Source organism: Heloderma suspectum, chromosome 2, assembly GCF_057233095.1.
Source record: "Heloderma suspectum isolate Gila_16-S chromosome 2, 16-S_ref, whole genome shotgun sequence".
In the NCBI taxonomy this organism is placed as follows: domain Eukaryota; kingdom Metazoa; phylum Chordata; class Lepidosauria; order Squamata; family Helodermatidae; genus Heloderma; species Heloderma suspectum.
In genome coordinates, this window is record NC_139459.1 from 343,417,227 (window position 1) to 343,480,220 (window position 62,994).

Genomic DNA, 62,994 nt, shown 5'->3' on the forward strand with positions numbered 1-62,994 from the left:
GCCAGACCATGGAATTGCTTACATACCAACCAAATTGACAGAACTGCAAAATATTGAAGAACTTAGATATCTGATTTAATGCCTGCTTACTTGGGAGTAAGCTCTATTGAACACAGTGGGACTTGCTTCCAAGTAGGCATGCACAAGAGAAAGAGAGAGAGAGAGAGTGAAAGAAAGAAAGACAGACAGACAGCCATTTGATTCCTCTACCCCCTCTTTGCCTTGTAGTTCAGATCTGCCAGGTAAGGAAAGGTATCCTGTCACTCTGTGTAAAGACCGATAATCTCTGGATGTCACATGTTAGATCAGAATTACCTCCTTCTTGCAGATCCATTTAAATTGATCAGTGCACATTTCAGGAAAAAAATCATCAACTTTAAGAGCCCTACATCTCTTTCCTGCTGGCAAGGTAGGTACAATGAACCTGTACAAAGAAAAGAGAACATCTCTTAGGTGTCATTTTTCCACCAGGGGTGGGCGGATGTCAGTCTTATCTAGTCCTCTTTTATTTTTACTAGCATCCTCCATGGCACCTGATGGCAGCAGGCTAGCTTAGGGGCCATGATGAAATCAGTTGGGGGATAGGGTTCAGCACTTTGAATAGCTCCTTTAGAGTTCTGGCTCGTTCTGACTAAAGCCCAGGGTGAATTCACTACCCCACTGAAATAGGAGCCGCCAGCCTCCACTGGTGGCTTCAGCGCAGCAAATTTCCATTCCCTCGTGGTAATGTCGAGCTCACCTGTTCACATCACTCCTCTAACCACAGACATATGGAACCAGTTTGCCTGGCACGCTGGGCTCACTGTGGGTTATTTAACCCCTGATGAGCCGCAGTGCATGCTGGGCACCATTTTGAATATGCAGTCCCAGCATATGCCAACCCATCTGTCAGGGGCTATTCATGGGTTAAACAACCCTTGCATAACCCTTAGTTTGTTGTAGGGTTATGCAAAGGCTCTTTAACCCTCAAATTAAGCAGGGGGTTGAGCAGGGGGTTGGACTCGATGGCCTTGTAGGCCCCTTCCAACCCTACTATTCTATGATTCTATGAAATAACCCCGATGGCTGGGTTCACGTGACACACTGCAACTCTCTCAGGGTTGCATATTCAAAATGGTGCCTGGCACACACTGTAGCTCATCGGGGGTTAAATAACCCACAGTGGGCCCAGCAAGTCACCTGAAGCAGGCCATTTTCGTTGCCAGTGGCACTCTCAAGATTATGCTGCACTGGTGGGAAATCTGCCTATTTTGTTAAGGAAGATTTATTTGATGAACTGGGGTAGATATTACAGCAAGGGAATTGGAAATTAGCACATGGAAGGAACTGCTATTTGGTTAACGGAACATGTAACCTAGTCCTCAGTCTGGATGCAAACACAAACTGCGAACATCTCCTTATGGAGGCTTGGCTCACACTGTGGAACCCTTCACAAACTGAATGCAGGTATATCAGGACATCATGACTGCATCATCAGGCAATGAATATATGAAACAGCCAGGCAGTCATCACAGAGAAAAGCCTAGCATCAGCTTTTGTGTCACCAATTTCCCAAATGCAACACTTCCTACAGAGACAGGTGATATCTGTCTGAGTTAGTCAGGACTCACGCTGAAAGCAGGTATCCCGCAAAATTCTGCCCTAATGGGCATTCACACGCTTGCTGAGGTGCGAGCATTTTTGGAATGAAACTGGCAACGCATAATCCACTCATGCAAGAGAAAAATGGGCATTCCTGTACCAATTGTCACTCAACCTGATCAGCAGTTATCTGCCCAGAGAACGTTTGTCATTGGGCAAACTAAAAAGATGACAAATAAATACTGAACTGGAGAATTCATGGTTGAATCCATCATGTAGTAAGTTTTGCCTTCCCCACTAGCCGGGGGACCAGCCCTACCATTAGGCAAAGTGAGATGGCCACCTCAGGCAGCAATCTTCAGGTGTTATGAAAAGGCAGCAAATGGACAGTTATTCAATTTGTTGTTCTTGTATTTTTACTGCCATGGCTGGGGAGAGGGGCTTGTGGGATTTTCTGCCTCGCGCACCAAAGTAACTTGGCTGGCTTTGGGGGCTATGGCTTGCGTGGGAGCCATTCATTGCTCCACCTCAGGCAGCAGAATGTCTCGGACTAGCCCTGCGTGACTACCTGCCACCAAAAAGGCAGGGAAACTCTCTGCTAGACTCATGCAGTGAGTTCTATTGGATGTCATGGCGGGGGCGGGGGAGGTCACCCTGGGGTATTGATCCACCCCCATTGTAAATGTGGCATTGTATCTATATGCGTGCAGCTGTATATGCATGCATGCATGAATCAGCCCGTGCTCTGAACATCAAACCCAGGAGTTGTGAAAGCATTCATAATTCCAACTATTCTAGTATGGGTTATAATTCACTTTGTTAAACTTAATGTTGCAGTTTAATGTTATTAAAAGTATTCAGGCACATATAAGAGAGAACACAGAAACATACTCACAAGGTTTGATCTAATAATGAACCATCTACCCAGGTCCAGTTCTCTGGTGGGGAGGTAAAGTTAAGCCCAACCCAAAAAGCAGTATGTCCCTCAAATGCTATTCTGTATGAATTCCTGCCGGTATAGAAGGGAGCGGTAATTCTTGCTGCTTTACAAACTAAGAAATGTAAACTTTCCCCAGAGTCTCTGCCCCTTAACATTAATCCTGTGCATATTCTGCAACCCCCAACAGCCCAAACCTACCCTCAGAGTAGACTGGTTATTGTTGTTGGGAAACACAGTCACCCTGATCCAGCCAGGGGCCATAGCTATATGTAAGCTTGATCGGGAACCACCTGTGCAAACAGGAGATGCTCAGCTCCTTCCCCTTCCCACTCCAAGGACTGGAGCAGCACACGCAAAACTCCGTTCTGAAAAGCTGGAATCCTGCCAGTGATCTGTTCAGGAGATGGAGATGAGGGAGGACTGAGTCCACTGTCAAGCCCCTCACCCCCAGTAACTCTTGCCTAGTAAACGTCCTTGGTTTACTAAATTTCCACCCTTAACACTGAGGCTGAAATTTAAAAACAAATGTTCAGGTTGTAATCTGAGCCACGACAGGCACTTTGCAACTACACCACCTGCTTTACCCTCCTCTGCTGGTTTCCAAGCCATATTGATCTGGTTCGCATGGCACGACAACCCATGGGCTAAAGAACCCATGGGCTGACATGGACGAGTGGAAGAGAGCGGATGCACTGTCTCCTGCACGCCCACCACTCCTGCTTTTATTTAGCAAGCCACAATCGTCTCCTTTGTAGGTCGCTTAGTGTGTCATCCAGACCTGGAGTGCTGGCTTGCTTAGGGGCTAAATAACCCAGCTGTTAACCATGGTTGGTTGCTGGGTTAACCTCTGGTTTGCTTAGCTCCTAAACAACCCAGGGCTCCGGGTTCGGATGAGATGACAAGCAAGCTATGAACCAGCCAACCGTGGGTTGCGAAGTAAAAGCAGAAGTGGTGGGCATGCTGCAGGCAGTGCATCCACTCTCTCCTGCTTGTCCCCGAGAGCTCTGTCTCTCCTTCTTCTTCTTTTTCTCTCTGTTCTGTACAAGCTCATCAACCTTTGGCTCCATTGCTCTTACTCTCATAAGAACATAGGAACCTGCCTTATAGGGCTTTTCATATTCCTTGGCAAACCTAGAAAGCATAGTAAGAAGCAGAGACATCACCTTGCCGACAAAGGTCCGCATAATCAAAGCTATGGTTTTCCCACTAGTAATGTATGGCTGTGAGAGCTGGACTATAAGGAAGGCTGAGTGCCGAAGAATTGATGCTTTCAAACTGTGGTGCTGGAGAAGACTCTTACGAGTCCCCTGGACTGCAAGGAGGTCAAATCAGTCCATCCTAAAGGAAATCAGCGCTGAGTGCTCACTGGAAGGACAGATCCTGAAGCTGAAGCTCAAATATTTTGGCCACCGAATGCGAAGAGAAAACTCACTGGAAAAGATCCTGATGCTGGGAAAAACTGAAGGCAAAAGGAGAAGGGGACGGCAGAGGAGGAGATGGCTAGATAGCATCACCGATGCAATGAATATGAACTTGAGCACACTCCGGGAGAGAGCGGAGGACAGGAAGGCCTGGCGTGCTCTGGTCCATGGGGTCACGAAGAGTCGGGCATGACTTAACGACTGAACAACAACAACAAAGTGGAGGGGGAGAAGGAAGTTTATGGAGGCTGATTGGATCCTTTGCTGTACTGAAGCTACTAAACTTCTGCAGAAGCCAAAGTTTCCAGTTTGGGGCAGTAAAATCAGATGCAGTGTGAAATACCAGTATTTCACATGGAGCTCTTTCTTCCCTTCCTTCTCCCTCTTCAAAATTTTATTGCATTTGCAGGCAACCTCCCAACAGTGGGTATGTAAGAGCAGAAAAGTGAGGGGGGGGGAGGTTTTTTGCACTTAACCCCCCCACACACACCAGAGATTAGGGACAGTGACCTCCTAAGGGTCACGTTAAACACCTTCTGATTAGGATCTCTAATCCCCTGGGTGGCTTGACAGTTTTTACTTTTTGTTTTAGACTTTGAGAAAAGGAAACTTTACGCATGGCTAGTGCAAAAGCCACTGGACCTGTCTGAAATTTGGTAGGTTCAGTCAGCTCCATAGGGCTTGCCAGGTCCCCAAATTCCACGCACATCTGTGGAAGCACAAATATATATATAGCTCTTTGCTTTGACAGATTTTCTTGAAAATAGCAAATTCTACCTGTGATTAGCACAAAACCCACTGGACCTAACTGCCTGAAATTTGGCATATTATGCACCCAGCTGCATGGGGGCTACCAAGGATCCAAATGTCATGTATTTATCATACAAACCCCAAAGGTTATGGCCGTTTATGTTTTCCAATGCAAGTCAATGGGAAAATGTAAAAAAAAAAAAAGGCAATTAGGACAGCTCAAAAGATCCAGGGCCCATGCCCAGGTGAACCCACCACTAACAATGCCCTTGGTTGGTGCCCTGTGGACTTCACTGGGGAGAGCATTCCACGATCAGGGTGCCACCACCGAAAAGGTCCTCTCCCTTGTTGCCATCTTCTGAACCTCCCTTGGAGGTGGCGCCTGCAGGGGGGCCTCAGATGATGATCATAGTGTTTGGGTAGGTTCATACCGGGAGAGGTTAATTGGACACAGTGCAGAATAGAAGCTATTCAAAGTCAAGTCTAAACCAAAAGTACTTTTAAAAGCGGGACAGAGAAGGTGTGCTGTGGAGAACGTGTGGCTCTCCCGATGTTGTTGGACTGCAACGCCTATCAGCCCTAGCCAGCATAGCTAATGGTGGGCCACACGTCTGGAGGGCCACACGTTCCCCATCCCTCTTTTAAAAGAACTTTAAGTGGGGGCACAAGCAGGTATATACATGGAAGGACCAATAAGAAGGTGCCATTCTGACCTGCTGCCCTCACTAAGCTCCTGAGCAACCTAATATGCGGCTTTTGATCCATCCTACCTTCAGATATGCTTCATGATTCCAGACTGATAAGGAAAGATGTGCTCAATTTTCATGTCTTTAGTTCTCTTTTGTAGTTACCTTGTATTGTCGGATTGCATTATTTTCTTATTCTGTCAGCAGCTTTGTGTGTTTTTAATGGCAAAGCAGGGTAACAACATCACAACAATAATAGTTCAGTATCAGAAACTGCATTTCCATCTCACTTTCAATAAACCCGTTCCAGTAGTATATTCAGATAAAAGACAGAGTGGGTGAGAGATCTAAGCTTACAATTTGATGGTCTGCACAACCTATATCTCAGGTGAGTGATATTCTTGGAACAGGGAGCACGTGCTTGTAGGCATCTCAGGCTTCCTGTTTCATCCTCAGTAATATATAAGGGCGCTGCACTCTCTCCTTTGTGGAAGCTGTCCTGAAAAACTTTACCAACTGAGTTTTATGTGACACAAACAAGCTATGAGTAATCTTTCAGAGAGTGAGGCAAAAAATGAGTCATTCCAGATGCTGTGGCTTATTGGAGATGGGAGTGTAAGGTCCTGCACAACCATCACTCAACTACCCAGATCATGTGGCTCTTGGAAGCATTTCTGTAGGAGGGGGATCTTTTGATGACCAGCACTCCAGCCTTTAACCAAATTGCTGGTAATCTCAAATTCTTCTTCCAGCAATTACTTGGTTCCCATTAAAACCCCCACTGTTATAATCTCCCCCACCCCTTTGTCCTACACTGTAAGCTCCAAAGACATTTTGGTGCCTGAGGCAAAGAATCCAAATTGCATAATCACACACATACACACCATCCCCACCACACACTGAAGGTAGCACGGAAAGGTCTTGACTGAGCTGTCTGTCACCTATATCTTGGTTTGTAAGGTAAAGGAGAAAGGTATACAAATATGTTAAATGTACTGCCCTCTGTCAAGAATTAGATTTAAATCCAATGTGTTCCTTTTTATTTGTTTGTTTGTGTGTTTTCTCTCTTTCTGTTGGCTTGCTTAATTTTGTTTTGGAAAACTAATAAAATCTTTAAATAATAAAAAATACAATGTTGCTTCTTGGTCATTTGAAAAACCCTTCACTGGCCTTTATTCAAAAAACACAACTACAAAGCCCAAATGATATGCAATGAAAGCAGAAATCCCCAAAAGACAATAAAACCCATACCTCGAGTCCTCCTCACTTGTGAAGAAAGCTGGCTTAATTTCATATATCCCTCTTCATTCCCCATAGCTCCAAATGGTTATGTTTCAAGAATGAATGCACCTGCCCGCATGTTTGGTTTAGCCTTTGTCTTCAACCTGGCGCTTAGGGCTGCAAAGGAAATGTGAACGCTTTTCCTGAGAACCGTGAAACCACAGGCAAAGGCTTTAAAATTAAAAGTGACCTTTCTAGATCACAATCTAGCGCAATATAGCAGGCGAGAACGGCAGCGGACCACCTCCCGGTCTAACACTAGAGCGTCAGCTTACACATGGGTTGTCCCAATTATCATTTCAACAGAGACACTGATCTGCGCGGACACGCATTGCTTGCTCCCGCTCTTGAAATAAATGGGGCAGCCCTGCATGCAGGAGCTCCTTAGGTGCATCAAAGAATGTGGGAGGCTGTTCAAGGTGGTACAAAGGCTGGTAAGCATCCAAAATGGACCCCCAAAGGTGAGAAAATGCCTCAGGATGCAAATATGTTATTTGTGGAAAGCTCAACATGTCCCCCGCTTTGAACTGCTAAGGCCTTCTGTAAGGGGCACTAATAATAATAACGACAACAACAACGATCATATAGATTGGAGGTATCAGCTGATGCAGAGTAACATAGCCTATTTCCTGACAGCTACGAGGAGGCAGGAACATAGTCAGGTGGGTATAACGGCCAGTGAAGTGCCTGTCGGTCAGTTCACCACCCCCTTTGCCACCGAGTAGGCGTTCAAATGAGCTCTAGCCTGTGTTCATTCAGACTCATTCCGAGTTTTCTGCCAACATCACCCTAGGCGACCTCCCCCGCATTTCATTGCCTACATCCCCCTGAAAAACCAGGGGGCTCGTTGGGCTCCACTCTGTTAACAAATCACCCAGAAGCCATGGGCTGTTTTAGGGTTGTGGGTGGTTTGTTAACCATGCCAACAACCCACCGTCACCAGGTTTGCACAAAACGACAAGCCGTGGCCACAGCTTGAATAAGAAAAAGTCACCCAGTGCATGCTGGCATGTACCACAACCCACTTTGGCTGAAATAAGCCATGGTGGGCTGCAGTGATCATGCAAACTGGGTCACTCTCATGTAGACCCACTGCAACAACAAAAGGCTGGAGATATTGGTGTGTCCACGGGCATCCTCTCTCTGCACAACCGCAGGGCTATTGTCTTGTGCGGTGCTGCAGGATTCCGTCTTGTCCCCTATGCTTTTCAACATCTACATGAAACTGCTGGGAGAAGTCATTCTGGGCTGAAGTGTCACCAATACGCAGAAGACATTCAGCTTCACCTCTCATTTCCATCGAATGACCCTGGGGAGGCTACTGAGAGTCCTTACCTCAGTAAAACCTCTTTAGCAAGCTTCCTCTCCAAAGTTAATTAAAAGCGTGCTCCTTGCAGTTTTTGCCCATTTTATTGCTTCTGGTTGCAGGAAGGATTATTAATAAATAGCCTGTAATTGCATTCTTGAATAGCTTCTGTTATTTTCTCCTTAATCTGTTTAAACCTAAATTTACCTAAAAGTATCTCTAAGATGCCTTTAAGGGCAGAACCTTCTCAAGGCAGCATCCAAAATAAAAACCAACAAAGTGGATACAACTTTTCTTTTTACAAATCCGTAAAATATGTTTTAATACAAGTTTTACCATTTCAGTTGTCTGCCCCCCTCAAAAATGCTTGTCAGAATTCTAGGTTGAGCTTTGAATTGGTGTCTGCTCCAACTTTTCGAGATAGTATAGAGTGGGCTACAGGTCCCAAACAAACCAATATTGCAATCTCCCACTGGGGTCAGCATTCCACTGTTTTGTTCTCTTTTGGTTTAGCAGCAGAAGGTGAGTTTGTTGCAGCAAGTTTCCACGGGATGTCGGTGTCGTGCAGGGCTTGAATCAATGCCAGCCAGCTCCAGGTTTTTGAGGACTCTTGGGCAAGAGATCCTCAATGGGCCCTCTCCCACCACTGTCACCACCTGCTGTTCCTCCTCTTCCTCCGCACTGCTACCACTTACTTGTTTGGCAGGTGGAGAGCCAGTGAGCATGTAAGCAATGACATCTGTTCCTCTGTCTTCTCACCACCACCGTTGTCTGGGCCAGAGAAAGGGGCAGGTGAACAAGCAGGTTGCAAAGGTGAGGAGGAGCAAGTCTAGGGGGCTCTTGCCAGTGGGCCCCTGCTGGGGTGTGGGCCCGTGGCAGGTGCCCCACCATGCCAACCCTTGATGCTGGCCTTGGCATGAATCCTCCCTGCTAATAATGAGAACATAAAAAATGTTTGCTCAGTCAGGCGACAGGTTCATCTAGCCCTGCATCCTGTCTCCATCTGCGTTTGTGCGCCCATAAGCAGGACATAGTATAAAACTGTACTCTCCTTGCTGCAAATCAGCAGCAGAAAGCTGTTTTAATTATTTTTGTCAAACATGAAAAAGGAGGAGACAATTAGATGAAAAGCCCCCTTACATCTATATTTTGGGATCATTTTTGGGAGCTTAATCTTTTTGAGCACATACTTGCATATGTGTAACAATTGCAAATGTTGACATTGTACTTGGCTTTAGCGAAACATTGAAAAAATAGCGTTTTAACAATATTGAATATTGAATTTCAATATTTTTTGAAATATTGAAACATATTGATAATGTTTAGAAAACACCTCATTGTTTAAAGATGCAAAGAATAAAGAAATATTTTACATGATTAACTGACCAGAAATCTACCTGACCTTAGCTGTTTTCATGCCTTTAACATCAGATTCCTGTGCTGAAATTATCAGAAGATTTTTTTTTTAATTGCATGGAAATAAACATGCTGTATGCAGATATGTATATAGCTGTTGTGGGCATCAACTGGATAGTTCTGTGATCTCACTGCTGATGGGCATCATACGCATGCCCAGGACAGCTTTGAAGGTTTTTCTTTACAACATTTTTAGTAGATCACATATGTATGTGTATCCATAGCCCTTTAAAAAGGTCAACATGTCCAAGGCTTCCTGTTTCCACACAGAAATGTTCCACAATCTCAAGAACATCTTCTTAAAATCCATTTTTCTTTCAACAGCGTGTGCTCCTCCACTCCCAGGCAGATGAAAATACACTCTTTTCTTTTAAAAGCTGCTCTTAGAAGGGAAATTGATTAGACCAAAAACTGCTTGCAGTCTAATCTAGTCAATTCCACAGCAACCAATTTGTATGGAACTAGGGGACTGGCAGCATTTAAGGAAATACACCCCACATAATGAGTCTCTCCCCCTCTCCCCATGCCATTCTGTTTATACCGTTATCGAGCTACTGTTGCCAGTCTGGAGCAGGAACAGTGCCACTTCAGCAACCAGGCAGAAGGTGATCATGTTGCTCTGCAGAAATACTTGTCCTTACATAGCCGGGTAGTGTGCCAGTGCCAGATACTTTGAATTAGCAGGGAGAGCTGTGCTGATCCTTGTGCTCATCGTTGCTAGCCGCCTATTGAGAACATCTGTACAGAGACTCATGAGTCGCATCTTTCCCCAGTACACCAATAGACCATTTAAGAAATGGATCCATTTATTAATCAAAAGTCAGCCCTGCAGCTATGAACACAAAATTATACTCATGGATCAAGACAGCTTCACCTTCAGTATTGCAAATGTCTTGTACAGAATAAGCCTAGTAATCCCCGCATTAGCAGTTAGTCTCTCATCACAGCCTCTCCAGGACTCCAGTCCACTACTTTAGTCCCAGAGACGTGAGCGACCCACTCCAGTAATACTTGAACGAATGCGTGCCTACGCTCCTGCGGGACATACACTAGTATAGTGTTGTTGTTGTTGTTGTTCAGTCGTTCAGTCGTGTCCGACTCTTCGTGACCCCATGGACCATAGCACGCCAGGCCTTCCTGTCCTGCGCTCTCTCCCAGAGCGTGCTCAAGTTCATATTCATTGCATCGGTGATGCTATCTAGCCATCTCATCCTCTGCCGTCCCCTTCTCCTTTTGCCTTCAGTCTTTCCCAGCATCAGGGTCTTTTCCAGAGAGTTACACTAGTATAGTACCGACGGTGTTTTCTGCAGAAAGAGTAATGTGTGGATTTTCCAGGATCTTTTTCCAGGTATCATACCAGGTACTTCCTCCTGCGTAGATGGGCTGTTCCTTCTTTCAGCACTGGGCCATCTACCACCAACTGCCCTGTGAGAAGGAATCCAGGAGAGGGGGGGAGGGGGGGAGGGAAGCAAAAACGACATTAGACACCTGTTCCTGCTGGGCTCAGTTTGTTTTGTTTAAAGCGGGGGAGGGGAACCTGTGGCTCACCAGCTTTGGGGGACTCCAGTTCCCATCAGCCCCAGAAGCAGGTCAATGGTGAGTAGTTATGGAAGTTGTAGTCCAAAACATCTGGGGGGGGCACAGGTTCCCCACCCTTGGTTTCATAGGGTGTGATTTGTATCCATATATTTTATAAATGCTGTGAGTCACTTTGAGGACACCAGTCGAAAAGAGGAAAATGGATTTACTAAACAAACAAACAAATAAATAACTATTGCAAAGGAGGAGAGATTAATGCCTTGCCTAGGTTCACCTAAGGGAGATGAGAGGGGAAAGCTGGGCCATTCCACCAGCCCTGTTGAAATATTAGCTCCCCTGCCCCGTTTCCTCTCTATTCCGTTTTCCTTGTGTCTTTTTTTAGATCATAAGCCTGCAGGGAGGGATGGTCTTGTTTTACTGACTATGCACAACAGCAGTAGTATGTGGTATTGTAATCATCCTAGCTAACACTGGTAGTGCTAGTGGGTGAGGAAACCATTGGGTCAGCTCAATCCTAAACAAACAATCAAACTTCCTGCCAAGTTCAGGAATTTCATGCTTTAGTCTTTTCCTTTGCTGAAGAAAGACCACTTTTAGGTCAGCAGCCAAGTGTCCTGGGAGATTGTTCGCCCACTAGTTTTTAAAAGTTGTCATTTTTAATGTCAGATTTGAGGCCATTTATTCCTCTGTAAATAGAATAAATTATAAATTTATTATAAATTATAAATTTATTATAAATTATAAATTTATTATGTATTTATAAATTATAAATAAATTATAGAATAGAATAAATATTATTCTATTCTGTAAATAGAATAATAGGGGCCGCGGTGGCTTAGTGGTTAAGACGCTGAACTGCAGACTGGAAGGTCGGCAGGACAGCAGTTCGAGACCCGAGTGCCGCGTGACGGAGTGAGCTCCCGTCTTCAGTCCCAGCTGCTGCCAACCTAGCAGTTCGAAAGCAAGAAACTGCAAGTAGATAAATAGGCACCGCTTCGGCGGGAAAGGTAGCAGCGTTCCGTGCACCTCGGTGTTCAGTCATGCCGGCCACATGACCACGGAAGCGTCTTCGGACAGCGCTGGCTCTTCGGCTTAGGAACGGGGATGAGCGCCGCACCCTAGAGTCGGACACGACTGGCTGGGGACACCTTTACCTTTTTTTTTATTCTTCTGTAAAGAGAGTGAAGTGTTTGACCCATGCAGACAGCGTCCTCCTATAAATGCACAGAATGCGGGACTAGTGAAGGGAGAGTACCAAGCAGAGGTGCCTCCCTCAGGCTGAAAGAGGTTCAACGCCCTGGCATAACATGTAGGGAGAGGGCAGAGCTGTGGCACTGCTGGGAATCTGCCAAGGCCAATCCTGCGGATCCCGGAGCCTCCTGACTTTGCTGCTGACCTGTTTGCCTGCCCTCTTTGATCCTTGAATCAGCGACCGCTCTGGGCAGATGGAGCAGTTTCCTCTGGAACGCAGTAGGGCTTCAGGGTTCATGCGGAGGGAAGTCAGAGCAAATAAGTTCAAAAATTAATTTACAGCATAACCCTATACACGACTGCTCAAAACTAAGTCCCACTGAATTCAGTGAGACTTGCTGCCGGGTAAATATTATAGGACTGCAGCCTTAATGTTTTATCGCCAGTCACATATGTGATGCACTATGCTTCCTAACAGCCTTTCCCACCTGGTGCTCTTGAGATGTGTTGGACTACAGCTCCTATCATCCCCAGAAGGCTGTTCTATAATTGGTATGAGGAGGGGCAGATGGCAATTACTAGGCTGACCAATGTGTATAGATAAAATTATTTATCCTTTGAATTTTCAACAAGTCACAACGTTAACTGAAGGTGCAGTCTGATGCATATCGAGACAGAAGGGTCCTACAAAAACTTGCAGGGCTTTTTTCTGTCCAAACATGCATAGGATTGCACCCTAAACAAGAAAGACAGCAATGCAAACCAAATGGGCATAACTCAAATCCTAAAAGGGGATTAATGACAAAGCCCAGTATTACTGCTGTGAGACCAGTAATCATTGTTTCCACAGCTCCTCAGTCTGTTGTTTCTGCTTACTGAGTTTCGCTGGCTGATGGCCAATGTCTGCCTCTTTGTCTTCCTCCTCATGCTTGGCTTCTCCACTCAGCAGCTTTCCCCTGTCTTTGTCCTCGTCTGCTTTTCTTCCTTCTCTATCCTTCCCTGCTTTTCTCCAGCTCCTATCAACAGCCTTCCCTCCCCACAACTTTTCTTCCCACCGTTGTTACAGTCCATGCCCCTTCCTTCCTGCAACAATCCAACTGTTCTATGACTTCGCCGTAGCAGCCAGCATTACAGCTACTGTACTGAAACAGTTTCTATTAGAGCGTCTCTCTTTGCTCCTGGCTCTGTCCCATCCCATTCCTCCAGAGATTATCTGTACACTCTCACCCCTATGTTCCCTGTAAGGAAATGTCTGTAACAGTACAATCTTATATACCAGATGGGTGTGTTTTTTTATTGTGCACTCACACTGCCTTGTTTATAGAATTGTACAGGGGTTCCAGATGATGATGTCTTCTGCTTCTTCTGTCTTTTTCCTTACTGCAGAAAATCCGTTAAGGAGGAAAGGATGGAATAGATGCACAATGCCTTCCGAAGTGGTACACTAGGAGCCCTCCATTTAGCAGCACCCGAGATGATATGTTCGTCAATTTTTAACGCTCCTGCGTTTTCTCACCACTTCTTCTGCCTCTTATCTTACCAGAAAAGAAATCCATTAAGGAAGAAAAGATGGAATAGCTACACAATGGGCTTCTTCACGCAGAGCTTTTATCCTGCTGTTGAGATTGGCTACACACGGAAGTTTGTGGGTCCTGTAGATGATGTCGTCAACCTCCAGGGCATCTCCCACACTAAAAGACCTTTATTCCGTTTTTTTAAAGATCAGAGAAAACGAGCTATCAAATTACCATGCTTGAGTACCATTTGAGTTGTTTACTGTTGTTTACTTTAAAGCAAGCAGGACAAGCCTTAATTTCTATCACTGTAAGTTCTACTGTTCCCTCATATGCAGAAACATCAGTCATCTTAGGACACAATCCTACGCATGTCTAGACAGAAAAAAATCCTACAACTCCCAGCATGCTGTGGGTTGTAGGACATTTTGCTGTCTAAACATGCAATTGTATACTGCCCCCCAAAAGCTGAAGTCAGTCCTGGGCAGGGTTATTTATTTATATATAAAATTTATTTATATCAAATAAAACTTAATTTATATATGCTTATGTTCCTAGGATGACTTGCTTGCAAAGAGGTAGAAACAATAGCATCAATGATCAAGCATACAGAATAATGAAGTAAAGTAGCCATAGTCCATTCCAACAGACAGTTAACTCATGGGAGTTCTGAGGGCGCCATCCTATGCATGCATAGGCTTGTTCCTGAAGTTAAAAATGCGAACATTACCAATTCGTAAAAGCCTGGGAAGACACAAATGCTTTTGACCGGTACCTAAACGATAGCAGCAGGGGCTCTAGCTGGGCCTATTACTTGCAGGGTGGCTGGCAATACAGTATCTTGAACCCAAGTAAAGTGTTGGGCAGATGTGATGCTATGGCATCTCACAAAGAATGCTTTCCTGGAGGTTGGGGGTGTTGCAAAGCTTACTGTGGGATGCACACCCCTAGTTCCTTATTCATCTCTCTCTCTCTCGCACAAACACACACACACGCGCGCACACACACATGCTATTATTGACATGGGGACAGTATGCTTTACAGTAGCGTTCACCAAAACAATTCACTGACACAATGTCCAGTGTCTCACAGAGGACACTCTCCTAGACCTGTGGGTGTATTATTTCTGATGGCCCAAAGGTAAATTTGGGGTAAATACATAAAGGTACATTTGGGGTAAATCCACGGGATGATACAAATCATACAGGTTGTCTGCACATCCACAGGGCTGGAAGCAGTGTCAAATATACTCCAGCGTAGAGCTGGGAAAATAGCGCTGGGGATATCGCCCTTTGGCAGCCGGACGAGGGTTTCCAGAGCTGGAACCACCCATATAAGAAGACAAAGAATAGATTCTGTGAAAGGAAAGAAGAGGCTCGGTAGCTTTACGAAACTGGTCCCATTCTGGAGCCAGTGTACAATGGAAAACTAGGATAGAAACTCTGGGTGCAATCCTGACATGCGCTACATATTGATGAATACACTTGTCTTGAATAGGCCACATGTATGGGGAACTTGTGGAAACAGCACAAGAAACACTATAATTTAACCCTGCAGCCTTCACAGAAATGTGACCATCTCTTTTTATAAACACACAAAACAGAAGTCCACATTATAGGTTAGAACCCATGATGATCACGAATATTGCTCATGATATTAACTAGGCTATTTGCGTGAGCTCAGGCAATGGTGGAGAGGTGGTTGGACAAAGGGCAGCACTGACTACAGAAAGGGGAGGCGGAAGAACTCATTCCGTCTGCTCTGACCTGAACGTGTGTAAGGGCACAATCCTATGCATGTTTAAGCAGGAAGAAGTCCCACAACTCCCAGCATGCCCCAGCCAGCAGGCCGGGCGCTGTAGGACTTTTTCCTGTCTCTAAACATGCATAGGATTGTGCCCTAAGTGTAATAAAGAAGAGATTGCCTCAATGAGTCTGTTGTTTCTGATGACTAATAAGAATGCTCCTGGGGCCCGGAATTCATGCCCTTCGGCAAGGGAGCCATTCCTCTTCATTTCGATTTCTGTGTAGGCTGCTTGATGTTTCTCAGTGCTGAAAGAAAGACCCATTATTTTTCTTCACATCTTGCAGGACCAAATACTTTTTTAAAAAAAGGGGGGTTTCCAGGGCTCGAGGGTTTGGGATGAGGGATTCCAGGATAGCCATTCCTGTAGAAATGTAACTGACTTTTGTGACAAAGGGGGGAACCGTGTGTGATAGGATGATGCTGACTATTTGGATCCATTTCAGTCTGGTTTCAGACCCAGGTTTGGGGCAGAAACATCCCTGGTCACCTTAGTGGATATCTTATGCTGGAGAATGGATGGGGGGGTGCACCCCTCTTGGTTCCCCTGGACCTCTCAGTGGCTTTCGATACCATTGACCATGGCATTCTTCTGGATTGTTTGTGGGTTGGATGCATGGTATTATGGTGGTTCCAGCCCTTCCTGGATGAACCGTCTCAGAAGGTGGCGCTCACGGACTTCTGCACAACCGCAGGGCTATTGTCTTGTGCGGTGCTGCAGGATTCCGTCTTGTCCCCTATGCTTTTCAACATCTACATGAAACTGCTGGGAGAAGTCATTCTGGGCTGAAGTGTCACCAATACACAGAAGACATTCAGCTTCACCTCTCATTTCCATCGAATGATCCTGGGGAGGCTACTGAGAGTCCTTACCTCAATAAAACCTCTTTAGCAAGCTTCCTCTCCAAAGTTAATTAAAAGCGTGCTCCTTGCAGTTTTTGCCCATTTTATTGCTTCTGGTTGCAGGAAGGATTATTAATAAATAGCCTGTAATTGCATTCTTGAATAGCTTCTGTTATTTTCTCCTTAATCTGTTTAAACCTAAATTTACCTAAAAGTATCTCTAAGATGCCTTTAAGGGCAGAACCTTCTCAAGGCAGCATCCAAAATAAAAACCAACAAAGTGGATACAACTTTTCTTTTTACAAATCCGTAAAATATGTTTTAATACAAGTTTTACCATTTCAGTTGTCTGCCCCCCTCAAAAATGCTTGTCAGAATTCTAGGTTGAGCTTTGAATTGGTGTCTGCTCCAACTTTTCGAGATAGTATAGAGTGGGCTACAGGTCCCAAACAAACCAATATTGCAATCTCCCACTGGGGTCAGCATTCCACTGTTTCGTTCTCTTTTGGTTTAGCAGCAGAAGGTGAGTTTGTTGCAGCAAGTTTCCGCGGGATGTCGGTGTCGTGCAGGGCTGGAATCAATGCCAGCCAGCTCCAGGTTTTTGAGGACTCTTGGGCAAGAGATCCTCAATGGGCCCTCTCCCACCACTGTCACCACCTGCTGTTCCTCCTCTTCCTCCTCATTGCTGCCACTTACTTGTTTGGCAGGTGGAGTAGGTGTCCCACACAGAGTAGACCCACTGAAATGAGCGGACCTTAAGTTAGTCGCGAGTAACTTTAGCCCCATTCATTTCAATGGGTCTACTCTATGTCAGAGTTGCATTGGATTTCACCCTTGGACACAGCACAAGAAACACTATAATTTAACCCTGCAGCCTTCACAGAAATGTGACCATCTCTTTTTATAAACACACAAAACCGAAGTCCACATTACAGGTTAAAACCCATGATGATCACGAATATTGCTCATGATATTAACTAGGCTATTTGTGTGAGCTCAGGCAACGGTGGAGAGGTGGTTGGGCAAAGGGCAGCACAGACTACAGAAAGGGGATGCGGAAGAACTCGTTGCGTCTGCTCTGACCGGAACGTGTGTAAGGGCACAATCCTATGCATGTTTAAGCAGGAAGAAGTCCCTCAGCTCCCAGCATGCCCCAGTCAGAGGCCGGGCGCTGTAGGCCTTTTTCCTGTGTCTAAACATGCATAGGATTGTGCCCTGGCTAAGTGTAATAAAGAAGAGATTGCCTCAATGAGTCTGTTGTTTCTGATGACTAATAAGAACGCTCCTGGGGCCCGGAATTCATGCCCTTTGGCAAGGGAGCCATTCCTCTTCATTTTCGATTTCTGTGTAGGCTGCTTGATGTTTCTCAGTGCTGAAAGAAAGACCTGTTATTTTTCTTCACATCTTGCAGGACCAAATACTTTTTAAAAAGGGGGGGGGGTTTCCAGGGCTCGAGGGTTTGGGATGAGGGATTCCAGGATAGGCATTCCTGTAGAAATGTAACTGACTTTTGTGACAAAGGGGGGAACTGTTTACCTAAGTGCCACAAAATTATTTGCTGTATTTATCTCTCTTCTAAGCAACTGGAGCTTTGGACTACTTCTTCCTCTCCCCGCCCGCCCGCTTTTTGTTTTTAAACAGCACAGGGCGAAAAGGTCAGCAATGAAAACAGATCCTCGTTTCACTATCGGATTTTTAAGAGCATCTTGGCGGAATCATTCTTTTCCTTTTGCGGGAGCGAGACAGAGGTTGAGGGACCCGCTCGCGCCGCCTTGTGTTGGGCAAGAGTATAGCGCCGGGACGGATCTGTCCCCGCTCTGCCGCGCCTGCCAGGGAGAGAGCGTGGGACGGATCGGTCCCGCTCTGCCGCGCCTGCCAGGGAGTGAGCGGCGGGTCGGATCTGTCCCCGCTCTGCCGCGCCTGCCAGGGAGCAGGGTAGGTATATTCCCCTTGCTCCTATCTTCTTCTTCTTCGGGGGAGGGACTCTGACGGGTAGGTGGACTCTGGCTGTTCTTGCAGCTGCGGGAAAAAAGCGTCTCCGCTCATGCTCCAGCTGGCCTTGCGTGGAGCAAGCAGTCTCCCTTCGCGCTGGCGCCATTTTGTTGTGCAGTCGTGTCCGGCTCTCGTGACCCTAAAACGCTGCGTCTGAAGCATTTGGCTTTGCCGCTCCGATCTTACATGTGCATGAAGAGGACGTGATATATGCTCTAGAGGTACGTTATGGGGGGGGGGGGCGTGAAACAGGAAGAAAGGGCCTGGTAAGGGCTGCGAGAGGACCGAGGTCTTGCTGGCTAGCTGACACCGGCGAGGAGACGTGAATTTCGAGACTCTCGCCGGCGAGGGCGAGTTGTGGCCGGGTTAGGCGGCGCCAGGGAGCTCTCCCCGATTTCGGGTTCTCCGGCAAAATATGCCTTTCGCCCTGAATTAAGGTCTTTGGGGGTCCTGCGTGCTTCGGTCGGGCGGCGGAGCTGAGACAGAACTCGCTCCTCCGACTTGGCGCCGACTCGCGTCTCCTTCGCGAAAGCTGTGCGCGCGCAAAGCACTTTGCGCACAGCGCAGCTGCCGGCCCTGTGCGTCGAGGCGCGCTGTCCTGCCGGCGAGAAACACTGCTGCCGTTTTGCGTGCCGCCGGTTCGGCCGCAGAAGGGCGACTGGAGCAGGGCGCCTTCCCGGTGGGGTGGGAGCGCCGTGGCCTGGAAGGCTTGGCAGGGCGGCATTCCCTCCCCTCCCCTGGGCGATGTTCTGACGCCATTTCCCCCAAATGGCCGTTGAGACGCGATTTAAACCCAAAGGCGGCGCGTTCTTGTTTCAGCTGGATTCGCATCCTCAGTACTGGAGGGTGAACGTCATTTTAGGCTTCGGAGGACACAGAAGGCAAGCAAGGCCTCAGGGGACGTGAAAGCCTGAAAAAGCGATGTGTTTGTTAAGAACGAAACAGCTCCGTGCAGGAGAACGTGGCGTGAGGCCAAGAGTCAGCCACTTTCTTCTTCCTGCCACGAGGGTGCTGCACGATCACTGCGTGGTCCATGCGCCGCTAGAGAGGAGAATGGACGCGGTGCCGCGCCCTGCCTTCGTCACTCATCACGGGCTGAAGGGCTGGCGGGCTTCTAGCCTTTCCCGCCGCTTTTCGCTGAAACGGGCGGTGTTCGGATCTTGCATCTGAGCTGTGGACAGTAGGAAGGAAAAAACACGGGGGGGGGGGGGCTACAAAAAGCAAAGCAGTACCGACCATACTACCGCTGTAGAACAGCACACCGCAGCACCTTGTGGTGCTGTGCCAAAAATTTCCCCCACATTTTTTCAACCATTCTCATTCAATTTGATAGAAAAGAAATGGCTTTTGAAAAGAAATTCAAAGGAAGAGTAATTTTGGAGAAATTGTCATGGGCTGGGTTTGAGGTTCTTCTGCTTGCCTTCCTTACGAGGTGGCTGAGGGGTGTGCATGAGTAATGTCACTGTACAGTAATCTCTGTGGCAGCCTGTAGCCTCCTCAGCTTCCTCCCCTTCAGTCAGAGCCATCATGAGGCAATTTTTTCCAGTTCAGAAAGTGCAGGTGTCCTGGGAGGCTACAGAGCAATGGAAAGATGAGTGATAGAGAGAGAAAACACACACAGCACCCTTGGCCACCTTGCAGCGATCAGGGAAGCTCAAAAATCCCGCCAGAAGAAATGCAAAATTCTGCCTCAGAAAAGTGGAAGCCTCAGCACAGTTGATGCTGTTGCTACCTGCAGAAGCAGTGCAATAAACCAAAAACTCTGAGGACAAAAGAAAGAAGCTGTGTTGCAACCCCTGCCAACAGTCAGCCCATTCTGTGAGGAACTGTTGGAGAATCTCTCCTCCCCTAGGAGAAATTTAGTGAAATTGCCCTACCCCCCGCCATTTCTTGGCCCACGAATAGGCTGGAGAATTTTGAGAGGCCCTTTGCGCACCGCTCTAGTCCATTCTACCACTTCAGGACTCTGCCCCCTTCCCTCTGCATTCTGCTGCATGTACAGGCCAGGACTGAATGTGCAACTGCCAGTTTGGGAGTGAGAAGGGCAAGGGAAACTGAACAGGCCTGACCAGCTGCGGCGCTGGAAGTTCCTCCTGTCTGCCTCCGGTAGAGAGAACAAGAGAAATTGTTCTAATGAAAGCAGGCAAATAGGGAGGAAGGGAATGAAAGGAGGCAGAGGAACTAGATCCACGCCGGCCTGCCCAGCGAGGTAGGAACTGAAGTGGATGATTGCCAAAGGGCTGGTTTTTGTGGGTGGCAGATTCTGAAAAGGGCAATGGCTTTTGACGCTAGATTGTGACTACTTCTTTCCCCCCCTGCTGTTCTAAAGTTAACTCATTTCAACCCTACCATTACTTTAGATAATTTCAGAGCCTACCAAACACAGGCCATCATGAGTACATGTACATAAGAGAAGCTTTCTACCACCTCTATAGCTCCAACGCAAATCAGTTGGTATCCACATACTGTCATCTTGAAGCTGTCCTCCCCCCGCCCCATTTTGTTTAGCCTCTCTGCTTCCAACTGCCTTTAAAATCAGTGTTCTTATTTAAAGCAAGAATCAAGATAGTGTAGTGGTTAGAGTTTCTGACTAGAACTGGGGAGACCCAGTGTGAAATGTTCAGCCAGGAAACGCGTTAAGTGAGGTTCAGTCCAGACATTCAGTGTGCTTTCTGGTTCCGGCTTTTGGTTTGTCCTTTAATCCTGACATGCTCTTTGGTCCCAGCTTTTGTCATGCTTTTCAGTAGGGCTGTGCACTGCTTTGGCCCAAGGCCCAAACCCCGAGTCGAAGCGAGCTGCTTCGGGTCACTTTGAGCCCCTTCCGAGGCAAAGCGGAGGGGGCATGAAGCGACCCAAAGTGGGTCGAGGGCTCTCTGAAGCACTCAGTGTGGTTTGGAGGTTCGGCGCCCCCGGCCCAAGCACGCCAGGTCCTTACCTGAGCCGCCACCATCTCCGACCTCGCCGCCGCCATCCTCGCTACCGCCATCATCGCCACCACCACTGCCATCATTGCCGCCGCCCTCGCCACCTCCGCTGCCGCCGCTGCTGCCACCAACTCCTGAGGCCTGGACATGGGCGCCAACTCTTCTTGCAGGGAGTCACCCTTTTTAAAATGGCAACATCCACATGTGGGAAGTGGTGAAAAGGCTGAGGGATGGCCTAGCACAGTGGATAGAGCCCCTATGCCGGGAGAGGACGTACATGTTGGCCACTATGTGCGATCACTGCCTGGAAGATGGCCTTTGTGGGGAGAACTCCCGGATGGGGTGGCAGGAAATACTGGTGGGGCAAGTGAGGGGGGCATGGGCAAAGAGGCTGGGGCAGGTGCCAGAGGAGGAGGAGGCAGGGAGACAGGGCACCATCCCTTCCCCAATATCACTCCCAGCAGGACCACAGGCCAGGAGTTCTGGGCCAAGGCACTGCAAGCAGTGGTTGTGGGGAGAGGCACCCAACCTGACCTCCAGGATGACGGTGCAATGTCTGCAATGTGGCCAGGGAAAGATTTAGCTATCCGCGGACCAGCATCCCAAGCGAGAGAGTGTTCTCCATGGTGGGCGACGTGGTGACACCCTCCACTCCTTGGACGCTGACTTAGTGGAACAGCTGGACTTCCTCAAAGTCAACCTGCCCCTGCGGGGATACCCCACCCTCAAGCCCTCGGGTGAGTGAGCAGGTCTTTATTTTGACTGGCTTCTTGTTCTTATTTGAGTCAGGCATGGCATTACATTTATTATTATTATTATTATTATTATTATTATTTTATTTAAGCCTCTTAGCGGGCTTGTTTTGTTTGTCTCTGGTCCAGTTCAACTCAAAACTCAGTCTTCTGCATTTCACTTAGCAAGCGCCATTAGTGGGCTTGTTTTGTTTGTCTCCGGCCCAGTTCAACTCCAAACTCAGGGTCTTCAATGAATATCTCTCCACCAGCCATGTGCCAGCGCCCTTGCCCATGGCTGTCTCTCCGCCTCCTCTGCCAGCCTGCTTGCCAGCCTATTTTCTCATTCTGCCCAAGACAGCCTGAGGTCATCCAGTGTGAAGCTGTAGTACCAGGGGAGAGGGGTTATATTATTTTTATTTGGCACAACCTACAGCAGAGTCACTCCTAAAGGAAATCAACCCTGAGTGCTCATTGGAAGGACAGACACTGAAGCTGAAGCTCAAATATTTTGGCCACCTAATGCAAGGAGAAAACTCTCTGGAAAAGACCCTGGTGCTGGGAAAGACTGAAGGCAAAAGGAGAAGGGGACGGCAGAGGATGAGATGGCTAGATAGCATCACACCGATGCAATGAATATGAACTTAAGCACACTCCAGGAGAGAGAGCAGGACAGGAAGGCCTGGCGTGCTATGGTCCATGGGGTCACGAAGAGTCGGACACGACTGAACGACTGAACAACAACAGCAGAGATTAGGGATAGCGACCTCCTCCTAATCACCTCTTAAACTCCTAACTTATCTGATGCCTTTAGTTTATTACCTTTGGTTTGAATTTCTGAGAACAGCACATCGTGCTCAGCACAAAAACTACTGGGCAAAACTGTCTGGAGTTTGGCAGCTTGAATGAGCCATATTGCCTGCCAGCCTGTTTTCTCAGGTAATGTGTATTCCATTCAGCCAAAGAGAGCCTGTGGTCATCCACTGTGAAGCTAAATAGGAAAGTATTACTAGGGGGAGGGGTTGTTTGCACTTCAGAGAAATGTACAGCAGAGATTAGGGATAGTGACCTCCTCCTAATCACCGCTCAAACACCTGACTGCTCTGATCATCCCTTTATGACCTTCAGTTGGAGTTTCTGCGAACAGCACATTTTATCTGTGTCTAGCACAAAAACGAATGGGCCAAACCATCTGAAATTTGGCAGGTAGGATCACCCCCACCAGGTCCCCAAATTACATGTATCTATCAAGAAAACTGAAAAGGTTATGGCTCTTTCTGTTTTCCCATGCAAGTCAAGGGGAAAACATCAAATCTGAATAATTTGGATATCTGAGTCTCGCTTCGGATCCGAATCTGAAGCAAAGTGGATTGCTGTGTTCCAAAGTGAAGCCGGGCTGCTTCAGAACGTCCAATTGAGCATGCGAAACAAAGTGGGAGGTCCATGCACAGCCCTATTCTGAACCTCCCATCGATGTTGACTATAGAATGACTCTCCATAAGGAGCCAAGCCAGAAGTCAGGAGCAAAGAACTCCCCAAAACCAAAGGACAAACCGAAAGGTGGGACCAAAAAGTAGGGCTGTGCAGGAAGCGCCCGATCTGACTCAGAAGCCGCTTTGTGGCTTTGGAGGCGAGTCCAATTCACCTCGGGCAGCTTTGGGAGGGCCCTGACCCGACTCAGCCCTGAACCTGAAGCGGGATTTGGATGTTGAACCCCGCTTTGGGTCCCCCCGGACACCCCCGCACAAACCCCCTTACCTTGCTGCCTCCTCTGCCACTGTCATCGCCGCTGCCACTTTCTCCGCCACCATCATCACCATCACTGCCGCCCTCATTACAGATTACAGATGCCAGACAGGGGGTGGGATACACCTTGGTGCTGCCCAGTCCAAGGGCATCCCTTAATGTCAGCTTGAAGATATGCACAATGTAGCGAATGCTGTCAAATCCATCCTCATGCACAGCCTTCATCGTGTTGGCTCCCCCATCTGGGACCATGTAACTGCGGGTGAGCTGGTGCCCGGCCAGCCAGCCCTCCACCATGCGGCTCATGGCCTCCATATTCTCTCCTTCCATGTGAGACTGGTCCATGACTTGTGCATGAAGGATGGCCCAGCAATACCCATCCTTCCCAGCCCCAGAAGTGTGGCCTCTACTGTCCCAGTGGCTGCCCACCAGTGAGCCATCAGGGACAAGTAAGCGTGCGCTCTGCCCTCACTGGACCAACTATCCAAGGTGAAGTGCACCGTCTGCGAGCACTTTCTCCTTGCATGTCTGGTACTGGGAGGGCACCACCCGCCTGCTCAGGGTGGTGCGACATGGCAGCTTGTAGTAGGGCAGCACAAGGGCAATCTACCTCTTGAAGTCCGCATTGTCGATGAGGCTGAATTGCTTCCATGTTTTGGCCACCAAAGGGGTGTGCCTTTCACTGTGACCCCAGTCAAAGGATGTTTCCCATCCTTGTGATTCCCAGCACAAAGCAATTAGTGTATACTCAGAAGTAACTCCCATTGTGCTTAGTGAGGCTTGTCCCATGAATGCGCAGACCAGCATTTACAGAGATCCCCCTCAACTGAAATAGCAGATTTTAAACCACTAATTCCCTAAAGGCTGTAAAGTGCTTTGCCAGAGCTGCGATTCTCTGTTGTTTAGTTTACTGCCATTCAGAAGTAAGATCCACTGTCGATCACTGGATCCTACACAGCATTGGGTTAGAAAAGGGGCTGGTTTCCCGTCCTTCCCAGCACAAAAATATGTGTGTCTACTCAGAAGTAACTCCAATTGTGGTTCATGAGGCTTGGCCCTGAAGTGCACATTCCCAAAGTTACTAGATTCCCATGAATTGAAATAACACATTTAGAAGCCTTAGTGTTGATGCTTTGAAGCTTCAATCGATCACAGCATGGGCAGATCAGGGCAGAGAGAACACTGTGTTCCTTTAGTGATTGTTCTTGAATGGAGAAAATAATGCTGGGGGGCAGGGGAAGACAAAGACAGAGAGAGACGGAGAGTGATTTATGTAACGAAACAGGAGGAAACTTCCTGGGATTTTGTGGAAGGTGAAAGGTGGGGGGGAGAGCCTGGAGGGGGGAGCCTCTCTTGTGGGTTGAGCAGCCCCTGCCCATCAGATGACGCTCACTCCACAAACACACCCCCCCCCACACACACACACACAGAAGTATGTTCTGTGAAGTGACTTTTACTGGTGCGATACGCTTGCTTATGGAGCCCTGCGCGGAGCAAAGCCGGCTCCTTGAAAAATCTGGGTAAGCCACGATTGGCTTCTCCTTCCGTTGTCAAGAAGAAACCCCCCAAGGGAAGAACCGGCAGAGACAGAGCCACCACTAACCAACGCTCAACAGGCAGTGTGACTCCATAAGAAGCGTAAAACCAACCGGGTGCAACTTGCAAGAGGCTTGGTCAGCAACCACTGAAACGGCAGGGGAGCGCACATATAATCTTTTCGAGGAAATGAGAGAGAAGGAATACAGAAGAAGGGCCAGTGAGTGTCTGTTGGCTTCTTGTCAACTCCGACAATAGCTAAGAGCATCCGCAGATCAGTGCGCAAAGGCATGGCAGTCTCAGACCTCGTCTTTGATCAGGCAGTGAGGGAGGGAACTGTTGCCACTGACAAGTGATGGATGTGCTTAGAAGCTTGGCAGCAGACTTGCAAGCAGCAGTGCAAGGCCACCAAGGTCAAGCTCGGTGCACGCCGCATCCCTACGTGCCACCACAGCAGTTTCTTCCGCTCCCTTCCCCTTCTGGTCCTCCTCCTCTGCATGAATATGCACCTCGCCCACCTGTCTTTCCAGTGGGGCCTATAGTGGATCCATTGGTCACCCCACACCGTGGCATAGAAGAAGGCCCTGCAGAGCACCCCTCTGCACTACTGGGAGAGCTGGAGGAAGCAGACCCAGCACCTCACCAACACCTGCAGAGCAGTCGTCACCAACCATATTCTTTGGCAGAGGCTTGGATGGAACAAGAAGATCAGAATGGAAAAGGGGCCGGTGCTCAGTAACTCGCTTTCTCCCACCACACTAACCCCCACCCCCATCTTCTTTCCTCCATTGCTTAACGCTTCACTTCTTCCCTTTCTGTTTGTACCTTAACAAAGATTAATCCAGAGATGCTGTGGCAGGTGTGTTTTCAGGATGGTTGTAGGCAGCAAAATGCAACATTGCTGTGCCCTAGGCATTTCTTTGGTGTGCAGGGTATCAAATAGGGGTATTTGTGATGGTTCACTTTCATTTCTGGAGCCATGGATGCCTGTGGTACTAGGGGAAGCGTAGTCGCTCGCTTAAAGCTTAGGACCACCCACCAGCGCCGGCAGATCCGCTGCCTTAGATGCAAAGGTGTGCTTAGACCTGTTGTGATGACTGGGATGCTGTGTTCTGTGTTTGTGTGGCAGGGCGGAGCGGGTGGGTCTTAAATTGCAACCACCGTTCACACGCTCAGAAACATTTATTTCTGTTTGCTCAATCTCTCTGCCTGTACCTCCCTCTTCGTTCAATGCCCCCCACCGCAATCCGAAGTCTTAACACAATGGTAGTTCAAGTTTTTGAGACGCAGTACCTACTTCTCTGCAGGACAGATGCCAAATTTGGTTTATGAACCAAGACCTGCTTGCTGCAGATTACAGGCTGCGCAGGTTGGAGAGCATGGTTTTCAGGCCACAGTAGCCCCCCCCCCTTTTCCCGGCCGCCTAACTTTCAATCCTAATAGTGCTGGCTTGCCCACACCCTGCGCCTAAGTGACCAAAATAAGTGACTCAGTCCAAAGTGCCCTTTACCCTCTGCTGTTGGCCAGCATGTTCTCGGGCGTGTCGTGTCTGCCACTGCAGGGCCCATGCATGCTGGGTTGCTGCTCTACAACTGTCTGGGCTTGCTGAGATTGACGATCTGGCTCAGGGTCAGTGTCCCCAGGAAGCAACTTAGCCTGTCCCATGTGCTCCCATCCTTCCCCGAAACCAGATGGTGAATGTGCCACTCTTCCTTCCTGTTCCATGGGGAAAGAGCTTCAGGGGAGAGTAGCTGCTGCTGCAGCCTCTCAGGCTTTTCCAGCAATAGGCTGGGAGTGGGACCCAGCTGGGACCTGGCTTGGATGCACATGTGGTAGGAATGCTCCAGGGTCTATGTGTTCGGGTCTCCGAGTGTTGGAATAATCTCAGACATTCTATCTCAACCTGTTCGCCCTGACCCACTTCTTGCTTTATTATCCATTTATGACACTGTTGTTAGAAAAATAATCTATAAGGTTTTGTTAAACTGCCTGTTAGCAGTGGCCTGTTTCGAAATTACTCAGCACTGGAAGTCAAGTGCAGGTTTTACTTCGAAGGTTGGCTAATGAAGGTTTGGCAAATAGCTCTGCCAGAGCATTTGATGCATCATAGCAGACTTCTTCGAGGACTTAGCAAAAGGGACCGTTCCATTGAAATTTGGTCTCCCTTCTTTGCATGTGTGAATAGAGGTGTTCCTGAATACATGCCCGCGGGAGACCCTTTTGGAGGGATTTAGTTTACTGAATATGTTGGCGTCATAGAATATCTTTAAATTCCAAAGCTGAAATTTGATTATTTTCTGTGAGTGTGCATTACATTTATATTTTTATGTGATGAGTTTATATTAAAAGATATTTTTAAAATAATTTTTAAAAGAAAAAAAGATAAACAAAATACTTTTTTATTTAATAAAAAAGTTAGTCTGCAAAAAGCAATAGAAACATCCTCATTGGACATCTCCACCATCTTTTCCATTTAATAGACTACACCTTCCGTTGCTGATGACGTCAGTCATTTATAAATAGTTCAGACTCTACTTTTGTGGCAGACTTGAAGCACTTTCGTAGTAAGTAAATGACAGCAAACACAACCAGAATGACAAGGAGAATGGCCAGAGTAATATAGAGGCATTTATCTGAAAGCAAACCAGAAAGTTAAGAGTTTCAGTATTTTAGAGGAATAACAGATAGATGAACTTGTTTATTACATTAAAAAAAAATTATATCCTGCACCGTCAGCAAATAAGTGCTGATGAATGATGCAACACTCTCATTGGTACAGATCATTTAGGTCTGGTATTTGGCCAGGACTTAAGTGTTGCTTCTGCATTGCATCCAAATTCTGTTCCTAGAATGCCTACACTGTGCCCACAGAATAAACCCCACGATTCAAATACTTTGTATATTTATTCTGCATGATTTTGCAAGGACCCAATGTAACCAAGGCAACTGGTTTGAGATAGGTTAGCTCAGCTCCCCTGCCTGCATGCTAAGCTTTTTCATGATTCATGGGGAAGGCATGGAGAAATGCTAATCTTACTGTCATTGCTCATTAGTTATGAAACAGAATTCAGCTTGTTCTTCTACTGCACAGTTTTCTAGTAAATGTCCCTCTATAATTTTGAGGCTTTTGCACAAAATTCCATTTGCGTTCCATTCTTTTAATGGACTGTTTTCCATCTACATCCCCATCTAGGCAGATTTCTGTATTATCATGTCTTTCATATATCCTGATATTCATATCCTAATATCCCCCGCCCCCCGGGCCACCCACACACACACACCACACAGTGGTGAGTATATCAGGCTAACTTTCAAATCTGGAAGATAGAATTGTCCTCTGGATGTATACAGTTTTATTGCGCCATAGTTGTCTGAGGATGCTTCCAGACAAGGCATTTATATTGCATCATCACCATGCCTCATTATGGAACGTTATGGGCGGGAGAGTGTCCAAGCATCATTGTCTTCCATTTATAACCCTCCCGTTTTTCCACTACTACTGCAGTCTTTTTTTCTTACTGCACATACTCCTTTAAGAAAGAAAAGATGGAATAGTTGCACAGTGCCTTCTGATTATTAGCACGATGAGTGCTCTGTCTGGAAGCACCCCGAGAGAGCTATGTAATTATGAACAAACAGAAAATGCTAAGTAATCCAAAAGCCTAATTTCACCTGGCCAACACAATGTTTGTCAAATGAGAGTGGCTTATTTTGCATTTCTTTGGAGCAGACCAAATGTGAACCACTGGATTTTACAAGCAAGAGAGAGAGCACGCGCGCCATGGCGTCCTTGCGATGAGAAAGCTTTAACTTTCCAGCACCCTTGACATTTTACACTGACAAGCCGTTAAATGTTTTCCACTTCTTGCTTTGCCCTGACATTGGTTGTGATCTCATGTCTTGCTGCTACCTCTAGTTAAAAAAGGCAGAAAAAAAGGGAAATGTGCTGTAAGAAGAATTTTAGGAAAGACCAGATTTCTCCCCACTCCCTTACCGATACTTACTGTCATCTCCGTGAGGAGGCACTGTGGATGTCTCAAGGGAGGTTGCATTAGATGTGGGTGCTACAGCTGGAGAAAAAGGAAATTCTGGAAAGCAAAAGGCAGATGTTTGCTCAATATTCAAAAGTGTTTTGAACTACTGAAGCATTTGCTGGGCAGGGTAGGTGTTCATTGGAGGAAAAGCCCATGGGGACAGATGGGCAGCACGCAGGAGTGGAGGCTAGGGCACTTGGCATCACAGGCTGTATGTGTGTGCACACCACAGTGGTTTGTTCCGAAGAGCAGCACTTTACTTTTCTGCCCAGGAGTACTGTTAAGTCTTAACAGTTAAGGGATATTATTGCAGTGTGGGGAAAATCTGCCCTCAGGGAGAGTATTATCGATCTTACTTATTTAATTTCTACCTGACCTTTCTGCTCAGAAGGGGTTTGATGATGCATGGGAGCTAGGTCGTAAGTGCATCACGTACTGAAATACGTTTTAAAGCGGCTGTCTGCCTCCAGTGCCTATAGCAAAGTGCATCCCTATAAATACATACACAATATCCTGTCTACTGCACCCCTTACATGTCGCCCTATGCAAGTGTGATGGAATATGCCTTGCAGTGTGTGAGGTTACAAGCACTTATTGTATTTTGTGGAGGTGATTAGTTTTGTTAATGCTATGAGCTAGCTGTGAGTGCAAAAACGTGTTCTTGGAACTGGGGCAAGTGAGCTTGCCACATGAGAGTTGGTTAGTTCTTTGAAGTGCAAAGCTCTTTCAGGAGGGGATGGACCTTAACAAGGGTGCTTCTGAAGTTAGCTTTAAGCCTGACTCAGCTTGACAAGTTGACAATCGGTGCACATATCTAAGCTAGTTTTCACCAATAGCAGCAAGTGCGATGCCAAATCTGTATCTGGACTGGGCCACTTCAAACTACAGCACCCTGGAATTCCTTGTTCCCATAGACCAGGGATGGGGAACCGTTTTTGACCCAAGGGCCATGTTTCTTCTTGGGAAACAGTCTGGGGGTTGCATGCCAGCAGTGGATGGGGCTGGAGCCAAAAGTGGATAGAGGCAGGGCCACCATACATACTCTCTTTCATACACCCGTGCTTTCTCCTCCGGCTTCCCTCCCCCTCTCGCTCGCCAGACGCCTCTTGTCCTCATCTGTCCATTGAAGTGCATCAGTGGAGACTTGAAAGAAGCCTGCTTCAAGGGTTTCCATGCAGTGCCCATGGATGTCACTGCACCCGCAAGGCCAGGCTGAGGCATCCGCCAACCCCCCTACAGCAGCTAATTCGTGGTGGTGCCCAGGGCATTTTTTCAAAATGCCAACTGTGTTCATGTGCCCCAAAAGGCTGGAGACCTCTCAACCAGTCGCTACCCTGAGGGTGGGAATTTGGGGTTGTCACAGTGCGTGGGGAGGGATTAGCCCTTCTTCCCCAGCAGCACCCCGCAGAAAATGATCCCTGGTAAGGCAATTAGGATTTTTAAAAGCCTCCATTAAAGAGGAAAAGTGGCAAAAGAGAGCCCTGGCCATTGGGTGGTAAAAAAATGAAACAAACAAACAAACACTAATGGGAGCTTTAAAAAAAAGCCTAATTGTTTTGCACGGGGGAAGAGAAAGGGGAGGCCAGGGGTAAGATGAGGAGGCATCAGTGCTGGATGTAGCCTGCAAGCCACATGTTCACCATTCCTGCCATAGCCCTATCTCGAGTTTTGTTCATGTCCGAGTGCAGTGATGGAATTTTACAGGAAGGCAGGTATGCTGTGGGGGTGTTCAGACGATCACAGGGGTAGAAGAAGCCATTGTGCCCCCCCCCCACGTGCACTGCATGCACGACCGTGTTTAGCAGAATTACCCATGCTGCAGCATCGTTCAAACCTGGTGCATGGCGCGGATGGATTTGTACCCATCCTACAATCCCTTCTGCAAGTTGTGAGTTGTAAGGTGGATATGAAGCCACCCCCACCATGCACTGGGACCGGATGACACGGCAACCCACACTGCAGCTTCTATGAAGAAGGTAAAAGAAGCCACTATGGCTTCTTTTACCCCTGTGATCATCTGAACGTGGACTATATATGAAACCTGAGCTGATATTGTATCCTGTCCTGAAGCAGCAATATCCTAGAATCTTCCACCACAAGCCTTCTAGAAATGATCCACTATCACACTTGCACCACACTGCTGATGTTCATTAACTACTGGCCTTACTTTAACAAGCAGAGCACTTCACTCCACCTCATGGTGACAAAATGGCAAGACAAGGTCAGAAGAACTGATTGTGAAAGCCTGAGAAGGCTTTGTTGTTGTTGTTCAGTCGTTCAGTCGTGTCCGACTCTTCGTGACCCCATGGACCATAGCACGCCAGGCCTTCCTGTCCTGTGCTCTCTCCCGGAGCGTGCTCAAGTTCATATTCATTGCATCCGTGATGCTATCTAGCCATCTCATCCTCTGCCGTCCCCTTCTCCTTTTGCCTTCAGTCTTTCCCAGCATCAGGGTCTTTTCCAGGGAGTTTTCTCTTTGCATTAGGTGGCCAAAATATTGGAGCTTCAGCTTCATTATCTTTCCTTCCAATGAGCACTCAGGGTTGATTTCCTTTAGGATGGACTGATTTGACCTCCTTGCAGTCCAGGGGACTCGTAAGAGTCTTCTCCAGCACCACAGTTCGAAAGCATCAATTCTTCGGCGCTCAGCCTTCCTTATAGTCCAGCTCTCACAGCCATACATTACTACTGGGAAAATCATAGCTTTGATTAGACGGACCTTTGTCGGCAAGGTGATGTCTCTGCTTCTTACTATGCTGTCTAGGTTGGCCATAGCTTTCCTCCCAAGGAGCAAGCGTCTTTTAATTTCAGGGCTACAGTCACCGTCTGCGGTGATCTTGGAGCCCAAGAAAGTAAAATCTGTCACTGCTTCCATTTCTTCCCCTTCTCTATGCCAGGAAGTGATGGGGCCAGATGCCATGATCTTTGTTTTTTTAATGTTGAGTTTCAAACCAGCTTTTGCACTCTCCTCTTTCACCCTCAACAAGAGGCTCTTGAGATCCTCTTCGCTTTCTGCCATTAGGCTGGTATCGTCTGCATATCGGAGGTTGTTGATAATTCTCCCAGCAATCTTAATTCCGACCTCTGATTCATCCAACCCGGCATTTCTCATGATGTACTCTGCATATAAGTTAAATAAGCAGGGTGACAATATGCAGCCTTGTCGTACTCCTTTCCCAATTTTGAACCACTTGGTTGTTCCATGTCTGGTTCTTACTGTTGCTTCTTGACCCTCGTACAGGTTTCTCAGGAGACAGGTAAGGTGGTCTGGTACTCCCATCACTTTAAGAATTTGCCACAGTTTGTTGTGATCCACACAATCCAAGGCTTTAGCGTAGTCAATGAAGCAGAAAGAGACGTTTTTCTGGAATTCTCTTGCTTTCTCCATGATGCAGCGAATGTTGGCGATTTGATCTCTAGTTCCTCTGCCTCTTCGAAACCCAGCTTGTACTTCCGGTAGTTCTCGGTTCGCATACTGCTGAAGCCTAGCTTGTAGGATTTTGAGCATCACCTTGCTGGCATGTGAAATGAGCGCAATTGTGCGGTAGTTTGAACACTCTTTGGCGTTGCCCTTCTTTGGAATTGGAATGTAAACTGACCTTTTCCACTCTTGTGGCCACTGTTGAGTGTTCCAGATTTGTTGGCATATTGAATGCAGCACTTTAACAGCATCATCTTTTAGGATTTTAAATAGCTCGGCTGGAATACTGTCATCTCCGCTAGCTTTGTTGTTACTAATGCTTCCTAAGGCCCACTTGACTTCACTCTCTAGGATGTCCGGCTCAAGTTCAGTGACCGCACTATCATGGCTATCAGGGACATTCAGATCTTTCCTGTATAGTTCTTCTGTGTATTCTTGCCACCTCTTCTTAATCTCATCTGCTTCTGTTAGGTCCCTGCCTTCTTTGTCCTTTATCATGCCCGTCTTTGCACAAAACGTTCCCTTGAGATCTCCAATTTTCTTGATGAGATCTCTGAGAAGGCTATTACTGCTTTATTAGCATAATCTAGCTGGCATCCTATTCGAGAAGCATCCTTGTAGCCTGTTTGGCTTATGGACATTGACACTCATGTTCATGCATTTCTATTGTTTCTCTAGGCTGGGGCGAGCAACGTGTGGCCCTCCAGATGTTTGGACGTATAACTCCCATGATCCCCCACCATTCGCTATGCCAGCTAGGGCTGATGGAAGTTGTAGGCCAAAACATCTGGAGGGCCACAAGTTGCCCACCTCTGCTCATGGCACATGGACACAAGTTGGTCCTTGATTCTGTGCTGTGGAGAAGTTAGGAGGGTGCTGGTGTTCCCCCAGCCTGAATTACTGTATCAGGGTAGACAACTTGTACTGTGGCACTCAGCCCTTTTCAGTTTTGCTCTGAGTAGGACTTGATAGGATCAGGCAATATACAGACAAACAATCTTTACAGTCTCTGTGGTCAAACATACCCCAAATACACAAGGGAAGAATTTTACTTGGGGAGCCTTTTTCAGAACTTACCAGTAACAGTTACATTTATTTGAATCAAGTACGATCCATTATTGAATAGCTGAATTTCAAAGAGGGCTTCATCTGTCTTTTTTGCATTCCTCACGGTGAAATTTTGGTTAGTCAGAGAAACCCCTGTCTTCTTCGTCATCCACTGAAGATTCTCACGATGACCTATAGCAAGTTCTTTTATCGTGCCTTTTGGGTGGTCACGCTGGACTAACAATATCTGCTCTGTTGTATTAAGACTGAGAATGAGTGTCCTACTGCCACCTTCGTGTATTTCCTGATGGTATGTGTGGGGGCATCGTTTTGTTCCTGGAAAAACAAAATATTAATGCTGATGACATCATGAAACTATCAGGGTTAAGGACATGGCAGAAACCTGATTAGAAGTGAACCAGGTGGTCTGCTGCCACTTGCAGAAACTGCAAGTGGTTGCTAATTTGCACTCAAGGAGACAGCATTGTATGACTCAGACTGATAATGGTTTTCGCAGCAGAAAAATATTGTGGAGCTACTGTACAAATGAAGGGCCGCAGTGGCTTAGTGGTTAAGACGCTGAACTGCAGACTGGAAGGTCGGCAGGACACAGCAGTTCGAGACCCGAGTGCCGCGTGACGGAGTGAGCTCCCGTCTTCAGTCCCAGCTTCTGCCAACCTAGCAGTTCGAAAGCAAGGAATTGCAAGTAGATAAATAGGTACCGCCTTGGCGGGAAAGGTAGCAGCGTTCCGTGCACCTCAGTGTTCAGTCATGCCGGCCACATGACCACGGAAGCGTCTTTGGACAGCGCTGGCTCTTCGGCTTAGAAACGGGGATGAGCGCCGCACCCTAGAGTTGGACACGACTGGTTGGGGACACCTTTTACTGTACAAATGCCAGGAGTCAGAGAGAGATGTCAAGGATAAACAAAGATTTTTGAGCACAGAATTCTGAATATTATATGTGAGTATTAGAGAAGTCTTGAACTGTTCTGTTGCTTCCTCTCTCTTTTTTGGAGGTTAACAGTAACCTTGGACAAAATAAGAACTATCTCCTGTGACAAAGGCTACAATCCTATGCACACTTACTGGCGACTGAGCCCCATTGCATTTAATAAGAGCTTACTTCCAAGGAAACATGCACAGAATTGAACTGCTAGTCTACAAGTTACCCAAGTTACTAGCAAAACCTTTAATAAACTTGAATAAAAGGTAAATTCTCCCCACCAAGGGATGTAAACAGTGGGGTCCCATTGGTATTGGGACAATCCTTTTCAACGTATTCATAAATGATCTGGAATTAGGAGTGAACAGAGAGGTGGCCAAGTTTGCTGATGACTCCAAATAATGTAGGGTAATGTAGGGTTAAAACAAAAAATGGATTGCCAAGGGCTCCAAAAGGATCTCTTCAGACTAGGAGAATGGGCATCAAATGGCAAATGCAGTTCAATATAAGCAAGTGTAAAGTGATACGCACACTGGGGCAAAAAATCCCAACTTCTTTTATATGGTGATGGGATCTGAGCTAGGGGTAGAATCATAGAATAGTAGGGTTGGAAGGGGCCTACAAGGCCATCGAGTCCAACCCCCTGCTCAGTGCAGGAATCCAAGTCAGAGCAGATGGTCAGAGCAAGTCCCTGACAGATGGCTGTCCAGCCTCGTCTTGAATGCCTCCAGTGTGGGAGAGCCCACCGCCTCCCTAGGGAATTGGTTCCATTGTTGTATTGCTCTAACAGTCAGGAAGGTTTTCCTGATGTTCAGGAAAAACTTCCTGACTGTTAGAGCAATACATCAATGGAACCAATTACCTAGGGAAGTGGTGGGCTCTCCCACACTGGAGGCGTTCAAGACGAGGCGGGACAGCCATCTGCCTCATCTTGAACGACTGATCAAGAAAGAGATCTTGGGGTTGTGGTGGACAGCTCAATGAAAATGTCAACCCAATGTGCAGCTGCTGTGAAAGAGGCAAATTTCATGTTAGGCATAACTGGAAAAGGAACGGAAAAAAGATCGTAGTCCCCTTAATACAGATCTATGTTGTGACCACAGTTAGAATACTGTGTACAGTTCTGGTCACTGCACCTAAAAAAGGATACTGTAGAGCTGGAAAAAGTGCAGAAAAGGGCAAGTAAAATGACCAAGGGGCTGGAGCAACTCCCCTGTGAGGAAAGGTTACAATACCCGGGACTGTTTATTTTAGAGAAAAGGTGAGTGAGGGGAGACATGACAGAGGTGTACAAAATTATGCATGGTGTGGAGAAAATGGAGAGGGAGACATTTTTCTCCTTCTCTCATAATACTAGATTCCAGGGCCATCGCATGAAGTTGATTGGTGGGAGATTTAGGACAGACAGAAAAAAGTACCTTTTCACACAGCATGTACTCTCGAACCATGGAATTTGTTACTGTAAGATATAGTGAAAGCCACATGTACTGTATGGCTTTAAAAGGGTATAGACACATTAATGGAGGAGAAGGCTATTCATGCGACTAGTCCTGATTAGAGATGTGAAAGCCCGGGGAAAACGGAAGCATTCAAGAAAACACATTTTTTCTTTTGACTTCCGGTCGGTGCCATGTCGCCCTGGCAAGTGTCCTGTGGAGGCTGTGCAGGTCGCCCCCTCAAACAGCTTTTAAAAGGTTGAAAACCCTTTTTATCTTCCCCTGGAACTAAAAGGGGAAGCTAGAGTATCATCTGGATAAGATCTTGGAAGAACAACTCCTTTTGCAAAGCAGCAGAAGGGCTGGCCTCTAAGGTTAGTTTTCCAGACGGTCATCTACCCAGAGTTGTTATGAAACTCCTCCGTAGTGAGGAGAATTCAGGGCTGACAAGCACCAATTTTAGTTAGTATTTGTTGGCTTTGATAAAAACTTTGTCTTCTCAATTAGCAGAACAGGCTCAGAGGCTGGATACAATCCAAGATTTCATTACTACCCTTCAAGGGACTGTGGATTTAATTAATAGCTCTCTGCAAAAGACGGAATTGAAGGTTAATGCCCTCCAGGACCAGGTGTCTGCACAAGAGACTGCTATGCATGCCTCTCATAATATCCTGTGTGCTAGAATTTCCCAACTGGAGGCACATTCACATAGAGCAAACCTGCGTATTCTTGGTATCAAAGATCTGCCTGCTGATATAAGCCTGTTTAAATTCCTGGATAAATTCCTGCATGAGCTAGTTGCTCTGCTATCTGATTATTTACTTGATATTGAGCATGCATACCATGTTCCAGGTTCAATTCGTGGCACCAAAGGGACTGCCTATACTGTTCAATTTGCAAGAGTCTCTACAAAAATCATATTCCGTGCTTGGCAAGAGAAATGAAAGAACTTTTTGGGGGGCCAACAAAAGATAAAGTTACGTTATTTCCAGAATACACTAAAGAAGTCGCTGATAAAAGAAGGCAATTCACCAAGGCGAGAAATCAGGCAAGACAAATGAATTTGCCATATCATATCAAGCACCCTGCTATATTTTGCATTCTTTTCAAAGGACAGATGAAAAAGGTTTTAAATCATAAAACGGTGGAAGCTTGGCTAGCTGGTATACAAAGTAAAGCACAGAAGACTTCTTTCCCACCCTCACGAGCTGGGAATATTTCAATGATTATTGCTTCTCGGATCTGTTTGGGCTACAAGGGCCAGGCCGTATGCCAGTGCAGAGGATTGGTTACATATATTTATTGTTGTTTTTTAACTTCCTCTTTTTTATATTTGACATGATATATAAAATTCTTGTTTGTGTATATAGCTATGTACACAATCATATCTATATCAAGAAATGATACTATCTAAAATATAGATAGTATAAAATATATTAGTGATTTATTATTTTTTATCCTTTTTAATTTCCTTCCTTATTACTATTATTATTACTTTCATTATGAGACTGATTAGTAATATTTTTGGCTGGCAAAATTTTTGAGCTTTACTATGAAATATTAACTGAAGGGCAATATGTGGTTAGTGGAAATAAATTGTATGCTTGCTTCCTTGCTATAAGACTGATGATATGATACTGAAATTTAAGGTTGGCTTCCTATGCTGTACTGAATTGTAATATTGGCAATGTTATAGGTATAATTTCTAAGTAGAATGATATTTGAAGTTTGTGTGTAATGCAGTTTAAATTTAATCCTTTTAAGTAACTTTTTCATATTTTCTCTTTTGCTTTCCTCTTCCTTTTTCTTCTTCTGATTTTTTTTCTCTCTGTCTTGTTATTGCTGTGTCCTCTTAGGAATACTGTATTGTTGGAAACTGTAGAGATTGACTGGGTTGTTGGTACTGTTTATTTCATTTATAAAGATTAAAAAATAGAATAAAAAGTATTTTTTTAAGAGAAAACACTTCCCCCCCCCAAAAAAAAAACTTGGACCTTTCAGAATATCTAGCTGCTAATTTGGATTAGGTCCTCCTCCTGCCAGCACAAACTGCTCCCCCTTCCTCTCCTGGTATTCATTGATATACTGAGCGGGGGATTATAGCAACCCATAGAATTGGGCTGAGACTGTGATTAACCAGACTTGGGCCAGACGGGGGGCGGGGGGACACCGACAGTATTCCCAGCTGAATGCCTGCATGTCGCAGGAGGTGTCCGGCGTGTCTGTTGGAGAGCCCCTGCGCTGCATGCAGAAGGTCCCGCATGCAATTCCGGGTATTTCCAGGCAGGGCTGGGAAAGGCCCTGACATGAACCCAGGAGAGGCACTGCCCGTCAGTGGAGCTGGTACTGAGCGAGATGGGCTGTGTGTATAAGGGAGCACGACTACCTGGTCTAGTTCAAACGATCATTGTAGGCTAAACAAGCTGCGGCGTGTGCCAGGTGCAAGTTTCATAATCACCCAGCCACAGCTTGTCATTTATTTATTATTTATTTATTGCATTTATATCCCACCTTTTTTCCTGTTGCAAGGAACCCAAGGTGGCTTACATTGTCCTCCTCTCCATTTTATCCTCACAACAACCACCACCCTGTGAGGTAGGTTGGGCTGAGAGTCTGTTACTGGCCCAAAGTCACCCAGTGAGCTTCCATGGCCGAGTGGGGACTAGAACCCGAATCTCCCGGCTCCTAATCGAACACTCTCGCCACTACACTCTCTTTGATCAGCTTCCGCCAGGCTTTAAAAACCTGGCTGTTCAGGCGGGCATTTGGGGTGGGTTAGGGTTTTTTAGAGCAGTGTTGTTTAGTTATTTATTTTTTTGTTCAGTTGATTATGTAAATTTGTTATTAGTATTGTACGGTATTGGAGTGGCTGGGTAGCCGGCCAGATGGGTGGCTAATAAATCAATTACATACATACATGCATACATACATACACCACGCTGGCTCTTGTCATGTCACCTGAACCCAGGCAGCACAGCTTGTTTGAACAGGAAACAATGTTTTAAAACCATTGTCAATCAAGGAGAAGGCAATCAAGGAGAAGACAAGGATGAAACTTTTGAAAAGCAAATAGCCAATGTTTTAAGGAAGCATGATGTAGTAGTAATGGGGGACTTCAATTTCCCCGATATTTGTTGGGAGACAAATTCTGCAAAACATGGCCCCTCCAGGAAATTCCTGACTTGTGTGGTGGATAACTTCCTCCTACAGAAAGTAGAGGAAGGAACTAGAGGATCGGCTATCCTTGACTTGATCCTAACCACCAGAGATGACTTAGTGGATAAAGTAGCAGTTACAGGAACTCTGAGGGAAAGCGACCATGTTGTACTTGAGTTCTTGGTTCTAAGGGAAGCAAAAGCCGAGTGTAGTCAAACGCGTACCCTGGATTTTGGGAAAGCTGATTTTAATAAACTCAGGACAATGATCATTAAGGTCCCATGGCAAGCGACGCTAACGAGAAAAGGAGTCCAAGATGGGTGGGAGCTTTTACAAAAGGAAATTCTCAAGGCACAATCACAAACAATTCCAACAAGAAGAAAAGGTGGAAGACAACAGAAGAAGCCAGTGTGGCTTCACAAAAAGCTTAGGGATGACCTGAAAACAAAAAGGGACACATATAGGAAGTGGAAAGAAGGCCAAGTAACAAAGGAAGAGTACAGGCAGATAGCACAGAATTGCAGGGATGGCGAAAGGAAGGCTAAAGCTGAGAATGAGCTGAGGGTAGCAAGGGATGCTAAAAACAACAAAAAGGCTTTCTTCAGCTATGTGCATAGTAAAAGGCAGAGGAAAGAAATGGTGGTTCAGCTACTAAATAAGGATGGCAAAACGATAAAAGATGACAAAGAAAAGGCAGAGGTGCTCAATTCCTACTTTGGCTCAGTCTTCTCCCAAAAGAGGGTCTATGACCCCCCTGGCAAAGGCGAAGTACAGGCTGAAGGGGCAGGATTGCAGCTTGAGATCGATAGGCATATGGTCAAGGAACACCTCATTACTTTGAATGAGTTCAAATCTCCAGGGCCAGATGAACTGCATCCTAGAGTCATAAAGGAACTGGCAGAATAACTCTCAGAACCGCTGTCTATTCTCTTTGAGAAATCATGGAGGACGGGGGAAGTGCCAGATGACTGGAGGAGGGCTAACATTGTCCCTATCTTCAAAAAGGGTAAAAAGGAGGAACCTGGGAACTACAGACCAGTCAGTCTGACATCAATCCCTGGGAAAATTCTGGAGCAGATGATAAAGCAATCCATCTGGAAGCTCCTTGACAACAATGCCATGATTACTCGAAGCCAACATGGATTTGTCAAAAACGAGTCCTGCCAGACAAATCTGATCTCATTTTTTGATCAAGTCACCTGCCTTGTAGACCGTGGGAATGCTGTAGACATCATATACCTCGACTTCAGCAAAGCTTTCGACAAAGTGCCCCATGATATCCTGATGAGCAAACTAGCTCAAAGTGGGTTAGATGAAACCACGATCTGGTGGATCCACAGTTGGCTACAGAATCGGACTCAAAGAGTGCTTATCAATGGGACCTTCTCAAACTGGGGAGAGGTAACGAGTGGGGTACCGCAGGGCTCAGTCCTGGGCCCAGTGCTCTTCAACATTTTTATTAATGACTTGGAGGAGGAGGTGCAGGGAATGCTAATCAAATTTGCAGATGACACAAAATTGGGCGGGAAGGCAGAAACAAAATTCAAAGTGATCTGGATAGACTGGAGCGCTGGGCAGAAAACAACAGAATGACATTGAATAGGGATAAATGCCAAGTTCTGCACCTAGGAAAAAGAAACCAAATGCACAGTTACAAGATGGGGGATACGTGGCTCAACCACAATACAAGAGAGAAGGATCTTGGAATTGTTGTCTATCACAAGCTGAATATGAGCCAACAATGTGATGTGGCTGCAAAAAAGGCCAAAGCTCTTTTGGGCTGTATTAATAGAAGCATCGCTTCCAAATCCCGGGAAGTACTAGTTCCCCTCTACTCAGCACTGGTTAGGCCTCATCTGGAGTACTGTGTCCAGTTCTGGGCACCACACTTTAAGAAGGATGCAGACAAACTGGAGAGGGTTCAGAAGAAGGCAACAAAGATGATCAGGGGACTGGAAACAAAGCCCTATGAAGAGAGACTGAAAGAACTGGGCATGTTTAGCCTTGAGAAGAGAAGACTGAGGGGAGATATGATAGCACTCTTCAAGTACTTGAAAGGTTGTCCCAGAGAAGAAGGCCAGGATCTCTTCTTGATCACCCCAGAGTGCAGGACACGGAATAATGGGCTCAAGTTACAGGAAGCCAGATGCTGGCTGAACATCAGGAAAAACTTCCTGACTGTAAGAGCAATACGACAATGGAACCAATTACCTGGGGAGGTGGTGGGCTCTCCCACACTGGAGGCCTTCAAGATGAGGCTGGACAGCCATTTGTCAGGGATGCTCTGACTTGGATTCCTGCACTGAGCAGGGGGTTGGACTCGATGGCCTTGTAGGCCCCTTCCAACCCGACTATTCTATGATTCTATGAACCCCCAACAACAGCCCATGGGATATCTGAGGGTTGTTTCCCCCACAAACAAGCCATGCTGCCCAGGGTCAGACAACATGACAAACTGCATTCGGGCGGGTGATGATGCAATCATGTATGGCACGTGCTGCAGCTTAAACAAGCGATTGTGGCTTGTTTAGCCTACAATGATCATCCGAACCAGTTCGATGACTGGGTTCGCATGACATGATGAGCCACCGTGGGTTGTGATCCTTGTTAGTGTCAGTGTGGCTTATCATGATGTCCGAACTCAGTGCAGATGTTTCAACGTGTGTTGTTTTTCACAAACAAGCCACCCTGAGAACCCATGGCTTGTAGTAATGTTGTTGAGGGTGGCTTGTTCTCAGGGAGGCATGTCATGATGTCTGAACCCAGCAGCATGGCTTGTGCTGCTTTTTGCAGTCTTGCCAGTGCCACCTCCAGAGACTGCTCCTCCACCAATACCAAAGTGGCACTTTAGAAAGACTGTAACTAAGTCATCACATTTTTAAAAATTATTTTTTCAGTGCCTTGGACGTGCTCAAATGGGGGCTTTAAAATTATCTCTATTACTATAACTATTATTCCTGGTCTTTTGCAAATGTGCAAAAGCAGAGATATAGCTGTCTCCTATGTATAGTCTCGCCTTTTCAATCGCCTTGTATCTTACAGCTGTCAAAGGAAGTCCCAAAGTGGAGTAGGTAACATACAAAGCAATTGACAAGGCGAGACTGCACATAGGCTAATTTGAGCACATTTACTAAGGACTGGGGGGGGGAGTAATACCAAGAGAAACAGCTGCAACATACAAGGAAATTGACAAGGCAAGACTGGGAAATTGATGATGATGATGATGATGATGATGATGATGATGATATACAACCCTATTTGCTTACTTTCAGGGCACCAATTTTTTTTCAGTGTCGGATGGGATAGTAATCAGGGAGGGGAGAAGGCTGGGAAAATTTCCTGCTGTAGGGACGAGGAGACATGACGTGTCGCCACGCAAAGGACACTGAGAAATATGCAGGGCGCAGGCTAAATAGAGGACTGAGGGGGACTGAGGAGGAAAAAAGCCATGCCAAGCTGCCATGTGCTACTCCCCTTTCTGAACTTCCTGAAGGCTCGGGGAGTGTTGAAAAGAGGGAGAACGCTAACGAGTGTCAGTTCAAGTTTTAATAGTGCGAGGATGACATTACGAAGTGGGAGTTATTATCCCCCCTCCCCTGTCTTTGGTGCTCCTTTTCAGAGCACTTACTTTGTTTGCCTTTTTTTTTTTCTTTTTCCGTGCTTCTGAATTGCACAAATGGGTTCCTGCTTTCTCTTAATATTATTCGCCCCCGGTCCTTCTCAAGTGTGCTCAGATTAGCCAATTAGTCCTGCTGTGTCAATTTCCTTGTATGTTACCTATTTCACTTCAATGCTGCCTTTGACATACAAAGAAATATAACGTACAAGGCGAGACTACACGTATTGAACAGTCAAATCTGCACACTTTCGAAAGACCAGGGGGGAAATAAATACTGTCACAGAGTATGAATGTAATGTGCATTGTTGATAAGAATTCATTGTATTTCAGAGGAGTGCTATTCCTAATTATCTGTGTACGCTAACTGTATGCAATCTGTGACATATGAGATTAGTTCTGCCTGTGTTGTGAGAGAACTGTGAGTAATAGAATGTATTCTTAGAAATAGAAGAAGGTTGACACAAATGGGTCAGTCGAGTACTGGAACCAGAAAGCTGCTGCAGGGTTGCCTTCATCTAAGTTACCGGTGTCAATGGCAAACCTGGCTACATTGGAAAAAAATAGGAATAGTGGTACGACCAGGTACAAAACGTAGGATGAGGTCATCATCAACATAAGGGTTATCAAAGCAAGAGTTTGATCTAATTGCCCAGAGAGATCCTGGAAGAATGAGAAGCCTACCAAACATGATTGCCTAAGCTCTGCAAACCATGCTTTCCAGATAGGTAACTATAAGATCTTAACGATGACTGCTTTGTTGGTTGAGAGGAACAGAACTTTAATTTTACTAAGAAATATAGTAGCCACTATTTCTATTATGCTTCTAATTATCCCAATTGCACAGTATGTAGTAATGTGTTTTGCTTGTTTCATCATTTCAAAGATTTGTTATTCTCTAATTGTGTTTGAGCAATAAATGTATATTTTGTAGTACCACTTTGTGTTATTTGGCTTAAGAGAAGTTTCAGGGACCACAACCCATATCAGTTAATTCTTGATGCCCCAAACAGTCAGCTGGGACTCATAAATCCGCTATATGTGCCAAAAAGCTGCAGTTTTCTCTCTTGGTCAAGTGAGTCACAGACACACTTGTTCAAATTTAAGAAACAAGCTAGAGTCTCTATACCAGCCTAAAATCCCGCATTTAAAACAGAGCTTACTGCTTTTGTTTCAAATGCAGGATCACAACGGACTCCCTTTACATGCGCTTCCTTCCCCCGTTTTCCCCGTCCTTTCCCCCCTTATCTGAGCCTTCTGTATGTTTCATTATACAGCCACTAGATGGTGCTGTGGTCTAGCTCCTCTTATGGCGGCTTTTCCTTTTTCCTGAGGGAATTCAAGTGGAACTCAAAATACTGTAATTTGATAGCTCATTATCTCAAATCTTTTTTTAAAAAAATGGAATACAGGTCATTTAGTGTCACGATGTTATCTAAAGGACCCGCAAACTTCCGTGAGTAACCAGTCTCAATAGCACAATAAAAGCTCCATGTGCAGAAGCCCCTAGTCAAATGGAGCAAGAAGAAGTTACCCATCTCAGTATAATCTCATGTGCATACTCCCGAAGCGTAAAAAAAAGCGGTGAACAAGCGACGGTCCTTCCTAAGTGCCATTTGGGTATTGGTGGAGGGGCAGTCACTGGTGAGGGAGGCTGGAGGCAGCACTGGTGAGATTGTGAATAGCAAAATGAAACAAGGGGAGGGGAACCCTCAACTAAAGTCACCAGCTAGATCAATGAGACCACAAAATGTGTGACATAATCAAATATGATGCTAATAATTATAAGGTTCACAATGTGATTATAATGAATTATAACAAGTGTACATACACATCGCACTGTCCCTGAATGATAATACTTGACAATAACACAGACGGTCATTCATAGTAAATTCAGTAAATATATATCCCCTTTCAACAGGACATAATACTGATGAGCCAACCCAGGTATCTGGGGTGAATGAGTCAACAAGCGTATATATACATTGTACTAGCTCTGAATCGTGGTGATAAACAATGGTAAAAAGGTTCATTCATTATGAATTTAGTAGACAGAAGTCTCTTTATAAGTCTGGATACTGACGAGTCAACCCAGATTCTCTTGGGTGAATAAAACTGAAATAACCCATGGTGGCCGTGGGTTATATGATGATATTCCACAAACACATCGGGGCTTGCATGTTCATAATGGCAGCCGTATGCACCTGGCATGCTCTGTAGCTCACTGTGGATCAAACAACCCACGGTGAGCCTGGCGTGCCATACGAACGAGGTCGTCCTCTAGGATGTCAGTGTTATAATACAAACCCAAAGAGCTTCAACATACATATACAAATAAAACTCCAATGAACTGGAAGTAAACACGAAATCTAAACCACTCACTTTCATGATAGCTATTCTTAGATTGCGTGACCAGTTGGGCACTTCTATCTTGCCCAATGCATGCATAATCTATATGAGCCCATTTCCTAGTAATCTAGCCTGAGTGTGGCAAAACAGACATCCATTGTGTTTTCTCAGCATACCGTCTTGTCTCTTTTTTCCAGGTTGCTAAGGAGTCCTGGGATCTCCTCAAAGAACATCTATTTAGTGGATTGTATATGTTACTTTGCGAAGAGAAAACTCACTGGAAAAGACCCTGATGCTGGGAAAGATTGAAGGCAAAAGGAGAAGGGGACGGCAGAGGAGGAGATGGCTAGATAGCATCAATTAATATGAAGTTGAGCACACTCCGGGAGAGAGCGGAGGACAGGAAGGCCTGGCGTGCTCTGGTCCATGGGGTCACGAAGAGGCAGACACGACTTAACAACTGAACAACAAATATGTTACTTTTCACACATAATTTTATAAAGAACAGAATGGAAGGAGTCCAGTCCAGCTTTCCTAACTGCTCATCTGGGACTCTGAAGACTGGAGATTTCATACCCTGTTCACCTGTGAATCTCAGTGGTCATTGGGAGATGGAACCGGGGTAGAACTCAAGTTGAGGCCTACTGCCTAGGAGGAACCTGGTGGAGGGGTACAAATCAGTTCTTAGTGGCTGCCCGGATTTACGGAGTTATCTTTGCTGGCAGTCTGCAGGATTACATCTTTGAAGACAAAAAATCTTTTTTCTTGGGCTGGCAGGTAGGCATATATAGTTTAGTGTAACATAATTTGCATTTTTAGATATTTTATACTACAGCCTCACCCTGTTCATATTTACTCAAAAGCACTTGGGATGCTTCCAGATGAAGCTTTTATTGCGTCATCACCCTGCCTCATTCACAGAATGTTATGGAGGGTCTAGACAACGTTGTCTTCCATTCGTAACCCTCCCGTATTTTCTCACAGCTTCTTCCATCTTTTCTCTTACCATTGAAAATCCATTAAGGGGGAAAAAGATGGAATAGCTGCACAGTCCCTTTTGATTGATAGCACTAGGACCCCTCCCTCTGGAAGCCCCCTTGGATGGTTTTTGTAATATCTGTATTATTTAGAAAGAGATGAACAGAGCATAGTGGTAGCAACAGCCATTGATCCTATAGCAAATTCTCCAAAGCAAGAGAACGGACTCCTGCGGCCCCCCCTCCCCGCAAGGGATCCACAAATGCTTGCCATGGTCATCATGGCAACTGCCCCTCCCTACTCTAGTGGGGAAGAGTCCGTAATGAAGAGGCTTTAAAAATATGCTTTAAAGTGTACTATTGATTTGATAATATGCACAAATTCTAAAGGCCTGGAGATGCAGGAAGCTGGGAAAGTGACTCTGAAGGAGAAGCAGGGACATCCAATTCTCTTAACTTCGCTGGGTTGGAGCTCCCAGGGATTCCAGACTCATAAGCAGAGGGGATGCCAGGTCGAGCTTATGTTCAGCATGAGCTCTGACTGGAAAACTTGCAGACTAACAACAACAATAAAGAGGGAGGGGAGGGAAATAATCATGCAGTTTAGGGCTGTGTATTTCCCCCATTTCTTTTACTGGGCTCCTAACTCAGATCAGCAGTTTAAAACTTCAGAAGAATCCAGAAAGTATTTTGAAATTTCTTCTCGAACTCGGAGGTGACCGCCTGTCCAATGCAGGGCAGGAGACGCACGGAGGGGATCATCCCCTGCGTGCTTCAGCTGCCTTGCATTTGTGCCTAGATAGATTTCAGCTGTCTAGCTGCAGGAAGGCGGAGCGGGGGAGGCAGCTGCCGGACAACACAGAGGACGTGTCTTACTGGCATTTCTGCCTTCCCTGCCCCGGAAGGCCCCCAGGAATGCTCCGTTTTCACTGCTCCGCATACCTCTTCCGAGCGCGGCACACGGGGCCGTTCTGAGCTGCCTCCGAGGCAGCGCAGGAGGGGGGGAAGGTCGGTTCTCCAGGAATCGACCCCGGAGCGCGGGCTCCGGGGTCCATCCCAGGAACCAACATATCCTATGGCCGTCTAGCCGCTGACTAGCGGCCATAGGATTGCTCCCTAAATTACTAGTAACTTACTAATAAGTTACTCTGGAATAAGTTACTCATAAGTAACTTATAATTACTCTGGAATAAGTTACTCATAAGTTCCAGTTGCTCTGGAATAAGTTGGTATAAGATTGCAGCCTTATACAAGCCTTTTTGAAGCAAATGCTCAGTTGCAGCCTGAGCCTATGCACGCTGACTTGGAAGTGCCACTGAGTTCAATGGCTCTGCCTCCCAGGGCTGGCTCCAGGTTTGAGGAGACCCCTGGGCAATTTCCCAGCACTGGGTCCTCCTTCCTTTCTCTCTCCCCTTCCCATTGCTGGCTGGACTGCGGTAGGTCTACCGGGCAGTCCAGGGCGCAGAAGGAGCAGTGATGCGTTGGGGTGGTGATTAGGGATGTCAGAGAATTTCGCAACGAAAGGAAACGGGATCGAATTACGACAAATCCGTCCTGCGAAATCCTCCTCGGACCGGAGCGGCCCGGTCTACCCTGACCGGAGCTCCCCCAGACCGGATTTTTTTTAAAGTCTCCCGAACGGTGGACTTTATGAAAAAAAAACAGGAAAAGAAATCCAAAGATTCTTATGAAAAATCAAAGATTTTTATGAAAAAAACCAGGAAAAGAAATCCAAAGAAAAGAAAGGCAATTAATATAAATAGTATGTGTTTAGTGCTTTTTCAACACTGCCTTGAAATTTGGACCTGTAGCATTAGTGGAACAACAACCTAGCACACACACACACACATGAACACAGACACATAAGAGCAAAAGAGAAGCAGAACAACCTAAGCAAATAACGGGTTTCTTTAATTTATTGTTTGATATTTCGTGTTCTTTTATGGAAGGCAGGTTAAGTTCAGTGAATACAGGACAACGGCAGGAGGCAATAAGATAAGAGCCAAGAGCAAGCAAACAATATAAATAAAACCCCTTTTTTAATTTCTATTTTGGGAGGATCAACACAGAAAAGAAAGAGATGGTTTACTTCAGAACGGGGTGTGGGAGTGGGGAGCCAAACACCAATGCAGAGGCTGCTATAATGTGCCTTTATTTAAGAATTTTGAAAGAAGGAAAAAATGGAATGGTTGAATATGACTTAAGGGGGGGGGACAAGCCCAGAAGTCAATCTTTGTTTTTAAAAATTGAAATAAGACTGGGTTTTTAAAAATCTAGAAGAGACAGACTTGAAAGACAAAGATGACAAGGAATGGAATGGAGAAAGCAGAAGTGATGGGTGACCATAAAAAAAAAAACACAGCCAGTGAACCTTAAAAAACAAATGCAGCCTTTTCCAGAGTCCACAAGCAACATGAATGGAATGGTTGGGGAGCGGGGGGAGCATAGCAGTAACGAGCAAAGAAAAGCTATGTTTGTTCGAAAGAATATTGAAAAGAGAGATGAATTATAATACACAGAACGAAGGAGTAATGGCGATTGAGAACAAAGAAATAGAAAGAGGAACTGCAAGCAATGCACGTGCACTCACACACACCAGATCATCTAACCATACACCAACCCTCTCCCAAAGACACAGCTAGCGCAATAACGCTGCCTTTCGCCGAAGTATAGACCTCCCTCCTCCACCACTCCCTCTGATTGGAGACTGCTGGCATCGGTTCTGGCTGAGAGTTCCTATTCCCCAAAGCATACTCCTTCCTCCTCCTGTGCTCGCCTCCCCCCTCCCCCTCCTCCTCCTGCCCCTCTGCATGAGCTTTCAGAAGTTGATACATTTTGGAGACAGCCTGTCTGGACCACTCAGGCATTAAGTAAAGCTCTGAATATATGAGGCAGAGGAGGTGCTTCGCCTTGGGCCACCTCGGTTCTGCGCTGCTGTGCTTTGTATCATGAGGAGGATGGTCCGAATCAGCCTGCTTTTCCTCGTTATTCGGGCTTCATAACGAGGCGGTGCACAGCCCTACTTTGAACCTTTGTTGTAGTGCATCTTGGCAGACATGGCCTAATGATACACACACACACACACACACACACACACACACACACATCTTCTTTGAAAACACAGGACATTTTTATTACACACAATAAGAAACATACATCACAATTACTTTAGGGAATTAGCTGGTTGGTAACAGGCATATGAACTCAGAATGGATTCAGTTTCCAAATAAACCAATGCATAGTATGCACACAAGACAGAAGATAACCTGGATACTGCGGCATTCATGCACAGAGTTTGAACTGTGGGGAGAAATTAGCTCAAAGGTCCCTTTGGAGTCCAAGCCAAGGCCTGCTGTACACAGAAGTCTAGGAGATGTGTAATGAGTCTGAGTTGGAATGGGCTTGATTAAGGGGTCTAAGGGAGTTGGGAAAGCTGAGGCGAAGCCATTTGGGACCCTAAGACTACCGGGGCGGGGGGAAGAGAAAGGGACTTGGCCGAGTGAGATTGCAAGGGCTTTGGGATGTAATATTGGAAGTACAAAAAAAGTATTTCTTCAAATACTACATGATTAGTGGGGGTGTTTCCACCAGTGATTTACTCCGAGCCGGCTGCATGTTGAGGTCATTAGGGATACACGATGTCATGGCCATCCACCAGCCACCCCAGAGCTTATCAGGGAAAAACCGGATTTCCTGAGGCTGCTTAAAGTCCGATTCTTTTCCTTAGGTCGGGTTCTCCCTGGTATAGTTACTGTGTGCCCCAACCCCCTCATTTAGCTTGGGTATGCTAGCCCTGCCCAGGGGTGTGCCTTTCACCATGACCCCAGTCAAGGGTTGTGTCCTCCCACTGTGCTGAATGAGGCCTGCGAATGCCCACAGAAATAACAGAGAAGCCCCTCGACTGACATGGCACATTTTGAAGCCCAGTTCCTTATGTGTGATTAAGCACCATCTCGAGGTCCAGTGCATTGCCTTACGGAAGTAACTACGTCACCGCTTCCTTTTAGAGATGCACCATCTCGAGGTCCAGTGCACTGCCTGACAGAAGTAACTACGTCACCGCTTCCTTATAGAGATGCTGTGCATTAAAAAGGGGGCTGGTGTCCTGCTCTTTCCCACAACAAACCCATTAGTGTCTCCTCAGAAGTAACTACCATTGTGCTGAATGGGGCTTGCCTTTGAATTCCCACATCAGAACTGACAGAGATTCCCCCTCAATTGAAATGGCACATTTTAAAGCCGAATTCATTAAGTGCGATCTCAAGGCTCCAGTTCATTGCCTTAGGAAGTATGTACTTCACAGCTTCCTTATAGATATCCTGCAGGTTACAATGGGGGCTGGTTTCTGTCTTTGTTTTCTCCCCCCCCCCCGCCTTTCCCAGCACAAGCATATGTGTGTCTACTCAGAAGTAACTCCCATTGTGCTCAATGAGGCTTGCTCCTGAAATGCAGGTGCATCTGGAGTTTCAGGGGAAAGGAGAAAGTGCGGGGGAGCCTCTGTTATTGGTTGAGCAGCCCCTGCCAGTCAGATGATGTTCACTCCAACCCCACCAGGAAGTATGTTCTGTGAAGTGATTTTTACTGCTTCAGAGAAACTGCTCATGGAACCCTGCTCACAGCAAAGCTGATTCCTTTTTAAAAATCTGGTACTCCTCCATTAGCTTCTCCTTCCATTGTCATGGAAACACAGCCTAGGTTACGGAATTCAGTGCCACAATATGTTGTGATGGCTGCTAACTTTGATTAAAAAAAAAAAATAGATGCATCCTGGTATTTACTACCAGGGGAGCGGGGGCGAGGTACATGTGAAATGTTCTACTTCAGGTGCCAAGAAAGCTTGGCTGGCCTCGGGTTTGTGGTGGAAGGGGGCCATGAACCAGACTGATGCCATCTTGTGTCTTGGCCTCCATTTTGTGAGCCTGTACTCTCTGACCTGTATTCTGGTAAAAGCTGTGCTGAAGAGCCTTGCTTAGAAACTTGCCCATGTTCATAACAGGATGCTTTAGCTTTCACCTCATGTTTGTGGTTAAGCCATATCCTGTGCAACTGGAAAGTACCTTTTGTTGATTCTCCTAGCGTTACATTGCATTGCCTAAAGCTCACAGGAAGATGGGAGGGGGGAGCGATGGAAAGAGCAGCCTGTGATGAATGTCAGGTATAAGAATGCAGAACACCATGTGATGGGGTTCTCTCTCATGTCTGCGTGTATTGAGAGAGATTTGCTGCAGCTAATTCTGTGGAACTCCCTCCCTAGGGAATACCGCCATGCCCCCTCTTTAATGAGCTTCCGCCGTGCATTAAAAACGTGGTTGTTCAGGCAGGCATTTGGGGTGGGTTAGGGTATTTTTAGAAATATGGTGTTTTTATTGTAGAATTTTATTGTTTTAAACTGTTCTGTGATGTATTTTGTACATCGCCCAGAGTGGCTGGGTGACCAGCCAGGTGGGCGATTAATAAATTTAATAAATAATCTGTTTTTCCTGACCGTTCTAAAATAAAGAGGCTTCTGCAAGTGTGGACTGGCCTGTGTGGTAAGAATTCTTTAATTCCCACTACGACTCAACCACAATATTTGCTGCATTGGCCAGGAATTGGCAATTGGGATTCGCCGCCCAGGGGGGCCCATTTGATAAAGTCCCATAAGGACTCAGACTCCTAGACCCCCTTGGGAAGAATGGTGGGGCCCACACCCGATTCTCTTGAGTAGTAGTCAGTACACCCGGGAAGGAAAACAGAGAAAGTGAGACCCCAGCGAAGGTCCACTTGTATCGGTTGCTTGGGACTCAGCCGGACTGTGTAGGACACGGTCTTAGAAAGACCATCCGGATGGCAGCTAAGGTAGGTTCCACAGAACAAAACTTCCCCAGGTTGGGTGGGACTCAACCACGGCCAGGTAGGACTTGGTCAGTAGAAAAATAGTGGGAAGAAATGCAGTGAGGTTGAGTGGGACTCAACCTGTCTGTTTTATTTGTTCTATGTTCCCTGTTGGTGCAGCTGCCCCATGAAAACCACTAGACCTCACGGTCCATGAGTTGTAGTGAACACAAGGGCGCTGATGGGGGAGGTGTTGTCTGCTTCTGCTTTGTGTCAGGATTAGGGAAATGGATTCAAGTCAAAGCAAAAGGATTCCCCTACCCCCATTAGGGTCTCCAGCCAGGTACAGATTCGACAGCTATGGTCCTCGGATCTGCAAATGGTTAAATAAGTGGCACTTTGACTCCCGTGACATCCCCCAAGTTATAGTTTCCAACTGAAGGGTCTTTCAGATTAGATGGAATTGTCCATCTGAGAGGTGCCCTAGAACAACAGGGCTCAAAGATCGCCCAGAACCAGTGTGACGCATATTTTGACTAGTATGCAGAAGCGACCAAGCGACCTGCTGATTCGAAGGTGAAAGCCCTTCAGGATGCTAACAGCAGATTCGAAGGAAAGTTAGCCAAAATCCAGGCTGACTCAGTGGCATCGCCTGCCCTGGAAGAAAAATGTGAAAAGAACAGATGTGGAGCTGAGTCAGATGCAGGAGGGGATGAATTAGAGTTGTTGCTAAACCACAGGTCGCCTCCCCATCGCCCACCGGCTCCCCGGAAAGGAGCATCAGGAGGCTCGGCCTGTAGTGAACTCGGCACCCAGTTAAAAACTTCCCCCACATCAAGAAACAACCACCACCTTGACAAGGGACAGTTGTAGAACCATCTGCCAACACCCCAGTTTCACTTGATAGAGAGACCCAAGGGCTGAATGACAGCGGGTCATACGAGGACCTGCTGAATATTTCTGCTCCTCTCCAACCTCTCCAGTGCCCCGTGTGGCAATTGCCGCTGGAGATGGACAGAATACCATGGACAAACATGAGCCATGGACCCCCTCAGATCTCAAAAACACTTGGCTGGTCAATTTCCAGACCCCAGAAAAGACCCCCCAAAGTCTTGTGAAGAGCTCTTAGCCGTAATTGGCTGTCACAATCCAAACTGGGCCAATATAAATCAACTCATGAGGTTGGTCCTGAAGAAAATTGATTGGACCACTTGTGAAAAGAAATCACGCTGGCCAGTCACACAGCCAGCTAGTCAAAATGACACCAACACTCACTTAGACCAGTAGGAAGCACTGAAGACATTTTCCCCTCCAACTTCAACTGGGACCACATTCATTCTGTTAAAAGGAAACCAGGGGAAACTGCCAATAATTTACCAACCAGAGTAGCGGAAGCCTAGCGAGACACTCGGGCATCCAGAATCCTAGGAAAACAGCAGGTAGAGTGAGTGTCCGGTCTTCCGCCACCAGTGCAAAAGACCTTGAAACAAGTAGCAAATAAGATGGTGAAGAAAGAAGTTAAATGAGATCCCTGAGATAGTACAACCCTGCCTAGACTTGCACGAAGAGAAAAAAGAGGGCTTAGAAGGACAACTCCTAATCTGTTTTTCCTGACCGTTCTGAAATAAAGAGGCTTTTGCAAGTGTGGACTGGCCTGTGTGGTAAGAATTCTTTAATTCCCACCATGACTCAGCCACAACAGGCTTAAGCACCTTGGTTAAGGGTGAGGGGGCACCATTTGCTGCTCCGCCACATACAGCGAAAGGTCTTTGGCTGGCCCTAGTTATGCAGCCAAGTGATGCCTTGCCAGGGGGAAGGCCAGGAGCAACTGCGCGTGGAGCTCTGGGATCTTACAGGGTTTAAACCAGGGGTGGGTAACACCTCACTGAACTTTTTGTGCTTCCCCTGCCACTGGGAGAAGTGAGTGGGGAGGGGGAAAGCAGTCACAAGAGTTCTCACAAAAGCAGTTTGTTTGCAACTTTGGGTAGTGGGCCAAGGCTAGTCCTTGTGCACAGTCACTGTGGCAAAAGGTGAGGGCGGGGCATGGTTACCTCTCCCGCACACGCACCCCCCCCCCCCGTTACTAGCCCCTTGTGAACAACCTGCTTCTTCCAGCTTCCTCTCAGGGAAGAGGGTGAGGATTCACAACTATGGCAAAGGACTCTCTTTTTAACCACATGTGTATCGGCCATCTCTTCTGGAAGAATTGACTGATCACAGTGGGCATGAAGAGGAAGCAAGGAGAAGGAGGCCCAGCTATGATCCTTCTCCTGGACAACCAGGGCGAGGCTGCAGTAAAGGGGCTTGGCTTCCAACCAACAGCCAGTTCAAAACTAAACCAAATCGCTAAACACACTCACACAGGCACATGATAGAAAAGTGGGTACAGCCGTGGGGGCCATGATTTGTAGAGGAAGGACGTCTAGGAAATAGGACAGAGCTTGAAAGATACCTTTCCTGAGATCTCATGAAATCCTTCCTGGAGATGGTGCTGGATGCAAGTCCTGAGGTTTTCGTCAAGGAAGCCTCAGAAAAGGCTGTAGGCAAGTGTGGGGACCTAGGTGGCCAGAACACAGGCTCCGGGGGAAGCGTTCTGATGTGTCTCCAAGGTTCCGTGACTTAAAAGTGATTTCAGCAGAGGAGCGAGAGCCAAAAGTGCTTTTTCAAGGCCAAGAAGCACTCCAGTCGACAAGAGGGGTGAGTAAAAGTAAAAGAAAAAAGAAACAATAGAAGGGGAGGTCCTGGAAAATGCATCTGTCCAGACTGTGTCTGTACTATGCCTGCCCACACTTGGAGATCAGAAACAGAGGCCCTTCTCATTTTCCCATCTGTGAGAGCAGTCAGATGAGTGGCCACACGTGAGAGCGCCTTCTCTGCAGTGGCCCCACACCTTTGGAACAAGCTGCCACCAGAGGACTGCTGTACTCTGTCATTGCAAACTTTTAAGAAGGCCTTGAAAATATATTGTTTTACCTCGGCCTTGTATTGATATGACTGCTATTGTTGCTGTTACCGCTGTTAACATCATTGCTGGTTTTATTGTCGGCTTTTATTGTTGTTATGTTTTTATCATTTTTAATATTTTAACTGTTTTTATGTATTTTATTGCTGTGAGCCACCTTGGGAGGGCTTCTGCCCTGAAAGGCAGCCAATCAATCAATCAATCAATCAATCAAATGCACTACAGAGAAATTTTCCAGGACCTCTCCTTCTGTTGCTCCTTCTTCTTTTAGTTTTCCACTCACCCCTCGTCATCTGGAGTTCTTCCCATCTGAGAGGGGAGCAGAGGCAAAAGGGGGGGCATCTCCTGCCTGCTTGCTCAACCTCCTATCTGAATTTTTGGGAAGGAGGGGGATGGCGCTTGGTCTCCAACCCTTTATTTTTGTGTGTTGGGCGGTGTGGTGCTCATCTTCTGTGCCCTTCTGTTTGCTTGTCGGTGGTGGGTGGGTGAAGCAATGGAATTTCCAGCCTGTTTGCTGATCTGCCCGCGTTGCTTTACCTCCAGGCTTTTGTGTTCGGAGTGGTGGTGATGCAGGGGCATTTCCCATTCTCCCCATGGCCACCTGCTTTGTGTTTGCTGTGGCATTCTGGATGTTGTTTGGTGCATGTGGGGGACACGTGCAAAGTTAAGGATTTTGCCGCATGCTTGCTCACAAGCCTGTGCTATTTTTGTTCATTGTGCGCGCTAGATTCCCAGGCTCGCTGGCTGCCCCACCCAGCCCCGTTTGTTTGGGGTTTTTTTTGCTGTGAGCAGCAGCAGAGGCCTTTTATGGGGAAGGTGGGGAGCCTTTCCCTGCTTGCTTGCCCACCTGACTCCGTTCTGACCTGACACCCATCCCCTTGGTGGCCATTTTGTGAGTAGCCATGCCCCCACTATGGCCGCCATTTTGTCACTGGTGCCCATGGCACTTTGTTAGGATTTCAAATGCGCCCACTTGAAATGGATTTCAGCAACACCCATATTGTTGTTGTTGTTCAGTCGTGTCCGACTCTTCGTGACCCCATGGACCATAGCACGCCAGGCCTTCCTGTCCTGCGCTCTCTCCCGGAGCGTGCTCAAGTTCATATTCATTGCATCCGTGATGCTATCTAGCCATCTCATCCTCTGCCGTCCCCTTCTCCTTTTGTCTTCAGTCTTTCCCAGCATCAGGGTCTTTTCCAGGGAGTTTTCTCTTCGCATTAGGTGGCCAAAATATTGGAGCTTCAGCTTCATTATCTGTCCTTCCAATGAGCAGTCAGGGTTGATTTCCTTTAGGATGGACTGATTTGACCTCCTTGCAGTCCAGGGGACTCATAAGAGTCTTCTCCAGCACCACAGTTCGAAAGCATCAATTCTTCGGCGCTCAGCCTTCCTTATAGTCCAGCTCTCACAGCCATACATTACTACTGGGAAAACCATAGCTTTGATTAGACGGACCTTTGTCGGCAAGGTGATGTCTCTGCTTCTTACTATGCTGTCTAGGTTTGCCATAGCTTTCCTCCCAAGGAGCAAGCGTCTTTTAATTTCATGGCTACAGTCACCGTCTGCGGTGATCTTGGAGCCCAAGAAAGTAAAATCTGTCACTGCTTCCATTTCTTCCCCTTCTATATGCCAGGAAGTGATGTGGCCAGATGCCATGATCTTAGTTTTTTTAATGTTGAGTTTCAAACCAGCTTTTGCACTCTCCTCTTTCACCCTCAACAAGAGGCTCTTGAGATCCTCTTCGCTTTCTGCCATTAGGCTGGTATCGTCTGCATATCGGAGGTTGTTGATAATTCTCCCGGCAATCTTAATTCCGACCTCTGGCATTTCTCATGATGTACTCTGCATATAAGTTAAATAAGCAGGGTGACAATATGCAGCCTTGTCGTACTCCTTTCCCAATTTTGAACCAATCGGTTGTTCCATCTCTGGTTCTTACTGTTGCTTCTTGACCCTCGTACAGGTTTCTCAGGAGACAGGTAAGGTGGTCTGGTACTCCCATCACTTTAAGAATTTGCCACAGTTTGTTGTGATCCACACAATCAAAGGCTTTAGCGTAGTCAATGAAGCAGAAAGAGACGTTTTTCTGGAATTCTCTTGCTTTCTCCATGATGCAGCGAATGTTGGCGATTTGATCTCTAGTTCCTCTGCCTCTTCTAAACCCAGCTTGTACTTCCGGTAGTTCTCGGTTCGCATACTGCTGAAGCCTAGCTTGTAGGATTTTGAGCATCACCTTGCTGGCATGTGAAATGAGCGCAATGGTGCGGTAGTTTGAACACTCTTTGGCGTTGCCCTTCTTTGGAATTGGAATGTAAACTGACCTTTTCCAGTCTTGTGGCCACTGTTGAGTGTTCCAGATTTGTTGGCATATTGAATGCAGCACTTTAACAGCATCATCTTTTAGGATTTTAAATAGCTCGGCTGGAATACTGTCATCTCCGCTAGCTTTGTTGTTACTAATGCTTCCTAAGGCCCACTTGACTTCACTCTCTAGGATGTCTGGCTCAAGTTCAGTGACCGCACTATCATGGCTATCAGGGACATTAAGATCTTTCCTGTATAGTTCTTCTGTGTATTCTTGCCACCTCTTCTTAATCTCATCTGCTTCTGTGAGGTCCCTGCCTTCTTTGTCCTTTATCATGCCCGTCTTTGCACAAAACGTTCCCTTGAGATCTCCAATTTTCTTGAAGAGATCTCTAGTCTTTCCCATTCTGTTGTTTTCCTCGATTTCTTTGCATTGTTCATTTAAGAAGGCCTTCTTGTCTCTCCTTGCTATTCTCTGGAACTCTGCATTCAGTTGGATATATCTTCCCCTTTCTCCTTTGCTTTTCGCTTCCCTTCTTTCCTCAGCTACTTGTAAAGCCTCATCAGACAGCCACTTGGCTTTCTTGCATTTCTTTTTCTTTGGGATGGATTTCGTTGCTGCCTCCTGAACAATGTTACGGACCTCCGTCCATAGTTCCTCAGGCACTCTGTCTATCAGGTCTAATCCCTGAAATCTATTCCTCACCTCCACTGTATATTCATCAGGGATATGATTGAGGTCATACCTGAAAGGTTTAGTGGTTTTCCCGACGTTCTTCAATTTAAGCCGAAATTTTGCAAGAAGCAGCTCATGATCTGAGCCACAGTCAGCTCCAGGTCTTGTTTTTACTGACTGTATGGAGCTTCTCCATCTTTGGCTGCAAAGGACATAATCAATCTGATTTCGATATTGACCATCTGGTGACGTCCATGTGTAGAGTCGCCTCTTGTGCTGTTGGAAAAGAGTGTTTGCTATGATCAGCGTGTTCTCTTGGCAAAACTCTATTAGCTTTTGTCCTGCTTCATTTTGTACACCAAGGCCATGCCTGCCTGTTATCCCGGTGATTTCTTGACTTCCTACTTTAGCATTCCAATCCCCTATGATGAAGAGGACATCTTTTTTTGGTGTTAGCTCTAGAAGGTGTTGTAGGTCTTCATAGAACCGATCAACCTCAGCTTCTTCGGCCTCAGTGGTTGGGGCATAGACTTGAATTACTGTGATGTTGAATGCTTTGCCTTGGATTCGTACTGAGATCATTCTGTCATTTTTGAGATTGTACCCCAGTACTGCTTTTCCCACCCTTTTGTTGACTATGAGTGCTACTCCATTTCTTCTAAGGGATTGTTGCCCACAATAGTAGATATGATGGTCACCTGAATTAAATTCACCCATGCCTGTCCATTTTAGTTCGCTGATTCCCAAGATGTCGATGTTCAATCTTGCCATCTCATGTTTGACCACCTCCAGCTTACCTTGATTCATTGATCTGACATTCCAGGTTCCTAAACAATATTGTTCTTTACAGCATCGGATTTTCTTTTCACCACCAGACACATCCACAGCTGAGTGTCCATTCGGGTTTGGCCCAGCCGCTTCACTCTTTCTGGCGCTACTTGGAAATACCCTCTGCTCTTCCCCAGTAGCATATTGGACACCTTCCGACCTGAGGGGCTCATCTTCCGGCGTCATATCTTTTAGCCTTGTGATACGTTCCATGGGGTTTTCTTGGCAAGAATACTGGAGTGGGTTGCCATTTCCTTCTCCAGTGGACCACATTTTGTCAGAACTCTCTGCCATGACCTGTCCGTCTTGGGTGGCCCTGCACGGCATAGCTTATGGCTTCACTGAGTTACGCAAGCCCCTTCGCCACAACAAGGCAGTGATCCATGAAGGGGAACACCCATATTACTGACCTAGATATTACGGTTGCAAAGACAGCAGGAAAATTACGAACAGTAACATGCAAGAAACGCACAGATTGCAACACCTACTTACATTTTCAGAGTTCGCACCCTAGGCACATGAAGGAAAACATTCTTGTAAGCCAGTTCTTGCGAATACGCAGAAATTGTGCAGAGATAAAAGAAAGAGAAGCTCAACACTAAAGAGGGATTTTAAAAGTAGAGGTTACCCAGTTGAAGTCATTCACAAGGCACATGGGAGAGTGCTGTCTGCTACACGCAGTGAGATTTTGAGACCCAAGGGTAAACAAGAAGGAACACAACAGAAAGATGAGAGTAGACAAGTATGTCGTTTGACCTATAATAAAGCTAAGAAGCATTTTGAAGAATTTCCTATTTTGGGAGGCATATTGTCATGGCTGTAGTGGACATTCAGCTTTGGCCAAAGAGACTCCATTTTAAGTTAGCAGCCGTAATGCGATATAGAGAAAGTCAGTAAGACAGAACGCTTATGAAAGGCTTTGCTTAGTGCGGCAGTGAAGAATAACAGGATGCAGTTTGTGGGTTTCTGTAGCTTCCTATAGAGCTTGCAGTTAAGCTAGTGTTTTCCTGTCATCTGTCATAACCTTATGAATTTACGTCTAGGTTTAAGCGAAAAGGTGTAACGCGTGGATTACCTTATATGAGAAACCACAGTGATGAATAGCAAATACAGGAGGAGGGAGCACAGTGGAATGTAGCTTAGCATAAGTTGTTTATCACCTTCTAGTCCCCTGGACTGCAAGGAGGTCAAATCAGTCCATCCTAAAGGAAATCAACCCTGAGTGCTCATTGGAAGGACAGATAATGAAGCTGAAGCTCCAATATTTTGGCCACCTAATGCGAAGAGAAAACTCCCTGGAAAAGACCCTGATGCTGGGAAAGACTGAAGGCAAAAGGAGAAGGGGACGGCAGAGGATGAGATGGCTAGATAGCATCACGGATGCAATGAATATGAACTTGAGCACGCTCCGGGAGACAGCGCAGGACAGGAAGGCCTGGCGTGCTATGGTCCATGGGGTCACGAAGAGTCGGACACGACTGAACGACTGAACAACAACAACAATAGCAGAGGGTTGGAAATTTAGTTTGGTGTCACTCAGGTGTGTGAGTTGAACCATCACGGTGATTCAGTACTCCATCCTGAATAAAGCTTTTTGCGAGTGCAGACCGTGCTAGTGTGGTCCTTGAAAGTCCAGCTAAGGCGCTGACCACGACAGTATCCATTTTTCAAAGGAAACCAGTCTTTGCCTATAAAGAACTGATAATATCCAGGGCATACTGGTGCATAGTGACACCACTTTGAGAGATAGAAAGGGAACAATATGTAGACCCTTATTAGGCACTACTCCACCCAAAGGCCACCACCTCTGTGGGCACTGTATGTACTGCAAATACACAGGGGGCATCTCTACACCAGCCTCAAATCCTGCATTTAAAACGGGGCTTTCTGCTTCCGTTTTAAATGCAGGATCTCCACTGACTCCCTGTACAAGCGCTTCCTTTCCCCCCTTCCTTTTCCTCCTCCTTCTCCCCGTATCTGAGTCTTCGATTATCTGTCATTGATCTCACTCCTCTTGCCACTTTTCTTCTTTTCATGAAGGAAACTGAAGCGGAACACAAGTGGGGTAATTTGATAGCTCATTATCTGCGATCTACTTAAAAATGGAACAAAGGGCATTTAGCGCAGGAGACGCCCTGGAGGGTCACGACGTCGTGTAAAGAGCCCGCAAACTTCCATGAAAGAGCAATCTCAATTGCAGGATACAAGCTTCGTGTGAAGGAGCCCATCTGGTCCTTGATGGATTCTAACAGCCAGCGGGAATATTCCTTGCGAAGTTTTACCAGCTGTGCCAGCCGGAGTGTGGTTTATATTGTCAGATGTCCATGAAATCTAATGTATGGAGGAATGACGACCCGTAAGCCGAAGATAAGAATTGGAGAGCATTTTAATAATATGAAGCAGAAAAGGGAAGCTGAACCCTTAGTCAAGCAGGCAGCCTAAGACAGGAGGACAGAAGGCAGATCTCCAGATACTTTGGGCTTCAGCCCTCAGAAGCCCCTGCCAGAATGGTCAATAGTCAGGAATGCTGGGAGTTGAAGTCCAAAACATCTGGAGGTCTAGTTTCTACCCTTTCCGTCCCTAAGATATTGGCCAGACCATGGAATTGCTTACATACCAACCAAATTGACAGAACTGCAAAATATTGAAGAACTTAGATATCTGATTTAATGCCTGCTTACTTGGGAGTAAGCTCTACTGAACACAGTGGGACTTGCTTCCAAGTAGGCATGTACAAGAGAGAGAGAGAGAGAGAGACAGACAGACAGACAGACAGACAGACAGCCATTTGATTCCTCCACCCCCTCTTTGCCTTGTAGTTCAGATCTGCCAGGTAAGGAAAGGTATCCTGTCACTCTGTGTAAAGATTGATAATCTCTGGATGTCACATGTTAGATCAGAATTACCTCCTTCTTGCAGATCCATTTAAATTGATCAGTGCACATTTCAGGAAAAAAATCATCAACTTTAAGAGCCCTACATGTCTTTCCTGCTGGCAAGGTAGGTACAATGAACCTGTACAAAGAAAAGAGAACATCTCTTAGGTGTCATTTTTCCACCAGGGGTGGGCGGATGTCAGTCTTATCTAGTCCTCTTTTATTTTTACTAGCATCCTCCATGGCACCTGATGGCAGCAGGCTAGCTTAGGGGCCATGATGAAATCAGTTGGGGGATAGGGTTCAGCACTTTGAATAGCTCCTTTAGAGTTCTGGCTCGTTCTGACTAAAGCCCAGGGTGAATTCACTACCCCACTGAAATAGGAGCCGCCAGCCTCCACTGGTGGCTTCAGTGCAGCAAATTTCCATTCCCTCGTGGTAATGTCGAGCTCACCTGTTCACATCACTCCTCTAACCACAGACATATGGAACCAGTTTGCCTGGCACGCTGGGCTCACTGTGGGTTATTTAACCCCTGATGAGCCGCAGTGCATGCTGGGCACCATTTTGAATATGCAGTCCCAGCATATGCCAACCCATCTGTCAGGGGCTATTCATGGGTTAAACAACCCTTGCATAACCCTTAGTTTGTTGTAGGGTTATGCAAAGGCTCTTTAACCCTCAAATTAAGCAGGGGGTTGAGCAGGGGGTTGGACTCGATGGCCTTGTAGGCCCCTTCCAACCCTACTATTCTATGATTCTATGAAATAACCCCGATGGCTGGGTTCGCGTGACACATTGCAACTCTCTCAGGGTTGCATATTCAAAATGGTGCCTGGCACACACTGTAGCTCATCGGGGGTTAAATAACCCACAGTGGGCCCAGCAAGTCACCTGAAGCAGGCCATTTTCATTGCCAGTGGCACTCTCAAGATTATGCTGCACTGGTGGGAAATCTGCCTATTTTGTTAAGGAAGATTTATTTGATGAACTGGGGTAGATATTACAGCAAGGGAATTGGAAATTAGCACATGGAAGGAACTGCTATTTGGTTAACGGAACATGTAACCTAGTCCTCAGTCTGGATGCAAACACAAACTGCGAACATCTCCTTATGGAGGCTTGGCTCACACTGTGGAACCCTTCACAACCTGAATGCATGTATATCAGGACATCATGACTGCATCATCAGGCAATGAGTATATGAAACAGCCAGGCAGTCATCACAGAGAAAAGCCTAGCATCAGCTTTTGTGTCACCAATTTCCCAAATGCAACACTTCCTACAGAGACAGGTGATATCTGTCTGAGTTAGTCAGGACTCACGCTGAAAGCAGGTATCCCGCAAAATTCT

The 62,994-nt window shown here is 46.4% G+C and overlaps 1 long non-coding RNA gene across 2 annotated transcripts; it reads left to right on the forward strand.

The window, feature by feature from the left end:
• The first annotated feature begins 18,059 nt into the window (after positions 1-18,059).
• On the forward strand, positions 18,060-50,964 carry LOC146355300 (uncharacterized). 2 transcript variants are annotated; one of them, XR_014787143.1, is made up of 3 exons: positions 18,110-18,206; positions 18,291-18,484; positions 45,402-50,964. It is a non-coding gene; the product is annotated as an uncharacterized LOC146355300 (long non-coding RNA). The 2 variants fall into 2 exon arrangements; XR_014787142.1 differs by having other exon boundaries at positions 18,060-18,484.
• The last annotated feature ends 12,030 nt before the right edge of the window (positions 50,965-62,994 follow it).